This window comes from Nelumbo nucifera, chromosome 8 (genome assembly GCF_055504915.1).
Source record: "Nelumbo nucifera cultivar China Antique chromosome 8, China Antique-T2T, whole genome shotgun sequence".
Classification (NCBI taxonomy): Eukaryota; Viridiplantae; Streptophyta; class Magnoliopsida; order Proteales; family Nelumbonaceae; genus Nelumbo; species Nelumbo nucifera.
In genome coordinates, this window is record NC_142656.1 from 39,535,947 (window position 1) to 39,606,272 (window position 70,326).

The following is a 70,326-nucleotide window of genomic DNA, read 5'->3' on the forward strand; positions in this document are numbered from 1 at the left end:
GAGCATATTTTTAATGAATTCTGCCACATATGGCTTCTCTCAAAACAAAGAATTATTAGAGAGATTATATCTATACTACAAATGCCATTTCTGGAATTTTCTTTAAATGTTTTTTATCCCCATTGTCTAAACATACAATGGCCATAAAAATGGCATATATGTTCTTTACTCGTATTAGAAACTACCCACTTATAACTGTCAAAAAACTACCCACTTAACTATTCAGAAACTGTCCATGAATTATAAATAGTTTTATCTTAAAGATACCAAAGTTTAAAATACCGACACGTATTGGCCCGTATCGGACGATACGTATTGTTCCGAGCTCTCCGATACGCCCCTACAGTGGGTGTATCAGGGGTCTGACTGGTTTAGGGGGTGGAACTCTAAACCGGCCCTCCTAAACCAGTTTTGCAAAAAAAATGTAAAAAAAAAAAAAAAGGTATTGATTCGCCCTATATGCCCCTACCGGCGTATCAGGCATATAGAAAGAAAGGTACAGTACATGGGAAACTCCATGCGTTCTCGGAAACTATATGCCGATGCATTGCCAAATGGCCCACGCTGTTGAACGTGGTCGGCCAGAGGTTTTCGTCACAACAATTATAAAATCTGGTCAACAACAATTACAGGCATGTTTTCTTTTGTAAATTGCAAAAATACGAAAGTCAAATACAACATAGGTTCCTTCTCCCCAACTAAAAACAAACAAAAATTCCTTGAGAAAGCAGATTTCTGCATGAATTTAGATATCACGGAGGGGAACTGGTTTTTTGTAAAAGCTGGTCAACAACAATTATAAAAGCTGGGAAATATCACACATGTTACACATGCAATTAATCTTGGAGTTCAAGCAGAAATAACATTTTTACGCCCATTTACCTCCTACCATGATGATGATGATGATGACGTTCATGCCTGTCCTTCCTATATGATGATGAGAAAGAACCTGAGCTGTGTTGGCTCTCATAGGCCCAATTTTCGAAGCTGGAATAACTGTAATTCTGTGGCGACTGCCGTGCATTAGGAGAAGGGTAAGATACAGAACTATAGGGACTCTGACCAGGGGAACCATCATGGACCAAAGGGCTCCTCCTCCCCCTATCAGATAGAGGCCTACCAAGACTCGGACTCCTTGGTACTGGAATATTACTTCTTGGACTGTGAGATTCAGTTGTGTAAAGGGGATCGTAACCACTATACCTCCGTGTGTAACCAGACATGGATGGGCTGTCTGCAGGATCAGATCCAGGGGGGGCATCATCTCTGTAGTCCCTGGACCATCTTCGATCATGGTAGTACCCCTCATCGTTGACTTCTGAGGAGCGGTTTAACCTGTGATGGAGTCGGCTCCCAGATGAATCAAAACTAGTCTCCCGTGAAGACATCCAACGACTTTGATCGGCATCCTCAGGGATTGGTGCATTTATTCCTGGAAACTCTACCGTCATCTTTTTCCCAGGGATTGGTACATTCAGCTCCATGTTTTCTGTTTCAAGGATTTCTCCATCCTCTTGTTCTTTCTTGCTTTCCTCATCAGTGTATATTATAATCCCTGAAGGCATATCCTCCTCATCTGGATCTAAGAATGTAGAATAGCAATGATATAAAAGCATTACTAAATATTGTGTAAGTTTCTCAACACACTCCACCAAAAAATAAAAAATTCTCAAGGCAAAGGACAAACAAGCAAATTGTTAAGTAGTGAAATAATCTTAAGCTAAAAGCAACCATCTACGGTGAGAGAGCAGGGGATGAAGGTAGAGATGGAGATATGAACACATTAAAAAGGCAGCAGAAATTAGAAGATGAAGCCCACCATTTAAATGGAGGGGGAAAATTAAACTTAAATGAGGCAGAATATGAATTCCTTACATGTAGAACAAACTTCCTTGAAAGATTAAAAAAAAAATCGATGCATCAGTAGTCGTTGCAACAGAATATGTATTGAATATGTAACATTGGATTAACTTGTAAACTTGAAGTCAATTAGATCCAATTACCTAGATATCCTGGCGGGTATCCTATTTCACGCATTCTGTGTAGCCATGGAGGTGGGTCAAGCTCCTGTTTAACATATAAGAGCTCAAATTAATGTCTTCATGAACTTAAAAAGGAAAAGAGTAAAGTAGTCAAAAATTAAATTGATGAAATCATGAATTATTCACCGAAAAGCCTCATAATCTGTTTTGCTAGAGTTTACCTCTTCCCCCTTTTTAAATTTCATTACTTAGAAAAGAAAAAAAAAAACAAGCAGTACACTTGAGCATGCCTAATAATGTAAACATGAAACTCAAACCATGTTCCCTTGGAATGCAATCCAAGGGATAAAATAATAAGAACTGAATGACCTATTCCTTTGCCTTTTACTGGATAAAATAATTAAATAATAAAATACTTGAGGGTGCAATAATTAACCCAACTTTACATTCAACCACTAAGAAGCACGCAACCTTCTTAATTACTTAATCACTAAAAGACGTTTCAGAAGGGAAATTTGTGACTTTGAGCTGCCTAACGTCTTGAACTTGTTGGCTGTCTTGGAAAAGGTATTTCTTGATTCTTGAAAACAGGACAGTCAGGTTTGGTTGCCTAATCCTTGTATTTCTTTCTTTTGCCTCTTTCTTTAAGTTTTTACCTCTCCTTTCTCCCCCTGCTCAGTTTTCTCCTGACAAAAAGGCATGGATGCATTAGCACAATGGATGTTTTACACAGGAGCAGACCTTTTTGGTGTATTTTTCCTAATTGGTGTCTTCTTTGCATTACTTGTGATGAAACTGACTAGCACTTACTAATCTTGTTCATTTGTTGTTGGTATTTGGGAAAGGTTTCTTTCTTTGTTTTGGATGCAGATAGGTTCAACAGGCTAGTGTGATAGAACTATTCTCTCGTAGAACAACGAGACAGAAAGAGAAGGGGAAGAGAAATGTGGAGGTGTGAGAGCTGCCACAGCATGGACTGTACAGAAAAAAGAAAAGCAAGAATTTTCAAGGAACAAAAGAGAAAATGCAAGGTAGTTTCTGAATGTGTGAAAATTTGAAAAGTGTTTTGGAGCAAATCTTTGGGAACTTTCAAGGAGGTTCATTTGACAACATAGAATAAGACAATTTGGAGGTGGGAGAATCCAATGGAGGGATTTGTCAAGCTAAATTTTGATAGTGTTAGATAATGTATGCCCTCGGCTCCAACAGTTTGATGCACACTGACATTTATTAATGAATAAATTCAGTTCATTTATTATTTCATGTGCATTTTCGTATGTTTCTGTGAATACCCCTAAGCTGTACATTGTCTGTCTCAACTGCTTGGGTTGGACCTAAGGTACAAGGAGTGGGTTTTTAAGAAACACCAGAAAGAACCATTTCCAGTTTAAGCCTGGACCTTGGTGAATGGTAGATAAATCTGGAAAGTTGCATTTAATCTCCTAACTTAATAATGAGACTCTACTCAAGTGTCAGACTAGTTCGCTTTTGATATGCCAACTTGAGTGGTTCTTTTGGAGTAAAAAATCTGGGTATGTTGGAGCAGATTGGGAAGGTACTTGAGTGAGATCACCGTGATAGGACCAACCACTTTGTCAAACAAAGAGGATATCCCAGTTTACACTCTCTTTGGTGGAGCCTAAAAATGCCAGCAGTGGATTTCAAATGTTCTTGAAATCGATTTTTTAAAGACGTAATTATATTAATAAATAATTTATTTTGACAAAGGGTTGGAAAATGATTTTTATTCCAAGATACATTTTGAGCAAATTGTGGCACTGCACTTTGTAATAGGGTCGGTAATTTCTTGATGTTACTGGTTGAGAGATTGTTTGCAAGTACCTGATTAGGCTCAAAAGCCTAATGGACACTTAGTCCAAATTAATAGTTGGGCTCATAGGGTGTAAAGACTACTGGAACAGACCAACAGAAAGCAGTTAATCAGTTTTACAAGAGGAGGCCACATCAGCACAACTAATCGTCCACTTGCAACAGCTGTAACAGAAAGAAATCAAAGATTGTAAACAGTATAAGTAGTGAAGCACAAAGAGAAATAAGACAGGAATCCTTTCGGCATCTCTCTCTCTCTCTCTCCCTCCAACAGGAGGTTGGCTCCCTCGAAGAGCCCTGAGTTAGGCACGTTCCTAACAAGTTGGTATCAGAGCCAGCATGACCAACACAAGAAACACGTCAGTAGACACCTGAGTGGATCAGATGGAGGTAGAGATCCATCGAATGTCTTCAGATCTCAAAGAAATGAAGCTGCTCTCCTCAATCGGCTGGAGCAGGGGGCAATGAACAACGACAGAGGAAGCCAAGAAGAGCACAGCAATGAAAACAACCGCAGAACAGGGCCGGCGGCAACGAGAGCAGCCAAAATCGATTTCCCCATCTTCTCAGGCGGCAACCCAACTCCCTGGATTCTTAGATCCGAACGGTACTTCGATTACCATGAGACACCTGGGCAAGACAGGGTAGCTCTGGCTTTTGCGCATCTTAAAGGGGAAGCTATCCTCTGGTTGCAATGGTACCGATGGGGGCACCCTCGTCAAACTTGGGCAGACTTCACTGATGCCATGACTATCCGTTTTGGATCATCTGGGTTCAAAGATCATGATGAGAGTTTGGCAAAGCTACGGCAGGTGGGATCAATTAAAGATTACCATATGGAGTTCGAAAATCTTGCCGTGAGAGTCCAAGGGTGGACGGAGAAGGCGCTGGTGGGAAGCTTCGTCGGTGGCCTGAAAGAAGAACTGCGACTGGAAGTGAAGGCGATGCAGCCCACTTCGGTCATAAATGCAGCAGCACTAGCAAGATTGTATGAGGATAAGTTCGCTCGAGCAAGAAAGGTGCAACGGCCATGGGGTCCAGGAACCAGGACAACAGCACCAGACAAGGAGGAAGGAATATTGGGCTAGGCCCATTGGTTCCTTTCAAACGGCTGACCTGGGCAGAGATGCAAGTTACAACTGCGAAGAGAAATTCGGACCGAGCCATCGGTGCAAGAAACAACAAGCATTTCTCCTCCAAATAGATGTTGAAGAGGAAGCCGACCTCACTTAACAAAGCAAACATGCTAGGGTCCAAGGCCCATCAGTCTTGCAACATTAACAAAGCAAATAGGAGATCCGGATTAGCCCATATTCATGCACATGGACTCAAATTGGATCAGCCCATCTTTAGCTAACAGCAGCCCAAATGGGCCTAGAGACTTCCAAAACCGCCTACAACTCCTTCAGCAATATGGCAGCGTGTTCAAAGAACCCCAAGAACTTCCACCACGCCGGGAGCATGACCACTGCATCATCTTCATGCCGAGAGCTGCCCCAACCAATGTAAGACCTTACCAATACCCTTACTTTAAAAAATTTGAAATCGAGAAGCAAGTTCAAGATATGCTTAAGCAAGGGATAATACAGCCTAGTCACAACCCATTTTCTTCACCGGTATTATTAGTCAACAAAAAGGATGGGACGTGGCGATTTTGTATTGATTACAGAGCCCTTAACAATATCACCATTAAAGACTGATTTCCAATACTGGTCATTGACGAGCTGCTTGATGAACTCAGTCAAGCCACCATATTCTCAAAATTAGTTTTACAAGTTGGGTATCATCAAATAAGGGCACATAGGGAGGATGTTCACAAAACGGCTTTCAGAACGCATGATGGCCACTATGAGTTCCTGGTCATGCCATTTGGGTTGACCAATGCTCCAGCCACATTTCAAGCATTAATGAACGACATATTCCGGCCATATTTACGTAAGTTCATCCTTGTTTTCTTTGATGACATATTGGTCTATAGCCACAATTGGGAGGAACATCTGAATCAACTACAGGGCACCCTTGCAACACTTGAGGCCCACTAGTTATTCGCTAAAGAGTCCAAGTGCTCCTTTGGACAAAACCAAGTTCACTACTTGGGACATGTTGTAGAGAACGAAACTGTAGCGACCGACCCAGATAAAATCTCCAATATAATGGGCTGGCTACAACCCAAGAGTGTGAAAGAGTTGAGGGCCTTCTTGGGTCTGACTGGGTACTACCGCCGCTTCATCAAAAACTACGGCCTAATAGCTACCCCGTTGACCCAATTGCTGAAACAAGATGCTTTTCACTGGTCAACCCAGGCCCAACAAGCTTTTGAGCAGTTGAGACAGGCAATTGCAAGCCCTCCAACATTAGCATTGCCCGATTTCACAAAAGACTTCATCATTAAGTGTGATGCCTCCAGTCAAGGTGTTGGGGCTGTTCTCATGCAAGAGGGGCGACCACTAGCCTTTTTCAGCAAGGCCTTAACATCACAAAAGTGGGCCAAATCAGTTTATGAACGAGAATTAATAGCAGTGGTCTTAGCAATCCAACGTTGGCGATCCTACTTGCTCAGTAGACGGTTCATAATTCGGACAAACCATCAAAGTTTGAAGTTCTTATTGGATCAATCAGTCCTATCCCTGGAACAACAACGATGGATATCCAAGCTACTGGGGTACGACTACATAATTGAGTACAAAGCAGGGGCTGCTAACCAGGCGGCTGACGCCCTCTCACGGCACCCACAATCATTTCAGTTACTAGTATCTTTCCCAACTTCTCCACTCCTGGATCTACTTCGAAAAGAAGCCCTCCAACATTAGCATTGCCCGATTTCACAAAAGACTTCATCATTAAGTGTGATGCCTCCAGTCAAGGTGTTGGGGCTGTTCTCATGCAAGAGGGGCGACCACTAGCCTTTTTCAGCAAGGCCTTAACATCACAAAAGTGGGCCAAATCAGTTTATGAACGAGAATTAATAGCAGTGGTCTTAGCAATCCAACGTTGGCGATCCTACTTGCTCGGTAGACGGTTCATAATTCGGACAAACCATCAAAGTTTGAAGTTCTTATTGGATCAATCAGTCCTATCCCCGGAACAACAACGATGGATATCCAAGCTACTGGGGTACGACTACATAATTGAGTACAAAGCAGGGGCTGATAACCAGGCGGCTGACGCCCTCTCACGGCACCCACAATCATTTCAGTTACTAGTATCTTTCCCAACTTCTCCACTCCTGGATCTACTTCGAAAAGAAGCCCAATCCCATAGGGAGTTACGGCAGTTGAAGGCCCAAGTATTGGCAAATCCCTCACTGCACCCCGAGTACACCATTAAGAATGATCTACTCTTCTTCAAAGGACGCCTGGAAATTCTGGTAGATTCTGCTCACCTCAAGAAGCTCCTGGAATTATTCTGATACGTTGAGAAGGTCAGCAAGGACCCATGTCAAGAACCCACGATATCGAGATTACGTTGCATGACTTGCAGGACGTGTGGCATATGCATATTTGTTAGTTGTTGGTGCATAAGAAGAAGTCAAATAAGTGAGGAAATATCTCATAATAGTTGCGTTAGTTGTTGTTGAATAGGCTAGGAATGTTGCTGAAGTATAGGATAGGGAGTTGCTGAACTTAAGGAAGCACTAGACGTTGAGGCCTTGAGTTTAGGAAAAATTGTTGAATGGCTTTTGTATTTAAACCTGGGGTTGTACAGAACCAGGTATGAGTTGAAATCAAATAAAATTACAGGTTATTTTCTTGCCTTAAAAAAGAAGATCTATCAGCTTGGTATCAGAGCCAGGTTTACGATGGGAACCCATAAGGAGCGAATAGAGAGTCTGGAGTCAAGTGTTGGAAGTTTGCAGGAAAGTTTCACCCGTTTGGAGCTGGGATTTGGTGAGAAGCTGCAGCGACTAGAGGCTGCGATCAGCAATCTCACTGAAGCTGTCGTGATACAACCGGAACCCAAGTCCAACCAAGTTTCTGAGCGAAGTGGATATTCATCAAGTGATCGAGGTCGTGAGCACGTAGGAGGAGACCGGCCCATGTTTTCTTCAAAACTCGCAAGGCTGGAATTTCCCAAGTTTGTGAGAGAAGATCCCACTGAATGGCTCAATAAGGCGGAGCAATTTTTCAGGTTTCAAGGCACTACAGAACTACAGAAAGTGCCATTGGCCTCCTTCCATCTTGAAAAGGAAGCAGATCAATGGTGGCAGTGGTTGTATCGAGCTTACCAAGAGGAAGGAAAAGAAGTTACGTGGGACGTCTTTGTAGAGGAGTTGTGGTCGCGATTTGGACCAACAGATTGAGAAGATTTCGATGAATCTTTATCCAAGATTCGACAGACAGGTTCTTTGCGGGATTACCAACGAGAATTTGAAAGATTGGGAAACAGGGTTCGTGGTTGGACTCAAAAGGCACTTGTAGGTATGTTTATGGGCAGCCTCAAGATGGAAATTGCTGATGGGATTAGAATGTTTAAGCCAAAGACCCTTAAAGAAGCCATTAGCCTAGCCAGGATGAAGGATGATCAATTAAGCCGGCAAAAGAAGGTGACTAGGTTTCCTGCTGCCGCTGTGGTGAGTTCGACTTCTACCAACCCTAAGCCAGCCTCATCAATGAAGCGGATATCATGGGAAGAGATGCAAAGACGATGTGCACAAGGACTCTGCTTCAACTGTGATGAGAAATTCGTTCCTGGACACAAGTGTAATGGTCCACTGCTCGCACCATGAGAATTATGGCTAGAGTCGGATCCCACGAGCTAGTTGTGCTCATTGATAGTGGGTCGACACAATTTTATTAATGACAGAGTTGCGGAGCTATTGCAACTTCCAGCAATCCCAACCGAACCTTTTAATGTGAAGGTGGCCAATGGTGCACCCCTCAAATGTCAGGGGAGGTTCGAGAATGTTAGATTGTGGCTACAAGGTATCCCATTCACCTTAACTCTTTATTCCTTACCACTAATCGGATTGGATATGGTGCTAGGGGTCCATTGGCTCGAACAATTAGGCACAGTTATGTGTGACTGGAAAAGAATGACAATGGATTTCACGTGGGAAGGACGTCACCATCGCCTAGAAGGAATTGATCATAAGCCGATCCAACCTGCCGAACTCAGAACCATATCAAAAGAAGTGAAGCAAGGGAATTCTTTACTTGTTGTTTGTTTGCAGATGACTGCAGATGAGAGAATTCCTATAGAGATGCGACCACTATTGCAAGAATTTGAAGATTTGTGCCAGGAACCAAAGTAGCTACCTCCTTCACGAGAAATTGACCACCGAATCAACCTCAAGGGACCGAGCCGTTTAATGTACGGCCCAATCGGTATGCTCATTTTCAAAAGGCCGAGATAGAGAAACAAGTACAAGACATGCTCAACATGGGAATAATCAAGAATAGCACCAGCCCCTTTTCTTCGCCCGTCTTGTTGGTAAAGAAAAAAGATGGGACGTGGCGATTTTGCACAGATTACAGGGCCCTTAATGCCGTCACTATCAAGGACAGATTCCCAATCCCAACTGTGGAAGACATGCTAGACGAGCTATATGGAGCAACTTATTTTACTAAGCTTGATCTGGTATCCGGTTATCACCAGGTGCGAGTCCACCCTGCTAACACTCACAAGACGGCTTTCCGCACACACAATGGCCATTATGAATATTTGGTCATGCCCTTCGAACTATGTAATGCCCCCTCAACTTTTCAATCTCTTATGAATTCAATTTTTCGGCCATTCTTAAGAAAATTTGTGCTAGTTTTCTTTTATGACATTCTCATTTATAGTTCGGATTGGGTAACACATCTTGAGCATGTTCGAAAGGTTTTCGAAGTATTGAGACACCATCAATTCTTTACTAAACTTCGCAAGTGTGCCTTTGGATAACAGAAGATCAAATATTTGGGTCACATTGTCTCTGTACAAGGGGTGAAAGTGGACCCTGGAAAGGTGAGAGCTATGATTGAATGGCCTGAACCTACTACTGTGTCTGAATTGCATGGTTTCTTAGGCCTTACTGGTTACTACCGAAAGTTTGTGCAAAACTACAGAATTATAGCCCGGCCTCTCATTAATCTACTTAAGAAAGGCCAGTTCACATGGGGCAAGGAAGCCAAAGATGCATTTGAAGCTTTAAAACAAGCCATGTCGTCGACCCCAACCTTGGCCATGCCTAATTTCGATGAACCATTTGTCATAGAGACGGATGCGTCAGGGGAAGGCATTGGAGCAGTCCTAAGCCAACAAGGGAAGCCCATAGCCTATATGAGTCGAGCCTTAGGAGTTGCAAAGCAAGCTTGGTCCACTTACTCTAAGGAAATGCTAGCCATCGTACAAGCAATCAAAACATGGCAGCCATATCTTCTGGGACGCAAATTCTATATCCAAACAGACCAACGAAGCCTTAAGTATTTGATTGAGCAGCGCATCACCACGCCGGAAAAACAAAAATGGGTGTCCAAGTTGCTAGGATATGACTACGAGATCTCATACATGTCGGGGAAAGAAAATTCAGCCGCAGATGCTTTGTCAAGAAGGTTAGAGAGTCCTAGCTTACACACTTTATATACTTCTTATGCCTCTCTATGGGACGAGATTAAAAGAGAGACACAACAACACCCTTATATGGTGCAGATCAGCCGGCAAGCTACAAACAAACCTGGAGCTCCATACATGTGGCGCAACGAGCTGATTTGTTATAAGAACAGGGTAGTTATTCCATCGGACTCTCCAATCATACCAAAACTTCTCCATGAATTCCACGACACCCCCTATGGAGGTCACTCTGGAGTACTGCGAACGTACAAATGCTTGGCGCAGCAATTCTATTGGCCATCCATGCACCAATCGATTCAAAAGTATGTCACCGCTTGTGCAGTGTGCCAGAAAAATAAGTCGGAAACCCTCTCCCCAGCCAGACTCATGCAACCATTGCCCGTTCCTTGTCAAGTGTGGGACGACATAACCATGGACTTCGTGGAAGGGCTTCCACTTTCACAAGGGAAAAGCACAATCATGGTCGTTGTAGATCGCTTGAGTAAGTTTGCTCTTTCTTGCCTCTATCCCACCCATATACGACTAAAACGGTTGCTGACAGATTTATAGGAGTGGTTAAACTTCACGGGATGCCAAAATCTATTATCAGTGATAGAGATCCCATCTTTGTTAGCCATTTTTGGCATGAATTCTTCAAGTTGTCAGGGACCAAGCTACACATGAGTACGTCTTACCATCCCCAAACGGATGGACAATCCAAAGTGGTCAACCGATGTTTGGAGCAGTATTTGCATTGCTTTGTATCCCAGCAGCAGAAAAGATGGAGCACTTACCTGCCTTGGGCCGGATTCTGGTACAATACTACTTACCATAGCTCAATTGGAATGACTCCCTTCCAAGCACTCTATGGGAGGACTCCACCGGCAATTTTGTATTACTCAATTGGCACATCACCTGTTAATGAGGTAGACAAGGCTTTGGAGACAAGAGACAACATCCTCAAGCAACTAAAGTCTCACTTGCATGTTGCTGTTAATCGAATGAAGCAAATGGTGGATTCAAAGAGAAGGGAAGTCGATTATCAAGAGGGTGATTTGGTATTGCTTCAGCTTCAGCCATATCGTCAACACACTGCTTATAAAAGAGCCCATCAAAAGCTAGTCAGCAAGTATTTCGGGTCGTATCGAGTGGAAGAGAAGATTGGTAGAGTTGCATACAAGCTTAAGTTGTCGGAGGATGCTCGTATCCATCTTGTTTTCCACGTCTCAATGCTCAAGAAATATGTGGGAGATGACAACTCTGTTGGTTCTGAATTGCCACCAATGAATGATGATGGTGATGTGGTGGTACTTGAGGCTATCCTGGATACACGCTGGGTTCAAAAAGGGTCTGGCTTGGTAGAGGAAAGCTTGGTGCAATGGAATAATCTTTCAAGGGAAGATGCGACATGGGAAAATACTCAGCAGTTGAAGAACCAATTCATTAATCTAAACCTTGAGGACAAGGTTCCACTTCAAGGGGAGGGTAATGATACGTTGAGAAGGTCAGCAAGGACCCATGTCAAGAACCCACAATATCGAGATTACGTTGCATGACTTGCAGGACGTGTGGCATATGCATATTTGTTAGCTGTTGGTGCATAAGAAGTAGTCAAATAAGTGAGGAAATATCTCACAATAGTTGCGTTAGTTGCTGTTGAATAGGCTAGGAATGTTGCTAAAGTATAGGATAGGGAGATGCTAAACTTAAGGAAGCACTAGACGTTGAGGCCTTGAGTTTAGGAAAAATTGTTGAATGGCTTTTGTATTTAAACCTGGGGTTGTACAGAACCAGGTATGAGTTGAAATCAAAAAAAAATACAGGCTATTTTCTTGCCTTAAAAAGAAGATCTATCATATTCCATGCCTCACCCACAGGTGGCCACTCCGGCATCCTACGAACACAAAAACGCATTGCCACACAATTCCATTCGAAAGGCATGCGTACATCTATCCAGAACTTCATAGTCAGGGGTGCAGTATGCCAACAAAATAAGTCAGCCACTACAACACCAGCAGGCCTCTTGCAACCACTCCCAATACCAACCCAAGTCTGGGATGATATATCAATGGATTTCATCACAGGATTGCCTGTTTCTGCCGGCAAAACAGTTATCCTTGTGGTAGTGGATAGATTGACAAAATACAGTCATTTCCTACCTCTATCACACCCATTTACAGCAGTCACAATTGTTGAATTGTTCCTCCGGGAAATTGTGCGCCTACACGGGCTCCCCAGCTCAATTGTATCAGACAGGGACCCTATTTTTTTGAGTCGTTTCTGGGGTGAGCTTTTTCGCCTGCACGGGGTTAAACTCTCAGCTAGCTACCACCCCCAATCTGATGGATAGACAGAGGCGGTTAACAAGAGTCTCGAAACATATCTGAGATGCTTCGCGGAGGATCGACCAAGACAATGGGTGAAGTGGATCCACTGGGCTGAATGGTGGTACAACACCACTTTCCATAGCGCTGCTGGGATGACACCCTTCAGAGCTCTATATGGTTGGGACCCTCCCCCTCTACTTCCTTATGAAAAAGGGACCACCACAGTAGCAGCCTTAGAAGAACAGCTGATGCAACGAGATGAGGTGTTAAAGGAGCTGAGACATCATCTCCTATAGGCACAGCAATGGATGAAGCACACCTATGATAAACATCACAAGAATGTCCAATATGAAGTCGGTGATTGGGTGTTTATCAAATTACAACCTTTCAGACAGATTTCAGTTGCAAGCCAATAGTGGAACAAACTCAGCCCGCGCTATTTTGGACCATTTAATATCCTTGAGAAAATAGGGTCAGTGGCCTACAAGCTGGACCTTCCGGCAACATCAAAACTGCACCCTGTATTCCATATCTCCTTACTGAAGAAAGGGCCGAAGCCAGGAGTCATTACAAGTGCGACCCTTCCCACATTTTTAGATGAAGGACAAGTGCAGACTGAGCCAGCCCGCATCATTGATTTCAGATGGGTGCGCTGGGGTGGAAGAGTCATACCAGAAGCATTATTTGTTTGGTCTAAACTCCCAGAAGAGGATGCAACCTGGGAATCCAACTTAGATCTGCAATCAAACTTTCCCACATTAGACCTTGAGGGCAAGGTCGCTCTAAAGGAGGAGGGGATTGTAAAGACTACTGGAACAGACCAACAGAAAGTAGTTAATTAGTTTTACAAGAGGAGGCCACGTCAGCACAACTAATCGTCCACTTGCAACAGTTGTAACAGAAAGAAATCAAAGATTGTAAAAAGTATAAGTAGTGAAGCACAAAGAGAAGTAAGACAGGAAACTCTCTCTCTCTCTCTCTCTCTCTCCTTCCAACGAATTCAGGAGGTTGGCTCCCTCGAAGAGCCCTGAGTTAGGCAGGTTCCTAACATAGGGTGGCCGAGAACCAAATGTTGATGTGTGACATTAACCAAGCCAAATTCTAGGCCCAACACCACTTGGGCGTTGGACAATGTAAATTCAACCTAAAGGTAGGTTACACTTTTATTAGAGTGATTTTTTTAATTAGTTTGCATTGGGATTTTTGTGCGACCCAAACCATACAAAGATAGAGAGACTTCCAAATTTAAGAGGGTGAGAAATATGGGAAGTTGGAAATTTGCATGGAAAGGAGAATCTCTAATTTGACTAGGACTCTCATCTAGTTTGACTAGTCATAGCCAAATTGGAGAAGGTTTATATTCCTAGGTGAATTCAGTCATTTTTAACCTAAGGTCTCTTCCCAGAAAAACCCATAGCACCCAAAAGAAAGGGGAGGGCTGAAAACATGGAGAAAGAAGAGCAGAGACAGAAGAACAAGAAGAATGGACTCAACTGGTAAGTCATCTCTCTATCTTACAAAAGAAAAAAAAAAAGGTAAAAATCCATTCTATACAAGTGATAATTCCATTTTTTTTATTATTTCCAAATGAAAACTATTATCTCATCCATCCCAACTCTTTACCCCAACTCATGTAGCCTCATGCCTTCAAATATGACCTCTACAGTATCCACCCTCAAATTTTATAATGGACATCTTCTAAACACAATGAATTTCTTTGTGTACGCTTCACTGACCCATTATATAGTTAGGAAAAACAATGTAAATGACCAGACTGCTCTTACTTTCAAAATTTAGAGTATATGGACAAAACTTCCCTGCTAACTACTTAGTATATATTTCTCCACTTCTAACTAGTATAATGATCACGCTTGGAGATTTAGATGGAGAACTCCTTGAAGAATGTGTTGGTGCTTTTGAAAGAACTCCTAGTGTAAAGGGACTAAAATTGGTTTTAAAAAATTTTCTTTATGAGAAATTGCAAGAGAGAATCTCCCTACACTGGGGATGTTATATCTAGACTAAGAAGATTTCTTCAAGTGGAAGCCCCAATATCCTCAATCAATTTTGAGTAGGAAGCTTGGAAGAATACCTTTATGAAGCTCTACAAGTAAAGAAGTCTCCAAGTCGGTTGGGGACCTATCCTGACAAGGCTGACACTGTGGTGCCACCAAGTCGGTTGGGGTGGCCTGTCTCAGCTGCCAGGGTGAGACCCTAGGCACATACAGTGTAGGATTAATTGAATCTTTGAACTGGACCAGATTTCCAGTATTGTCCTCGACCTTGGAGATTGATGGGCAAAACTAGAAAGTTACACCCGACCCCTAGACTCGATTATGATACTGCACTAGGTGTCGGATTGGGCTATCTTTGATGTACCATTCATTGAGATCCTTAGCGGGGGTCAAAACCTGGGTATGTTGGGACAGTCAGAGAATTCATCTGAATGGGTGATCATGGTGACAGGATCAGCCCCTTTATCAGACAAAGGTAATGATTGGGGATGCACTCTCACTGATGGAAACCAAGACTGCCGGCAGCCGATTTCAACCGTTGAGATTTGTTTTGCAAAGTATATTTTATATGAAATATAAAAGTATATATATTATGGTTTCTAAAATGTTTGCAAGAAGGTTTTAATTCCCGGGATCCATATAAGTAGAGAGTGCAACACTGTTCCTTGCAGCCGAGGGAGAGGTCCTCTCTTGTCAGGCAGTGTATGATCATTATGGGCTGAGAGGTTAAGTATAAGACCATTGAGGATAATACCTGATGGGCTAATCTTGCATCTGCCCACAGTCCCTAGGTGTTACAAGATGGCTTGGCCCAGGGACCACTTAGGGTAAGTGTTGGGCCCATAGAGCCCATTTGATGGGTTTCAGGGGGTGCACTGTCCATAACAGTGTATTCGGCCAGCCCTTGTAACAAAGGCTGGGCCGAACCCATGTGGCTGATGTGTAGATCAATGCTTGGGTCCCACGCCATACAAGGAAGCCCAACTGGGCAGCAGTTAGGAAGGTTAAGTGAGCACATAAGCTTAATGGGCCTAAAGCCCATTTCGAACTGGGCTATTTTATTATTTAATAAAGGGGCAAATTCTGAGAAGGATTAGCAGATAGGATAGGGTCTTGAACCTATCCCACTCATAGAGTCTAGATCTGAATGTGATTCAGATCTAGAAACCTCCTAATGAGATTAGGATAAAGCTAATCTAATCTGCAGATAAGGGTTTATCCCTATCACCTAAAAGGGGTCTTATCCAAATATGATTTGGACAAGCAGCTCCTAATTGGATTAGGAGTTGATCTTTTAGGTTAACAAAAGAATGAGGGGGCGGCAGCCTTTAGGAGACACACAATCAGATTTTCTTCAGTGCTGAAATCACAAGAAGAGAGAATTTTGCACCCTGCGAATTCTTTCTTGCCGCCTCCCTGTTCTTGTCGCCCTATTTTGCCAGTTCGATCTCCACTAGTGGAAGAAGTCAAGATTTGATCTTGACATCAGTTCTTGGAGGAAGAATTGATAGGAAGTTGTGCTCACGTGCCATCTTGCTATTTCTTACGAAGGACAGAGTTCTTGGAGAAGAACATTGTTGATTCTGCTCCATCCTGCACTGCGCCATCTTCAGTGGGAGCAGATTTTGGATCCTTCCTTTGGCGTAAACACCTCCATTGGGAGATACTGTTTCTCCGTATCAGGTATAATCCTCTCCTACTCCTTTTGGTTCAGATCTGGTTCAGTTTATGGTTCAAGAATGATCCTTAAAAATATGATTTTCTAAATAAGGAATGCGATTCCCAGTTGAAGTGAGAAATTTTTGAAATTCGCCCCCTTATTCCGCAATCTTTGGGTGTCCATGGAATGGATCTCTCATCCCTTCAGTGGTATCAAAGCTTGGTTCCAAATGTTGAACCAGTTTGTTTCAGATCTGAACCTACGCAAATGGACAGAAGGCGTTCTACCCGATTTGCGCAGATATGGGTTTTGGGAAATTTGTTCCCAAAATTAATGGGCGAATAATCTGAAATTAATTTTATAAAAATCTGAGTATTATTTAGAACTGTTCTTTATGATTTTCTTGATTTACGGGCTGTTCATACAAGAGGAGATCGAATTCTTGGTTTGCGCAGGGAACCTGCAAGATTTGTAGTTTCTTGATTTATTCATTTCATTTGGTCTGTAAATAATTTTTTTTATTTTCTAGACTCAATGTATTAGGTATTCGATCTGATGTAATCATTAATAGAAATAGGATTTCTATTTATTTTATTTTGGATCGAAGATCGCGGCGCAGAAAAGAAGATTTCGCAGAGGAGATTTCGCAGATGGGAGAGCTACAATCTGCGATTTGCAGTTTATGAAACTGCAAACTGTGATCTAACCTCTGTTTTGCATGATGGATTGTGCGAACAGCCCTGATTGACTGATTCTTGTTTTTCTTTTATCAGTATTTAATTTCAGATTATTTTCTTGAATTAAAGATTTAATTAAAGATCAAACCCTAGACCCATTCGAACCAAGATTGGTTCAAACTGTTTGGACCGAATCTAGGGTTTAATCAAGGCTGAAAGTCAGCCCTAATTTTCCCACTAATGGGCTTGAGGATTGATGTTTAATTAAATGGTTAATTCGGCCCAACCTATAAAGGCCCAATTTTAAAAGGTTAAAACTGCTCAAAGCCCACTAAACATTTAAAGTTATATGGGCTGAACCATTCGGCCCATATACCTAGATAATATTAATGGTTAATATTATGGATTTAAAATGGGCTTCAAATGGGCCTTACAGATGATTAATTGATTGGATCAATTTATCCCTGCATGTGATGTATGGATGTGTGATGTGCTACGTACATGGGCCATAAGTGCTTGGCCCATGCTCAATCGACAGTGGCTCTTGCGCACAACATGGCTGAATGCACATCATTGCCATGGTGTCCCTTTTGGTCATTGGATGACCTCCCTCAGTGGTGGGCCCCACACCTCATCAAGAGGTTACGTGCGGAACCCTAGCCGATTAAGGCCCACCGATATCTGGCTTCATGAAAGTCAATGGGAGCCACTTTGGTTTGACCTAAAATAAGAACTAGGGCGTAATTAACTGTTCCCTCCAGCTAATATGAGTGCATATGATAGGAAGATTCATATGATGAACTCTCTAAAGGCCTTCCATCATTAGCATGAGGATGGGTCCTTCAGTAATGAGGAAACGCACCAGAAAATGGGCTATCCATTTGCTGTTGGACTTGTCTAAGTGTTTCATGAGATGATAGGGGCGTCATAGACCGATGTGGGAGGGGCTTCACCAGAAAATGGGAACTCTCTCACGGTACCTTGGCGTTCACGAATATGATGGGTAAGCACTCACTGGACAGAAAGGTTTACCTGAAAACGGCTCTGAACCTTGTCTGACAGAGGTCAAAGGGAAAACTCATATGATGAGTGGATATAATCCTTCACAGAAAGGTGGTGGGGTTATGCAGCTGAAACAGTTGGCTCCATGCACCCTATGTGATTTCCCACATTTCCAGAGACAACCCGTAGTCTCCGTCACTGAGAAAAGAGGGAAATCTCAGAGATGAATAAATGGAAATGGAACGTAGACTAAAATCCATATCTATGAAATGAACATGAATCAAATTAGGTTGTGGACTGATGTTTGCTCTTTTATCAGAAAATGGCAAACGGATCATTTGCAAAATTGCTTGATGACAACAAGTTGAAGGGCCCAAACTATGCCGACTGGTACAGGAACCTTATGTGGGTCTTAACCTCTGAAAAGTTGGATAAGGTAGCCAAGAATCCTGCCCCGGATCGTCCGGGAGATGAGGCTTCCGAAGCCCGGAGAAGAGAATACCAAGAACTAGCAAAGGACGTACTGGACAGTCTGAAGACAATGTACGAAGAGCAGAATCGTTCTACTTGGCAAAAGGTCTTGAAACAGTTCATGACCGCGCAAATGTCCAAGGGCCAACAGGTTCACGACCATTGTCTTCAGATGATGGGCTATATCAACGAACTGAAGGCTCTTGGATCCGGGCTGGATCTGGTAACACAGATCGATGCTATTCTCAACTCTCAGCCTCCATCTTTTAATCCATTCATCATGAACTACAACATGAACAAGCTGAACGTCAGCTTGCAGGAACTCGGCAATATGTTGCAGAGGGCCGAAGAATTGATTAAAAATGATGAGCCCATTGCCATGCTTGTTGAAACTGGCAAATCGGGCAAGAAAAGGAAGGCAAAGAGAAAGCCCCAGAAGAAGGCTGCCAAACCCAAGAAACAGAGGAAGGACAAGGCATCAGATGCCTGTCATTTTTGCAAGAAGACCGGCCACTGCAAAAGGAACTGTCCTGCCTACCTGGAATCCAAGAAAGGTAATTTCGAAACTTGTGTTATAGAAACCAATTTATTCGTAGCTTCTGCGTCCTGGTGTATTGATTCTGGGGCTTCAACTCATGCGTGTAACTCACTGCAGGGGTTCAAGGTAAGCAGAAGGCTGAGTGAAGGAGAAGTCACACTCTACTTGGGGACTAATGCAACTGTTGCAGCCGCGGCCATAGGAACCAGGGAGTTACTTTTTAGAGAATGAACTATTGTAATGAGAAATTGTCTTTATGTACAAAATTTAAGGAGAAATTTGATTTCTGTTTCAAAACTGTGTGCAGATGGTTATTCTGTCTTCTTTAGTAATACGATTACTATTAAAAGAAACAACAGATTCATCGCATACGGGGAACTGGAGAACGGTCTCTATGTTCTACATCCTTCTCTATAAACTAACATAACCGAAACTACGTCGGCTGAAATCCCCAAGAAAAGAGCCCGTGATACAGTTAATCCCACGTGTCTGTGGCATTACCGACTTGGCCACATCGGTGTTGATCGAATCACAAGGTTGGTAAAAGATAGTCATTTGGATTTTCTAACTGTAGAAGATCTTCCCACCTGTGAGCCTTGCCAATAAGGCAAGATGACGAAGCGGCCATTTAACGGTAAGCCTGAAAGATGTACAGGCACACTTGACCTAATACATACTGATGTATGTGGTCCCCTGAGTGTTAGGACACAGAATCAACACGTGTATTTCATCACCTTCACAGATGATTTTTCACGATATGGTTACGTGTACCTAATGAGACACAAGTCTGAATCCTTTGAAAAGTTCAAAGAATTTAGACAAAAGGTCGAGAAACAATTAGGGAGAGAAATTAAAGCCCTTCGATCAAATCGAGGTGGCGAATATCTCTCTGACGATTTCAGGGACTACTTAAAGGACAATGGAATAGTATCACAGTTGGCTCCTCCTGCTACACCACAACTTAACGGTGTTTCAGAGAGGAGGAATAGAACCTTATTGGATATGGTTCGGTCACTTCTCATACACTCAGAGTTACACACATCCTTTTGGGGTTACGCATTAGAGACTGCGATTTACGTATTGAATCGAGTTCCAACCAAATCGGTTCCCAGCACTCCATATGAACTTTGGACCGGAAAGAAACCAAGTGTCAGACACTTGAAGATTTGGGGTTGTCCAGCACACGTTAAAAGAACGAGTGCAGACAAGTTGGAATCCAAGACCAACCGTTGCCTATTTGTAGGCTACCCAAAAGGCTCTGTAGGTTATCTATTCTATGACCCAAGTGAGCAGAAAGTGTTCTGCAGTCGAAATGCGCAATTCTTGGAAACCGATTACATCCTGGACACCCATCGTCAGGAAATTGTTCTTGATGAGGAGAACTCAAGAGTAGTGGGAGATGTCCCACAAGTTCCAGGTAGTGACCAACCTAGAAGATCCACTCGGGTATCCAGGCCACCAGTCCGTTATGGTTAAGACCAGGATAGTTACCTGGTGGAAACCTTGACTAGTGAGGAGGATCCCGTGACTTACACGGAAACTATGTTGGACATAGATTCCCAGAAGTGGGTGGAGGCCATGAGGGCAGAGATGGACTCAATGGAGACCAATGGAGTCTGGACTCTAGTAGATCCGCCCTCCGGGGTAAAAGCAATCGGTTGCAAATGGATTTACAAGAGGAAGAAGGGCCCCGATGGTAGGGTTGAGACCTTAAAAGCTCGTCTGGTGGCGAAAGGGTACACTCAGAAAGAGGGCACCGATTATGAGGAAACCTTTTCGCCTGTGGCCATGCTTAAATTCATTAGGATCCTGCTAGTTGTAGCAGCATACCATGATTATGAGATTTGGCAGATGGATGTCAAAACAGCATTCCTGAATGGAGATCTTACTGAAGATATCTATATGCAGCAGCCGCAAGGCTTCATTGCTGCAGGTCAGGAAAACATGGTATGTAAACTTAACAGATCCATTTATGGACTTAAGCAAGCTTCTAGAAGTTGGAACATCCGTTTTGACTCTGCTGTCAAATCGTTTGACTTCGAGCAGAATCCAGATGAACCCTGTGTCTACAAGAAGTACAGTGGAGATAAGGTTACCTTCTTGGTTCTGTATGTAGATGACATTCTACTCATTGGGAATGATGTAGGAATGTTAACTATAGTGAAAGTATGGCTATCACAGCAATTCTCAATGAAAGATCATGGAGAAGCCTCCTATATACTGGGTCTTCGACTCTATAGAGATAGATCGAAGCGGATAATAGGATTATCCCAATCTGCTTACATTGACAAAATAGTCAAGAGATATAGCATGGAAAACTCCAAGAAAGGAAATGTTCCTTTTAGGAACGGAGTCACTCTCTCCAAGAAGATGTCTCCCAAGACTTCTGAGGAGATTGATGGCATGAAAGACGTTCCCTATGCCTCTGCCGTAGGGAGCATCATGTATGTCATGTTGTGCACTCGTCCTGACATAGCTCAGGCAGTGAGTGTAGTAAGCAGATTTCAGGCCAACCCAGGGCAGGAGCATTGGACTGCTATCAAAAACATACTTAAGTACCTTTAGAGGACAAAAGAGTTTTGTCTAGTATTCGACGGTAGCTCACTACAGATCCAGGGGTTTACAGATGCCGATTTCCAGTCGGACCCAGATGATAGAAAGTCTACATCTGGATATGTTTTCATGATAGGATCGTGTGTTGTTTGCTGGAAAAGCAGCAAACAGGGGTCCATTGCAGACTCCACGACCGAGGCCGAGTACATTGCCGCAAGTGAGGCTGCCAAGAAATTTGTTCACGAGTTGGGAGTAGTTCTGTCCAGCACATCACCCTTCCCATTGTTGTGTGACAACAATGAAGCCATTGCTCAGGCTAAGGAGCCACGAGCCCACTCGAAGTCGAAGCACATCGAGAGGAAGTACTACGTACTGCGGGAGATTGTTGGTAGAGGGGACGTCCTGATTCAGAAGGTAGCGTCAGCGGAAAATGTAGCAGACCCATTGACGAAGCCACTATCACAGAAAGTGTTGGAGAAACACGTGGAAAGCATGGGACGCCGGCTAGTACCTGATTGAACCTAAGTGAAAGTGGGAGCTGTTAGACAGTTTTGTATGCCCTTAGATTCAATCAGAATGATGTACTTTATGAGTTTATTGTAAATGAATAAAAGTGCATATTTGATTCATGTTCCCTTGGTATGTTTCTGTGTAATACCCTTAAACTGGACACTTAATGAGACTCGTGTTAGTTTAGAATGTTCACAGCCAGTGGGTCGGTCTGGGGAGACCTATCCTGACAAGGCTGACACTGTGGTGCCACCAAGTCGGTTGGGGAGGCCTGTCTCAGCTGCCAGGGTGAGACCCTAGGCACATACAGTGTAGGATTAATTGAATCTTTGAACTGGACCAGATTTCCAGTATTGTCCTCGACCTTGGAGATTGATGGGCAAAACTGGAAAGTTACACCCGACCCCTAGACTCGATTATGATACTGCACTAGGTGTCGGATTGGGCTGTCTTTGATGTACCATTCATTGAGATCCTTAGCGGGGGTCAAAACCTGGGTATGTTGGGACAGTCAGAGAATTCATCTGAGTGGGTGATCATGGTGACAGGATCAGCCCCTTTATCAGACAAAGGTAATGATTGGGGATGCACTCTCACTGATGGAAACCAAGACTGCCGGCAGCCGATTTCAACCGTTGAGATTTGTTTTGCAAAGTATATTTTATATGAAATATAAAAGTATATATATATTATGGTTTCTAAAATGTTTGCAAGAAGGTTTTAATTCCCGGGATCCATATAAGTAGAGAGTGCAACACTGTTCCTTGCAGCCGAGGGAGAGGTCCTCTCTTGTCGGGCAGTGTATGATCATTATGGGCTGAGAGGTTAAGTGTAAGACCATTGAGGATAATACCTGATGGGCTAATCTTGCATCTTCCCACAGTCCCTGGGTGTTACAAGGTGGCTTGGCCCAGGGACCACTTAGGGTAAGTGTTGGGCCCATAGAGCCCATTTGATGGGTTTCAGGGGGTGCACTGTCCATAACAGTGTATTCGGCTAGCCCTTGTAACAATGGCTGGGCCGAACCCATGTGGCTGATGTGTAGATCAATGCTTGGGTCCCACGCCATACAAGGAAGCCCAACTGGGCAGCAGTTAGGAAGGTTAAGTGAGCACATAAGCTTAATGGGCCTAAAGCCCATTTCGAACTGGGCTATTTTATTATTTAATAAAGGGGCGAATTCTGAGATGGATTAGCAGATAGGATAGGGTCTTGACCCTATGCACTCATAGAGTCCAGATCTGAATGTGATTCAGATCTAGAAACCTCCTAATGAGATTAGGATAAAGCTAATCTAATCCTTCCTTGAGCGTGAACACCTCCATCTGCTTCTGAGAGGACCACTCATAGAGTCCAGATCTGAATGTGATTCAGATCTAGAAACCTCCTAATGAGATTAGGATAAAGCTAATCTAATCCTTCCTTGGGCTTGAACACCTCCATCTGCTTCTGAGAGGAGTCTAATAAAAGCATCGGCGACTAAAGTAAAAAGGAATGGTGACGTAGGATCACCTTGTCTCAGACCCCTACTGGTTGGGAAAAAATCATTAATTACCCCATTGACTAGGATGGAATAATGGCAATTGGACAAACTACCATTTATCCACCAAGTCATAGGCTTTTTCAATATCAAGTTTGCAAACAAAACCTTGACACCCTGACCTCCTCATCTCCTCCACACATTCATTTGCTATTAGAATCTGATATACAATTTGTCTCCCCTGAACAAAAGCTCCTTGCGCTTGGTTGATAAGACAAGGAAGCACCTTTTTTATCCTCAAAGATAAGACCTTAGCCACAATCTTGTAAAACTACTCACCAAACTAATAGGTCTAAAATCCTTTGGATGCTTGGCCTCTTTCTTCTTGGGAATTAAAGCTAAAAAAGTAGCATTAATTCCACAACTCATCACTGCGTTATCCTCAAATTCCTTAAAGACCTCGATTAAATCTTCTTTGACTACGTCCCAACGGTCTTAGAAAAAAGCCATTGTAAACCCATCTGGCCCTGGTGCTTTTGACCTTTCCATTGAAAAAACGGATTTTCTGATTTCTTCCTACTCAAAATTCCTTTCCAGCCAGCTTCTACTCTCTTCTGGAAGCCTCTGCCAAGTAACGCCTTCCAACTCCACACAAGGTCTTCGAGGTCTCCTCAAAATGGGTTTGAAGTGCTCAACAAAATAGTTGGCTATCCTCTCTTGGGTATCAGAGACTACTCCATCCACTTCCAGTTTGGACACTAGGTTTTTCCTTCTCCTTCCTTTGGCTAGGTTATGAAAGAATTTAGTGTTCCCATCTCCTTTAACCCATTTACATCTAGACTTCTGCCTCCAAGAAATTTCTTCTCTCAAAACAACTTCATCTAACTCTCTTTTTAGTTCCCATCTCCGATCTCTCTCCTGAGGGCTTATGCTTCTTTGAGATTCCTTCACATCCAATTCCTCTATTTGGGTCAACAGAGAGGATTTCCTTTCTTCTATTCTCCCAAAATGCTCCTTATTCCACTCCTTCACATGTGCTCGCAATCTTTTAAGTTTTTTATGGAATCTTACCCCTTTCCACTTCACCCCCCTTAGGTCTTCTCTCCACCATTCCTCAACCTTCTTCACGAAGTCCGGGTGAGTCAGCCACATGTTCTCAAACCTAAAAGGTTGGGGTCCTTGCCCAAAGGGTTCCTGTCCTAAGCCAATGGGGCAATGGTCAGAAGTGACTGTCGGTAAAGCCCTAGTTATCAAGTCTGCCCACTTATTTTCCCAGCTTTCAATGAAGAGGATTCTATCTAATCTGGAGCAGGTTAGAGTCTCCTGAAAGTTGGGCTTTTAATTCACAGTTATTAATAAAATCATTGAATCTCCGCATGCTGGTTGTGATGACTTGTTGGGGATTATTTGATTCATTCATAAATCGGATTACATTGAAGTCTCCCTCCAAGCACCACGGACCAACCCGAAGCCCTTGTATCCCATAAAGTTCTTCCCAAAAATCATTCCTCTCTCTGTAATTGCTTGGTCCATACACATTAGTTAGTGCCCAAGTAAATCCATCCTCTACCATCCTGAATTTTAACGACACTGAAAATTTTCCTACTAGCTACTCCACAGCATCCTCTCTCCAAAAAGTAACAATTCCCCCTGAGGCCCCCCAAGTGCTGACACCTAGTTCATTCCTCTAGATTTCCAAATACTTCTTGCCCAACTTCTATCAATATCGGCTAGTTTAGTCTCCTATAGCATCACTATATCCGGCCTTTCCCTTCTCAGGAGGTCCTTAATTAGCCTTCTTTTCCTAGCACTCCCCAACCCCCTTACATTCCAAATGATGATTTTCATGGATATAAAAGATTTGGCATCCCCTCTTGAGGTCAAGCCCCTACTTGGAGGCTTTCCTTCTCTCCCCTCTTCCGCTAAACTCCAAATTTTCTTCTATATCTAATATCAACCTTTCCACCTCTGATCTTTTCTTCTTCCTTCGGTTGTTAATTGTTCCAGCTCTACTTAATGCTGCTTTTGTTTTATTTTGCCTTTCCGGAAGTCCTTGGCTTTCCTCCACAAATTCCTTTGTTTGCCTATACTCCTCAAGGAGGGCACAAATCTGTCCCCAAATCCTCTCTAGTTCCTCCTCCTCTTGCTTCTTTCCCATAACTGATTCATCCCCAAATTTTTTGCTACTTTGAGCCCCTGTTTTTACTGAACCTTCTTGAACCCAAACCTGCCCTATCTCTTCCTCCTTTCTCTTATACTCCTCCGAAAACCTACAGATCTGATCCCAGATCTTCTCTAACTCCTCTTCCTGTAATTTCCTTCCCCTTTCCACTTCTTCTCGTTCTTGACCCTCCTTATCCCCAATTAAATATTTTCCATCCATGGCTGCTGAATCAAGTTGAGCTACAAAAGTACCTGTTCCAGGCAGAAAACCCATATCAGTACCAAAAAACCAATTGACAATATTACCTGACAAGTTGTGGGAAGAGGCCAATGGATCTCGAGAAGCAAAACAAAGGGGCAAGGTCGCGTCTATTCCTTCCAAAAGAGGTGATTGTGGGTCCCCGTTATGTTCAACCAATATTGTTTTAGTCCTTGCATTAGAATCTGCCTTTAGATGTTGTCCCCAAATTGATACCTCTGTGTAAGGTGACTGAGGTATGTCCTGTTCCTCTAGTCTTCTATCAATGCCTTGCTGCTCTAGCGAACTGGGAGCAAAATTAGGAGTCGGTAACATTTGCCTCTCCTCTATAAAAGCTACGGGAGACCCCACTTCCTTAGGTAAGGGGGAGGGTTGAGTGAACTTTTCTTGAACTGAATCTTTTCAAATCGAATCTTCGTTTTCCAAAAACAGCAGCTCAGTATGTAGGCTCTCATTGTCGCTGAGAGGTTTGGCTTTCTTCAATTCTACACTTCCAATACTTGAAGAGCCTTCAGACTCTGAATCTGAGCTGCTTCCTTCCTCCGTCTCACAGTCCTCAAAAGCATCCATGGTATTCTGGTTTCCTGTCGCCAGAATGATGGAGAACCCTGTCTCCACTATCGTCGAATGAGGCTTCTTGAACCTCGGATTGTGCCGTTCCGAAGAGATGCCCTTTTTCTTCAAGCTTGGGACCCATGCCCAATTCATGTTTGCCGCACCATTGCAGCGAACCCTACTTCCTGCAAGCGCTGGTTGCGAATGGCTCGAGGGAGACGATGATAGACCAAATTTTCGGTCCATCATCTCCCCAACTCCTTTGGTCACATGCCCACTTAAAAGGGCGCGTGACTTTTTAAGTTCTGGGTCCACCCGATTTACAGTAACCGGCCCATTCTCTTTATTAGACCCACTAGATCTTGATGGGCCTAGGCCCAACCCGTCCCCTTGCTAGCTTCTTTGGTCACGTGCCCACTTAAAAGGGCGCGTGGCTTTTTAAATTCTGGGTCCACCCGATTTAAGTTAACCAGCCCATTTACTTCACCAGACCCATTATATCTTGATGGGCCTGAGCCCAACCCCTCTATCCCCATGCCAGTCACGTGTTTACTTAAGAAAACATATGACTGGCCTTGGTTCATTGAACCAGACTGAACCGGCTCACAGGACTGGCTCGAGGCTCGAGCCCTGAAACCTTGCCAACCCTTGTTCAATTTGTTTTGAAATTTGAACTGGAGCAAGCCTGTCTCCAATTAATTCCCTTGTCACCGACTGAACATAGGACCTGCCATCCCTCAGCCCACCCTGCCATGCAGACTTTCCCCAAGTGTTTAAATCATCCTCTTTTTTCTTGGGGACCTCAGTTGTCTTAGTTTCTCTTGTAGAGACTACTTTGCCTTGCAAACCATGCAACCAAGCCTGTTCTGCCCCTTCATCTTCCTCCCTTCTACCCTCCTTCCATAGCTGGGCTTCAATGGAGGTAGTAAGCCAAACAGGGTAAACTAAACCATCTGAAACAACCTCTATCTTCCTTGGAATGTCACTGGGTTTAACACCACTTAACAACACTACTATTGAATGGAGATCACAACCAAACACACCATCTAATCTTGCATCACAGACTACAGCTATGGACTGTAACACTTCCTCCTTCCAGAGGTTGAAAAGTAACTCAAGCAATCTAACTGTTACATTGTCCTCAATCAATAAACTTTTGGTATTGGAAAGAGGACACCATTTCGAGACTGTGGCAGCACCAGCCTCTGAGTGAATAACTAGAGCTGAAATCTCTACTTCATCTTCACCCATATCTAACAAGGCTTTACAAGAGGCATAAGGAGTTATCACCATCGGTTTTTGCAGGTTTAACTCTGAGTATCGCCTGTGCAATACCTCCCCAATCCTTTGGTGGACTTGAAGTTTCCACCACGAATTTATTCCCCCAGTTCTTCTCTTCTACTAATGCTACAAGTTTGCAGCTTCTTTTTCCTTTTTCTGCAATCAACCAGTTTCTGTCACTGGAATCTTCCTCTCTCTTTTGCATACCCCTTTTCTTTTCCTTTGCTACATCCTCTACTTGTTTTGTTTCAGCTGCTAAATGAAGTCACTGAGTACTTGTGCCACAGCCTTCCAGCCATTACCCCTTCTACTTTCTGGGAAACAGACCACCTGCTTCTTTCTTCCCCCAAAGAATTCCTGCCGAGTTATGTAACAACCTTTTGCCTTCTTTTTGCATTCCAACTCATACCTCTTCCTTCCATCAAGGTTGAACTTCGTAAAGTTCATTTGTTTACCTTTATAACTTGCTTCTGAAATAAACTTCTGCATCCATTCTATTACTTCAAGACCTTCCAGCAATATTGTAGCTCTCTTTGCCTCCCTAATCTTCAAGCTCTGCTGGCCTCTAATCCTTATCTCTTCAAGAATGAAAACTTTTGCTTCAATCTTTATCTCTTTCCTCCATTTTGCAGCTTCTAAAAACCTGTTCTCCATCTGAAACCTCTAGCTTTCTTCATCCTTCCTTCTTCATTAAAGCTTTTGTTTCCTACATTGTTTTAAGGAATCAAATTGAGTCTACATTGTGAGTCCTGTGAGTCTTCAAAGCATTGTAGAAACTCTTATCCTCCAAGTTATAAAAGATTTGTGTTTCCATTTAACATTGTTCACACTAATGTGTAGGGGCCTTACCATTTACCTTGCATGGGAAGCTACAAATATTTTACTATGTTTATTGATGATTTTTCCCACTATACCTAGCTTTAGCTTATGTGTTCTCGTGCTGCAGTACCCAAACTTGTTCAACAGTTTCATGAATTTGTGTTTTACCTAATTTGACACCCGAATCAAAATATTCCAATCTAACAATGCTAAGGAATATTTTAAGAAGGATGTCTCCTAGAGGGAGAAGCAGACTATGGTTGCTCAATCTTTAGTTGAGGCAAAGAATAGGGCTATGGCCCATGGGGTTTAAGAGTTGTAATGGCTTAGATCTCTCCTAGAAGAGATGGGTATTGCTTATGATAAGCCACTAAGGTTGTATTGTGACAATCAAGCTGCCATTAACAATGCTCATAACCTAGTTCAGAATGGCAGAACTAAGCACATTGAGGTAGACAAACACTTCATACGAAAGAGAGTGGCCTTAAGGGGAAGTGTCTCTTCCTTTCATTTCTTCAAAGGGACAATTAATAGATATCTTGACCAAGGGAGTTCCTGAGGCGAAGCTCCAACACTATGTAAGCAAGCTAGGCATGATTGACATCTATGCTCATCTTGAGAGGGAGTGTAGAGAGATTGAGCTGAATGAGCCTAAGTTTCATTTATTAATTCAACAGCTTTATTTCAGTTGTAGTGGGCCTTCTTTATGGGCCTCCCTTTTTCTTCCACTTTATTTCTCTTTCTCCTGAACATCTTCTTCCTCTATTTTTTCTTCTCTAAAATCAGGCTTATTGCTGGATTGTATTTCTTCTATATTCATAGAATTTCTTATACTTCTGTTTTATTGAATACAAATGCTTTAGCTTTCAAAAAGATTACATAAAATTTTAAAATATGATGTGGGGTTCTTACTTTCCCATAAGAAAATTAAAATGGTACACTTGCCAAGGATCAAGCCAGTTCTGACTTGAAGAGCCACCATTCTCAGTCATCAAAACATATATAAGGGCCCATTGGATTTACATTTTTAGGCATGATTCATCCAAATATATACTAAAGCCAATAATGACGTCCCAACCTAGACCATTAGCACCTCACTACCACCCAGGCAACTATTGTGTTACAAATTATGAGGCACACAGATTGTTTGTGCATGTGTACTGAAGATGTAAGAGAGTAAAGAATGAGAAGTTTTTTGTCTAACTAAATTATCTTACCCCAAGACCCAATTCTTTTCTTGTTTCAGGACCAAGAGCACCTGGCTTTATACCGTCATACTTTCCACCAGGAGAATCCTGATAGTACCGAGTTGCATTACGAGGACCAGCTGTTTGGTTCCGTTTGGAGTTGTGCTGTTTCCGAGCATTTTCAACAGCGGCATTATCACGGGGCTTTGGGCAGTCCTTCAAAGAATGGCTGTAGGAACCACAATTGAAGCAACGAGAGCCCTCTAATATCTCCAGCTCCCTAAAACGTAGATAGATAATATAAGCAGACAAGGCATCAACTGAAATTAGTGGTAATTCAGCAATAAAAATTTGATAAAGTGGTGAAAACAATACATGCACAACTCAAACATAGAACTGCAATGAAGATGATAATTGAATAGATATAAAATCTATTCAGGCAAGAAAGGGAAACACGGGTAAAAAAGGTACAGGACCACAACTAACATACAGGACATAGAAGGGTAAATTGGCAATGGGGAAAGGTTTTCCTCGATGGGCCATCCATATTCCTTTAACTAGACTACATGCCCCCCCCCTTTCTGACCTATGTACAATTGTACATGGATGACATTGCAAAACCTGCCTATCCATCAAATAACCACCTATGCACTAGCCATATCTTCACTTTCTCATCAATGTCAGTTTTATACTCCACCTTGTTATAACTCTTCCAATATTAAGGTCCAACCTCAAAATTTCATTCTTTTCTGTTAACGAAAGTTCAGAACACATTAATCGTTCCAACCATATCCACATGTGCTGAAGCTTGCTACATGTGGATATGGTGACATGAAGAACACATTAATCGTTCCAAGTCACCACGAAAGCCACTAAATATAGGATTCCTAGGTTATATAGATCCTTTAGCTATCTGTTGAAATTAACCATTTACAGTAACTCTAAGACAATATCAGATATCTAAAAACAATGTCATGGCAGCATTAATAGGAATTTAATCAGACTTGTGATCTCATAAGTCATTAATAAGCATATTCATCTCACTGTAAAATGTCTTTCTATGCTTGCCAATAATCTAAATAAGGTCAGATGTCTATCAGATTTGATTTCTGATGTAGCATTTGTTGTACTGGATTTGACCTGGAAATGAAGAAGCACTAGATCATGGTATATAGGTACAGATTCTCTATCTTTTAGATCGATGCCATCTCTTAAATGCAAAGCCTAGCAACTTAGTAAGCACCATAATGTGTCTTTTCCACCGCATGTCACTAGTAGCATGTCTTGTCTCTTTTAGCTTATTCATTTTTTATGTTTGAAGCACATATCCAATTGTATCTTATTTGGGTTTTAGATAATTTGTTACATTTGCTTAAGGTTATTTCAGAACAACTTGGTTATACATAAAGGACAAGTTTGATTGTTTACAACCTTTAAATCTTCTTTGATAAATTAAGACTCAAGTTGGATCTAACATATGTGAATTTCAATCTGATAATGATAAAGAATATTTGTATTCATTATTCCCCTGCATTTTTTTATGAGCAAGGTGTATATGTCCACACATATCAGCAAAATGGTAATGTCTAAGTGTAAAAGCCACCATCTCTTATAATCATGGTTCGGAAATTTCGATATCAATGGAGAAATGAATAAATTTTGGGGATATTTTGCTAATTCACTAAGATATTTAGAAAGTCTTAAAACCCAAGGAAATTTTCTAAAAACACTGATTTCGTTAATAAACCTTATAGGAAACACTAGAAGAAGTATATTTGCACATTTAAGGCTAAAAAAAACAATAACAAGCAACTATATGAAAACAATAGATAAGATCAAGAGACTTTTTTTTGTAATTGAAAAATGATTTCATTAGCAAAGTATAGAAACTGATACAAGCATCCCAGAGAGAGGTGTAAGGTGAAACCTCACCCATAAAGGCTTAAACGTGATTATAACATCAACGACTGAGTGAAAAATAGAAATAAAACAAGATTACAATGCATCCCAGTAGAGATGTTCCTTGTTTACCCCTAGTTTTGCAAGATAATCAGCCATTCCATTTGTCTATCTGCCCACCCAATGTAAATTAATAGTCATGTCCCTTGTTTTTTTTTTTTTTTTTAATCGGTAATAGTCATATCCCTTGTTAACCAATTAACTTTCTTTAAGAGATCCCTGTAGCACCAAATGACCGAATCCAAAGCTATCAACCACCCCACAACCACCTTGGAGTCTCCTTCAATTTGTAACCTCTCCACATTGAGATGATTTGCAATCGGAATCCCTTGTATAGAAGCTAGTAGTTCAGCCCTATTAGAATCTTCTATTCCTAGGGCTGTAATCGGATTGGATTCAGCAAAATCCAACTCCGATCCAATTATGAAAAGCTTGCATCTGAATCTGATCGGATTTGAAGACCTCGGACTCAAATTCAAATCTCAACGGACTCAGATTGGATTCGGGTTTAATCCACTCCGCTTTAATTTTCTTAAAATACAAAAAAAATTAAAAAGTTAATTACTTTTCAACTTTTATATATAATAAATTAATGTAAATATACATATTGAATTTATTATAAATTTATTAAAAAGTTAAATATACATAAAAACATCATCCGAATCCGAGATAATCGGATCAAGCCTCGGATTTTCAGGTATTGACAGGCCGACATATTCCCACTGAGCCAGAGAATAAGGCAGCAAGGCTACAATATTGCTGTCCTTGTCTCTCAAAACTCTTATACCAAACAGGCCTAGGTTACCCTGACTACCATCGAAATTCAGCTTGTCAAAACCTTCAAGGGGAGGAGCCTAAGAAACAGTAGCCCTTCAATACAAGAGGAGTTATATGCCACAGTTGACCAACTCCTCCAAAGAGCATCAAAAGAAAAAGTGGAATAAGTAGTGTTTTCAACCAGTGTATGCCCTTGTTATAATACAATCCTTGACTTCTGAAAAGCTCCTTTCATTTTCTTGAAAAATTCCGCCATTCCTTTCTTCCCAAATTGTCCAAAGAGAGACAGCTCTAATACATTTCCACATAATTCTCCCTCTTTTTGTGGGTCAAACAAAGACAAAGCAAACAGCTATAGCAAACAAACAACTGGTAGAGTCCACCCGCACCCAAACAAGGAAAAAATCCAATTCCTAATAGCTATAGAAAAAAGGCGGGATATTGGTAAATGGTAATAGTGCTCACCATTAGATTTGCAAATAATACACCAGTTTGGGGATAAGCACAAGAAAGGCCTTTCCTTCTGCAAACTGTCCAAAGTATTAATTTTCCCATGAAACAATTCCCAACAAAAAACAGTAATTTTAGGGGGAACAGGCCTAGTCCAAACTTCCTTAACAGGGAAAGCCCAAGGAACTTAAAGAAGGAAGCAAGCTACAGGAAAGGATGAAACCAAAATCCCAATTTGGAGTCAAAGGACAGTAGTGGAGAGAAAATTAGAAACAAGCTACAGGAAAGGATGAAAGTGTTGTACGCTACCTTGGTAGAAAGGATAGTTGGAGGAGAGATGGAGGTCAAGAAGATTGAAGTCTGGGCAGGTGTAGAATGGGGAAAAGAGTATTATGGGAGTGAGAAAGCTGAACAGGGAGTTGTTACTCTTTATGTTTTTTGATGAGTCAAATGTGTTTAGTAAGACTCGAATCCATGACCTCTTATTTCTATATTTAATTATTACCCTTTATGTTTCGTAGCAGGCAAGCAGCAAAGTGGGTATTGGAGTATGAGAGCACAAGGAAGAAAAGCTTGAACCTACGACTTGACTGGTGGTTCCTAGAGACAGGCAATGTGTCTAGAGATAGGAGATGGGCAGTTTGGATTGGGGTCGTCAGAAATACTGTTGCATGTGTGGAGTATATTAACTTTTGAAGGGATGGGAAATAGGTAAGGTATATTTTCGAAATACGACGACAAAAGCCAATGTTGGGAGAAGCTAAACATGGCAAGGATATCAATCGAGGTAGCGGATACCTCTGTTATCCCTCATAGTATATGAGTCTAACGTTCGCAGGAGAAAGATATCTGTTATAATTGATAGTAGAAGGGGAGGATTAGATTTTTTGGGGAAAGGGAGGAAATGATGAAAAAATAGAAGGTAGAAGAGGGAAGGGAAGAAGGGAGATGGGGTGGGTTCAGGAACAAAGACCTCAGGCAACAAAAGGAGGAGGCATGAGAGGAGAGGGAGTCGAAGAGGCAGTCTAAGGGAGAAGAGGAAGAAGAAAAGAATGAGGTAGTGATGGAGGACTCAAATGTTGGTTATGTGGCCAACTCGAATCTAGGTGGAACTGTGGAAGGGCGGATGTGGTCCATCTGGAGGAGTATAAGGAGACAGGTGGTGGTCAGTCGAGAGAAACTAGTGGTGGGGTTCACCGTTTGAAAAATCTCAATCAGGACTTTAAGAAGCCCAACCGGCACAAATAGATGAGATAACGAGATGTATATTTGGAAAACTTGTCCTGGGTTTGAATCTAAGGAGTAGAAAAAAAAGGCAAAAAGAAAGTTTTGGCTTTGGATAGTTCGTCAGACAAATGGGTGTGGTTGGTGACAAGATATGAAGCAGGGAAGAAGATTATCACGACAGAAGATGACGAAGATTGGCAAGGTAAGAATCATAGTTGTCAAGGTGACACCTAGGCGACTAAGCAGTTTTCAAACTTCGCCTCACCCAAACGCCATGCAAAGTTTGTACAAGGCGCACGCCTAGGCGGCTAGGTAGGCGCTTAACTCCAAGGCGCAAGCCTAGACTAGATGCAAGACACATTAATACATCCCTTAATACATTGATCCTTTAATATTTTTATATTGTTTTTTACTTTTCTTTTGCTGCAAATAGTTTTTATTGGTTAGTTTTTGTTATTACAATAGAACCTATCACACATTATCACTCTTTTTATAAGAAGAAGAGTGTTGTCTTTTTAGGGTTTTATTTTCATGGCAGAACTGAATAGAAGAGGGAGAGTTGCCAGGTCAGGTACGTTTCACACACAGTTCAACTCCAACTGTTGCTGAAATGCTGGTTCTTCCTGTTTTTTTTGTCTTTTCCATACGTTTGTTGCATATGTTTTTTTAATCTAACAGGGGCTCCATCCCCTTCATTTCTTCTTCATTTTCCTGCAAACTTTTCACCCTTTCACCTGCACTTTTGTCCTCCTCGATGGTAATCTGGAACAGGGGTTCTGCCCCCTTTTCTTCTTCACTTCTCTGAATTTCTTCATCACTTCTTCCTCTTCACTGGTGATCTGAAACAGGGGCTCTGCCCCCTTCTTTTCATTTTCTTCTTTTATTTAGTGTTTCCCTAGTTTTTCTTGGTCTAAAACAGCAGTGGAGCCCCTTGTTCTTTTTCTTTTTCTGGTCTAAAACAGGGCTCTGCCTCCCAGTTTTCTCCTCAAGTTCTTTTTCTTTTCTTGGTCAAACACGGGCTATGCCCTCTTCAGTTCTTCCTTTAAGTCCAAATTTCTATTTCTAATATTCTGTGTTGCATGCTTTAAGCACAACTACAAGAATCATAAGTAGAAAATTTAGTTTAGAGGTTTGTAGGTTAATGTATCAAACCAAATAACTAGCTCATTTAGGGTAGAAACACATAGGATTACTTTTTCTGATTTCAGCGCCTAGGCACCCAAGTGCCCCTTGGTCGCCTAGCCTCGCCTTGGCACCTTGAAAACTATGGTAAGAAGAAGAATGATTATACAATTGACTAGTAAACGAGAGGTCTATGACCTCAACCAAGGGTTGGATGGCTCTGCTTCAAGTCAACGCACTTCTCCAGCAGCAGCACAGAGCCAGGAGCCTAACGATGTAAGTGGAGGTGGAAGGCAGAGGAATACAATGGTCGAAGATAGGAAGTGAACACTAACAAGTTGGAATACAATAATCCATAGAAAGGTGAATTTTGGGCCCCTGTTGTGGAGAGGTTTGAGAAAAGACATGCCAACTGGAAGAAGAATTATTTCTCTCTCGGAGGGAGGATCACTTTGATAAGGTCTACTCTTGCCAACCTTCCTGTTTATTTCCTATCAGTTTTTAAGATTCCGGCTAAGGTGGCTAGTAGGCTGGAAAAACTAATGAGAGACTTTCTTTGGGAGTCGGGAGCGGAGAAGAAGGATCATAGGGTTAGATGGGATGTGGTATGTGGATGTAAGAAGGATGGGGGTTTGGGTTTTGGGAATATAAGGGTTAGGAACTTAGCACTATTGGGGAAATGGCTGTGGAGATTCTCATTGGCGAAAGAAAGACTGTGGGTTAAGATAGTGGGAAGTATACATGGGCTGGCAGACAATGGATGGGACTTTGGAATCTTAGCAAGGACTACAAGAGCTTCTCCTTGGAAAGCTATTCAAGACATCTTGCCCTTGTTCTATCCATGGGTCAGGTATGACTTACACACAGGTAATCTCATTAAATTCCGGGAACATGTGCGGGTTGGGAACTCCTATTTAAAAGATCAATTTCCAGGCCTCTTTGCTATTTCCACCCTTAAAAATGAACAAATTTCCTCCTTTCTTGTTCCTTATAATTCACCTTCTAGGTTCGGTTGGAAGCAGTGGGTTAAGATAGTGGGAAGCAGTGTAGTGTCATCTTCAATGGAGGGAGGATTTTGTACTCTCTTTGGGCGTGAACACGTACGTTGGGAGGAGCATTCTTGTGTGGATTCCGTATCAGGTATATCACTCCTCTAACTTGGTTTCAGATTTGGTCCGGTTTGGTTACAAGAACGAACCTTAAAAGTGCAGTTTTCTAAATTGGGAATAGGATTCTCAGATGGGAGTAAAGAAATTTTTGAAATTTTTCCCAACCTTCATGCAGGGTTCAGCCATCCATATGTTGGATCTCCGATCCCTTCAATGGTATCAGTGCCAGGTTCAAGTCTTGAACCAAATTACAACAGATCTAAATCTGCGCAAATGGGCAGAAGGCGTTCTACCCGATTTGCGTTGTTAACGCTTTTTCTGGGAATTGGTTCCCAAATTATGGGCAGATGATCTGGAAAATAAATCTTTATTATTCTTTGAAATTTATAGAATTGTTCTATGAATTTTTCTTGAATTTTTGGGCTGCACATGTGATGGAAGATCGAATCTTTATGGTGCCAAGAATGGCACACCTTGTGATTTTTCTTCTATTCAATTCTGATCTGTAAATAATTTTTTTTATTTTTAGACAAATTGTATAGGAATTCGATGTGATGTAATAATAGAAAAAATAGGTTTTTCTAGTTTTTTTCCATTTGGAGATTGCTGGAACGCGCAATAGAGGAGAAGAAATTTTCGCAGAAACAAGTTCTGCAATCTGTGATTTTGCAAATATTGATTCAGCAATCTGCGATTAACTGTTCTTTGCAAGTTTGCAGGATATCCAAGAAAATCACAGTGCAGCCCTCTGATTTTAGTTTCTTGAGAATTTGATTATCTTGAATTAATTTATTTTTCAATCATTATTCTTGAATTAAATCTTAAACTGGACACCAAAACTTGGGCCGATTTACACTAGATTTGGTCCAAACTCTATGGACTGAATTGTTGGTTCGATGGGGTTGGTTTTTCTAACCCTAATTCGATTCAGGCCAAAGAGATGATGGCCCACTTCATGTTTTAATTCGGCCCACCTCTGTAAAACCTAAATTTAATATGATAAAACTGAATCAGCCCTAATTTAGCTACATGGGCCAAACTTCCTTTTGCAGTACAGCCTATGTATCTAGATAATGTTATATGATAATATTGTAGGATTTGTTGGGATGATACTGATTTAATCAAATTAATTAAGGATTTTACAGATATTTTAATTGATTGGATCAATTTATTTCATGCATGTGATGTATGAATGTGTGATGTGCTACGTACATGGACCATAAGTACTTGGCCCATGATTATTTCGATAGCGGCTCTTTCGCACCCCATAGCTGAATGCACATCATTTCCATGATGTCCATAAGATCATTGGATGATCTCCCTGTTTGGTGGGCCCCACATCAGATTCCTCCCCAAGAGGAATCGTAAAAAGCCTAGCTATTTAGGGCCCATTTAAATCTGGCTTTTGAGAGAGTCAGTGGGAGCCACTTTGGATCGACCTAAATAAAAACTAGGGCGTAATATTTTGTTCTCTCCACTGAAATATGAGTGCATGTGATAGGGAGATGTTAGGCAGTGTATGCCCTTAGCTCCAATCAGCATGATGTACACTATGACATTTATTGTAAGTAAATAAAGTTCATTTGATTCAGGTTATTATGGTGTGTTTCTGTGTAACACCCTTAAACTGGACACATATGAAACTCGTGTTAGTTTAGAACCTTCACAGCCGTAGGATAGATCTGAGGTGATTTATCCTGCCAAGGCTGACACTGATGTACCACCAAGTTGGTTGGGGTGGCTTGTTTTAGTTGCCAGGGTGAGACCTAAGGTACATGCAGTGTGAGTTTTCTTGAAACCCTGAACCGGACCAAAATTCCAGTATTGCCCTAGACCTTGGAGATAGATGGGCAAAACTAAAATGTTACACCTGACCCTAGACTCGATTATGATACTGCACTAGGTATCGGATTGGGCTGTTTTTGATATGCCAATCAGTGAAATCCTTAGAGGGGGTCAAAACCTGGGTATGTTGAGACAGTCCAATAATTCATCTGAGTGGGTGATCACACACACTGAGGGAGGACACTCTAAATTGCTTTCCAAGGAGATGCCAACGTAGCTTGACGTGATACACTCGCATCCCATCCATTTTCCTGTCTTCCATGTATACTAGCTATCATTCAATGCCACAATCTCTCCCTTTCTCTAGGCCACCTCCACAACCACTTTCCTAAGAGAGCTTTATTCTTTAGAGCTAACCTTCCTAATCCCAGTCCACCCTCCTCTTTACTCCTACAAACTATTTCCCAATTGATTATGTGTGTTAGTGAAGGGGTATTTCGGTCTTTGTACCTGTTGAGAGTGTTGATGTGTACTATTATGTTAGTTCGAGTGCCTCTTACTTAAATAAGGGCACTTATGTCTTTTCCAATTACATTAATAATATAATAACAGGTCTGGCCGAAACTAGGGTTGACCTTTTCCTATTTTCGAACCAGACCTTTTCTCTTCTCCTTCCTCTTTCTTCCTTCTTCTTTCCTCTCTTTCTTCTTGCTGTTTACTTTACTTTTCAGCTAACAAACAAAACAGACTTCTAAGGCAGGCTGAACTTTAACATGGTATCAGAGCAACATTAAACAAATCAGACCTGCTAGAATTCTGTTTTCTGCGCATTCGAACTAGGGTTTCTCTTAGATTTCTCAGTCGTTGGTTGGAGACTAGGAAAAGGGCTGAAAAGGAGTGATCGCCCTCTTCCCTTGGAGGTTTCTATGCCTCCGGTGGTGTCGTTGGTGATTGGTTGTTGTGGTTTCTAAGCCCTCCCCTAATTAATGTAGGGCTGGTGCGTGTGGTGCAGTGGTGTTTCATTCCTTCGTGTGGTTGGCCTTCAGGCGATGAGGTAAGGAGTTTTTCTATGCATATTTTCTGTTATGGAACACATGAGAGGTGTGGTACAGATCGTATGATGGGTTTCAGATTGCAGTATGCTAGAGTTTATGCTAGGGTTTATGCTGGTTTGTGTGTGATTCAAAGGGAAGTAGTGTTTACTTAATGGTAAAACTTCCAGTAGCTGTAGAGTAGGGTTTGTGGTGTTACAAGTACGGATTTCAGCCTTTGTTATTGCTGAAATCAGTGTGCAGATTTCGGTGAAGTGTCTGTGTGTAGTGTGCAATGTGTAGTGCTCAGGATTCAGTGATAAGGGAATTCGGCAATGGCAGATAACAGTGATAGTAAACCTAGTGTGATGATATCTACTGACTACCTGAATGTCCAAATGACCTCCATTAAACTGAATGGAGAGAATTATGTCCCTTGGGCCAAGTCTGTAGAGGTTTTTCTAAAGGCGAAGAAGAAGGTAAAGCACATAAGAGAGGAGAAACCCCCCACTAGTTCTCAGGAGTATGAAGACTGGGAACAAGAAGATGCACAGATCATCACATGGTTGTGGAACAATATGGAACCCAGAATCAGTGTGAATTTCATGTTTCTTGACACAGCCAAAGAGGTGCGGGATCATGCTAAGAAATTGTATTCTGGTCAGGATAATACAACTAGGGTATATCAACTGTATCAGGAATACTTCAGTCTGCAATAGGGAAATCAGAGCCTTGAGGAGTACTATGCCAGTATGAGAAATATTTGTAATGAGCTAAATGTCTATCACCCTCTCACTTCTGATGTCAAGGTTCAACAGCAACAGAGAGAGCAGCATGATGTGACTCGATTTCTGGTGGGGCTGAAGTCTGAGTATGAACCAATACGAGCCCAGATACTAGGAGGATCTGCCCTTCCATCTTTAGAAGAGGTGTTTGCTCGTCTTCGGAGGACTTCCATTGGATCTATGGAAAACTCTAACATCTCAGATAAATCAGCATTTGCAGTGTCGAGAGGACAAAGTGGCAGAAGTGGGGCTTGAGGAGCCCAGCCTGGCCGTGGTGGCAGTAGTGGTCCAGTGTATGACCGGAGTGGTAGTGGTGGATCTACACATATCCGTGGTGGTGGTCGTACTAGAGGCAGAGATTCAGGGGGAGCTCGTGGTAGAGGACGTGGCTCGGGCCCACAGAGGTGTACTCATTGTGGTTTGGATGGACATACTATTAACTACTGCTATGACTTACATGGTCCACCCTCGACGTGGGCCAACCATGCCATGACTAGTGACACCAGTTCCAACTTTAGACAGGAGAACCGGTCAGCTGACCAGATGCCTTCTACCTCTCCAGATGGTCCAGGCAAGGAGATGGTGAGTGTTCCTCATGATGAGTATGAAAGGTTTGTTCAATCCACGTCGCAGCAGAACACAGCTACCTTTGCACACTCAAGTATGGCTTGTTTGGCATCCACACCCAACCCCTGGATTATTGACTCTGGAGCCTCCGATCACATGACGGGAACTCCAGGTGTGTTTTCATCTCTCACTCATTGCTCAACATCACAATCTGTTACCCTTGCTAATGGCTCCACATCATCTATTCGTGGTGTTGGTAATGTTGACCTAGACCCTGTGTCCCTATCCTCTGTTTTATGTGTACCTAAGCTTCTATTTAATCTTATGTCTGTTAGTAAGCTTACCAAGTCCCTTAATTGCTCCGTTACATTTTACCCCTCTATGTGTGTCTTTCAGGATCTCAAGACGGGGATGAAGATTGGTGGAGGGCATGAAGCCAGTGGACTGTATTATCTTGATGGTAGTGGAAGAACGTCAATGGCCCTTCAGTCATCTATTTCTCCTCTCCAGTGGCATTGTAGATTTGGTCATCCTTCGCTGAAAGTGCTGAAGTCCTTGGTCCCTTCATTGAGTCAACTTTCTGTTCTAGATTGTGAGTTGTGTCAATTTGGAAAACACCATCGTGTTCCCTTTAATTCTAGGGTTGATAACCGTGTGTCGAGTCCTTTTTCTTTAATTCATTTAGATGTTTGGGGTCCTTATAAAGTGATGTCATATAATGGACACAGATATTTTGTTATTTTTGTTGATGACTTTTCAAGAATGGCGTGGCTCTATTTAATGAAAGAAATAAGTGAATTATTTGCCATCTTCCAGAAATTTTATGCTGAGACCCGCAATCAATTTGGTGTTCACATTAAAATTTTCCGTTCTGATAATGGCTGTGAATACTTGTCTTCATCTTTTCAAGAATACTTGGACCAGCATGGCATTATACACCAAACTTCATGTACCTACACCCCACAACAAAATGGGGTTGCTGAGAGAAAGAACCGACATCTTGTAGAAACGGCACGCTCACTCATGCACCACATGAATGTTCCCAAACCCTTTTGGAGTGATGCAATGCTCACCTCTTGTTTCTTAATTAATCGGATGCCCACGTCTATTCTTGATGGTCGTTCTCCTTTTAGTGTCTTGTTCCCCAACATGTCTCCGTTTCCGCTTCCTCCTCCGGTATTTGGGTGTGTCTGCTTCGTCCATAATCTGGGTCCCGGGACTGACAAGTTAGATGCACGATCCCTTAAGTGTATCTTCCTTGGCTATTCCCGGACTCAGAAAGGGTACAAGTGTTACCATCCCAGTTCTCGTCATTCTTTGGTATGTGTTGATGTTACTTTCTTCGAGTCTACTCCGTTCTTCGTGGGGTCCGGTGATGCTGCTTCCTCCACATCACCTCCTCCTCTTCCCCTTCTTGTGGCTGATCCTCCTCCTCTGGTTCCAGTCGTGCCTACGTCCTTGCCTCCGGTGCCACCGTCCGTTGACCGTCCACCTATCCGTCACGTGTATACACATCGCCCACGTGTACCGGCTGCGCCTCCTTCGGCTTCATCACCGTCAACAGATCCGGCTCCAGATCTGACACCAGCCTCCGACTTTGATCTTCCTATTTCCTTACGGAAAGGTAAACGCACCTGCACCCTTCACCCTATTTCCAATTTTGTTTCCCTTACTCACCTCTCCACCTCCCATCGCCAGTTCATCTCCTTGTTATCCTCAGTGGTTGTTCCTAAGGATGTCCAAGAAGCCCTTACCTCTCCAGAGTGGTGTCGTGCTATGGAAGAAGAGCTCTCTGCCCTCCATCATAATCACACTTGGGACCTCACCACTCTTCCTCCTAGGAAGCAGGTTGTCGGTTGTAAGTGGGTGTATACCGTTAAGTACTTGCCAGATGGTCGTGTTGAGCACCTAAAGGCGCGGCTGGTTGCAAAAAGGTACTCCCAAACCTATGGGAGTACCTTGCAGCTATGTATGATTGGCCTCTACATCAACTAGATATCAAAAATGCTTTTTTGCATGGTGATTTGCTCGAGGAGGTCTACATGGAGCAACCACCAGGGTTTGCTGCTCAGGGGGAGGATGGTAAGGTAATGCAGACTTAAGAAGGCTATATATGGACTTAAACAGTCCCCTAGAGCATGGTTTGGTAGGTTCAATGAGGTGGTCAAGAAGTTTGGTATGAAAAAGTGCCAAGTTGATCACTTTGTCTTCAGTCATGACTCTCCGGCAGGCAAAATACTACTGGTGGTGTATGTAGATGATATCGTTGTGACTGGGAATGATAAAATGGGCATTGACAGATTGAAGACATTCCTACAGGAACACTTTCAGACAAAGGACCTTGGCAAATTGAAATGCTTTTTGGGCATAGAGGTAGCAAGATCTAAGCATGGCATTAATTTGTGTCAGAGGAAATATGTGCTAGATTTACTGGAAGAAACATGTTTGTTGGGTACTAAACCAGCTGAGACACCTATGGAAACAAATACGAGGTTGAGCAGTGATATAGGTGAAGTATTTGAAGACCCTGGCAGATACCGACGTCTTGTAGGCAAACTAAACTACCTAACCATTACTCGGCCAGATATTTCATTTGCAGTTAGTGTGGTGAGTCAGTTCATGCAGAAACCTTTGGTCCCACATTGGAATGCAGTGCTAAGGATTGTGAGGTACTTGAAAGGAGCTCCTGGTCGTGGTTTGCTGTACAAAAGTGGCGGAAAACTGGAAGTAGAAGGATACACCGATGCTGATTGGGCAGGTTCTATGTCTGATAGCAGTCTACCACAGGCTATTGCACCTTCCTGGGGGGTAACTTGGTAACGTGGAAAGGTAAGAAGCAAACAGTTGTGGCAAGAAGCAGTGCAGAAACAGAATATAGGGCCATGGCACATACTGCTTGTGAATTAGTGTGGCTAAGGAACCTTCTACAGGAGATAGGATATGACATCAGTACTCCAATGAAGCTCTATTGTGACAATCAGGCAGTGGTTCATATCTCTTCCAATCCGGTGTTTCATGAAAGAACCAAGCACATCGAAGTTGACTGTCATTTTGTGAGAGAGAAGGTGCTGAATGGAGTGATAGAGACTGCATATGTTATACGGGAAATCAATGGGCAGACTTGTTTACAAAAGGTTTGAGTCAGGGGAGAGTGGACTACATATGTAACAAGCTGGGATTATATGATATATACTCACCAGCTTGAGGGGGAGTGTTAGTGAAGGGGTATTTCGGTCTTTGTACCTGTTGAGAGTGCTCATGTGTATTATTATGTTAGTTCGAGTGCCTCTTACTTAAATAAGGGCACTTGTGTCTTTTCCAATTACATTAATAATATAATAACAGGTCTGGCCAAAACTAGGGTTGACTTTTTCCTATTTTCGAACCAGACCTTTTCTCTTCTCCTTCCTCTTTCTTCCTTCTTTCCTCACTTTCTTCTTGCTGTTTACTTTACTTTTCAGCTAACAAACAAAACAGACTTCTAGGGCAGGCCGAACTTTAACAATGTGATCTTTCTTTTCCTCCCTAGGCTCCCATAGAAAAGATCTCATTATCCTCTCCAACTTCATAGCTTCCCTATTAGGAATCCTAAAGATAGAGAGAAAATAGACTAGTAGGTTTGCAAGGGTAGCTCTCAATACAGTCACTATACCCCCTATGGAGATGTAGTTTTTTTTCCAAGAAGCTAATCTTTTCTCGAACTTTTCCAGAATTGGGGTCCAAAATCTACTCTCCTTTGGGTTAGCCCCTAGAGGGAGACCTAGATACTACAAGGGCCAAGAAGAAATGGGACAACCTAAACAATCTGCCACAGACTGAAGAGTCCTCTCATTCAAATTAACCCCTACCACACAACTCTTATCTAGGTTTATCTTCAAATTGGAGACATTCTCAAAAGTGTTGTAACAATGTTTTGAGATTCCTCACTTCCCGCCTGTCACCCCCTTCACAAAATATTATGATATCATCGGCAAACTGTAGGTGGGTTACCCGGACATTGTTCCTTCCAATCCTCCAACCTCTAACTTCCTCTTCCCTATCTGCCTTAGAGATTAATCCACTGAAGACATCTGCAACTAGGGTGAAAAGAAAGGGGGAAAGATGGTCATCTTGTCTAAGGCCTCTACAAGCTGGGAAAAAATCTTTCACCACCCCATTAACCAAGACGGAGTAATGGCAGGAGCTAATACAGCCCTTCACCCAATTGCACCATCTAGCTCCAAACCCACAACACCCTAGGACCTCAAGCAAAAAACTCCAATCCACAAGATCATAAGCCTTCTCCAAATCTAACTTACATACAAAACCTTGAGTTCTTAACTTTCTCATGTCCTCCACGCACTCATTTGCTATTAGGATCTGATCCGTTATTTGCCTTCCCTGCACGAAAACACCTTGTTCTTGACTGATGATGGAGAGTAGTACTACTCGAATTCTCAATGACAACACTTTAGCCAGGATTTTATAGATGCTTGTCATTAGACTAATTGGCCTATAGTCCTTAGGGTTCTTTGCATCTGTCTTCTTTGGGATTAGGGCTAAGAAAGTAGCATTGACTCCAGAGCTCACCGTGTTTTTATCTGCAAATTCCTAAAACACCCCAACAAGGTCTTCTTTGACCACATCCCAACAGTCCTGATAAAAATCCATTGAAATGCAATATGTTTTACATCACATTAACTACTTGAAGCGGTGCAAGTAAGGAAAAAGAGAGATTTGGGGTTTTTCATGCTTGAAAATGCTTTATATGTTTGCTTTTAATTTTAAATTTTCATTTTGAATACACTTTACATGTTATGTTTATGTATTTTAATTTTAGATAATAGGTTTTTTAAATCATTTATTTTAAAATTTAAGTTTATATTTTATTAACATTATGTTTAATATTTTTTGAATTTTTTGCATTTTTTTTATTTTTGGCATTTTTTGAATTTTCTGACTTTTTTTATTTTTTAACTTTTTTTGTAATTTGGTGTCTTTCTTAAAAAGGCGTGTGCCTCACCTTGCGCCTCGGGCACAAATTGGCCCTTGCGCTTTTAAAACACTATGTAGTGGACAGACGAGTGTAGGTCTGATTTGTGTTGCTCAAATAGGTGGGTTACATGTGTTACAGTGTGAAATGAGTGTTGATTGGTTGCAGACCTATCACTATGTGTGTGGGGTATATTCAGGTGGTTTTGTGATGTTGAAAGTGAAGAATAGCAATGACTATTAGGAAACTATGACAGTAGATGTTTTCAGCAATAACAAGTCATAAATGCTCAGTGTCGTGATAGTAAGTGAGGTGGTGTGACATACAAGTGAGTGAAGAAAAAAAACGGAAAAAAAATCATGGCAGCTATGGGACACAGCAGTGAACACAAATCTAGTGTTACAATTCCCCTCCCCACCCCCCAGATCACCTAAATGTGCAAATGCATCTATTAAACTGAATGGTGAGAATTATTTCCACCCATTTTCCCTTTCTCATCCCATTCCATCCCATCTGTTCCCATCTCACCAAAATCTTCCCTGAAACCAAACACAGCCTAAGTGTAGAATAGAAAGAACCAAAAATTTATACTGTGAAGCAGAAAATTTACCTTTCTGAATGAGCTGAACCATCTGCAGAAGTCAAAACTGATGCATATCCACGATCATATAGAGGTACAGAATCACCATCCAATGGGATAAACTCCTTACTTTGCTGTTTATTTGTTTGGTTGTCCATCCAGAAAGACTACATGCAAAAGAGGGTAGAAGAACAGTTGAAGGTAAGGTCGATCAAACAGAAAATTGCAAGACAACTTTCACCAATTCTAATGATAAACCACAGTCTTAAAGCAAAACTTCTATTTGGATATTCAATAAAATTCAACACCAGGCGAGAGAGAGAATTCTAAATAGCGATTCTTAAATAAAAAATTGTCAAATTGAACAATAGATAACCAACAAATTGAGAAGCAATACACATCCTAGATGTGGATGTTGAGATAGAAGTTTGGAAATCAAGAAACATATTATACAGGAGCACATGGGTAGCACCTAAATAGGTGATAAAATGGAATTGTGAATGCAAAAATGCACAGGTAAAAGGAGCGACTCATTGTGCAACTTGAAGGTTCCAAAGGGATGATAGGGAAACCAAAAACAATACAGGTTAAAGAAAAAAGAAAATAAAAACAGAATTGTTATTTCATTAACATATGTGAATAGTAGAAGACCAGGATTAATCTAGCAATCAAATAGATCATACAGGGCTTAGTTGAATTAAGGTAAATGGAGTAAACAATAGAAAAAAACCACATCTCCAGACACTTTGAGGTCCATTACAATATTTAAACAAAAGCTATTTTAGCATTTGAAGCTAATTTCATTGTATTCAGTTGATATGAAGAATTTAATAAATGAATAAATAAATAAAGTGACTTGTCACAATTGCAATTCTAAAAAGGTGTTTGCACAGAAGCACAGAAGATTATGAACAGCACAAGCTATGAGTAAAAAGATGCATTCCCAAATTTATCCACAAACTTGAGGTGTGCTATCAAATATTTTTATGTTTTTATTTTTTATTTGTAACAAATTGAATTGTTTCACTGGAAGAACAGTAAAACAGGTGAAGAAGATGAGGTGATTAGGCTGGGAAGGAAACAGGAGAAGAAGATGAACTTCGTTCAGGTGAACAGATGGTGAAGAGAACTAGGGATAAAGAAGAAGATGATTCTACTCGAGGAGTCTAAAGGTAGAGGAAAAACAAGACTCAAAATCAGAGAAGACCGGACAGCAATGGTTTTACTGGACATGGAGGAGTTAAGCTGGCTTAAAGGCTTTGTGGATGGATAAACCTATGCAGTGAAGACATCAGGACGGAGGAATGAGCCGGTTAGAGGTGGAAAGAGATTATTGGTAGAAAACAGAAGAAATAGGAATGGTTGGTTCATCACAGTAACAGAGTTCTTTGGCAAAGGCACAAGGAAGATGATTTGACCCACCAGCTCCACCCACTTTGCCAGCTCCATTGTGTCCTTCCTCTCAGTTTTTTACATGATATGATGATAGCACCTACAACAGCACAGGGAGATTGATTCCATAGCAAAGGAACCCACGCCACTCCCTATTATCGGAGATTCCAAGTTCAATTGACACAGACCCAGGTATGCCTCTTGCTCCCTCTGATGGTTTAGTTCCTTTTGATACTATCACCCTTGTTCCTACCACCATTACAAATGACCTAGACCTTCCTATTGCACTCCAGAAGGGGAAGAGAAAATGTACAGCTCATTGCATATCACATCACCTTTCCTACAATGGGTTATCTCCCTCCTATCAGGCCTTCATTTCCACCCTTGACTCTGTGTCTATACCCAAGAGTGCTAGTGAGGCTCTCTCCAAACCTGAGTGGAAGACAGTTATGCAAGAGGAATTGAAAGCATTGATTAAAAATCAGAATGTGAGGTTGTGGATTAACCTGATGGCAATGAGATAGTTGGATGTAGATGGATTTATACAGTGAAATACATGGTTGATGGAAGCATAGAAAGGTACAAGGCGAGGCTGGTTGCAAAAGGGTACACTCAGACTTATGGGATAAACTACTTGGAGACCTTTGCACCGGTGACCAAGATGAATTCAGTTCAGATCCTCTTATCTCTGGCAGTTACCTACTCTTAATGGAGACTTGTATGAGGTGTACATGCACCTTCCAACTAGTTTTTACAATGATGTGGCCAAAGGAAAGGTATGTAGGTTAAAGAAGTATTTATATGGTTTAAAGCAATCACCTAGAGCTTGGTTTGACAGGTTTAGGAGTGCATTGACTATATTTGGCTATACTCAAACTCAACCTGATCATACTCCGTTTGTGAAGAGAAGGGGATCACTAGTGTCAGTGTTGATAGTGTATGTTGATGATATTGAGCCATAGGAAATGATCTAAGTGAGATTGATATCTTGAAGATGAACCTACACTAGGAATTTGAGATTAAGAACCTTGGGGAGCTGAACTATTTTCTGGGCATTGAGGTGGCAAAGTCGAAACATGGGATCTTCATTTCACAGAAAAAGTATGTTTTGGACCTACTATAGGAGACGAGAAAACTTGGGGCAAGGCCAGCTGATACACCTATTGATCAGAACCACAAGATGAATGCTTCAGATGGTGAGCTAGTGAAAGATGTTGGGAGGTATTGATTGGTGGGCCAGTTGCTATACTTATACATGACACGACTAGATATCTCTTATGTAGTTAGTATGGTAAGTCAATACATGCATGCCCCACGAGTTCAGCACTGGAAGACTATTCACAAGATACTTGTCGATTTGAAGGGATACCCAAGTAAAGGCATACTATTTGTTGACCATGGACATTTGAAGTTAGAAACTTACACAGATGCTGATTGGGCAGGGTGCCTAGATGACAAGAAACCCACATCAGGAGTTTGCACCCTTGTTGGAAGTAATATGGTTTCATGGAAACAATGTTTTAAAAGCGCAAGGCGCAAAAAAAGTGCAAGGGCCAATTTGCGCCTCAGGCGCAAGGCGCTAGGCGAGGCGCACGCCTTTTTAAGAAAGGTGCAAAATTACAAAAAGAAAAGCTAAAAAATAAGAAAAAGGTCAGAAAATTCCAAAAAATTAAAAAAAAAATGCAAAAAATAAAAAATATTAAGCATAATGTTAATAAAAAATATAAACTTAAATTTTAAAATAAACGTTTTAAAAACCTATTATCTAAAATTAAAATACATAAACATAACATGTAAAGCGTATTCAAATGAAAATTTAAAAATAAAAGCAAACATATAAAGCATTTTGAAGCATGTAAAACCCACAATCGCTTTTTGTCCTTAATTGCATTGCTTCAAGTAGCTAATGTGATGTAAAGCATATTGCATTCTTGATTCTATGAGTCGCCTTTATACCACGCCCCTCGAGGCAGGCCCGAACAAGTCTATGTTAGGGTTTGAAATTCTTATTTCTCACATAGAAAATAATGATTTTACAACTTCCATTGCCTTTTAAGAAGATAATTTATTGCAATGAATGAATGAACAACATAAGCAAATAGGGGGTTCTCGAAACTTCAGTGAGCGAGCAAAGCGAGAGAACCGGAGCAGAGAGAGTCCCCTATTTGCTTATGTTGTTCATTCATTCATTGCAATAAAACATCTTCTTAAAATGCAATGGAAGTTGTAAAATCATTATTTTCTATGTGAGAAAAAAGAATTTCAAACCCTAACATAGACTTGTTCGGGCTTGCCTCGAGGGGTGTGGTCGGGGGTCCGGGGGCGAAACCCCCGGCCCATCCGTTAGACTCAAAAAAAAAGCAAAAAGCGCAAAATTTTAAAAAGGCGCACTCCTAGGCTGAGGCGCAAGGCGCATCAGGCGCACGCCTTTTGAAAGAGGTGCACCTAGGACCTAGGCGAGGCGCATACCCCAAAATGCACCTCGCCTATGCGGTTCAGAATACTTTAATCACAACTTACAAAACTTTCAACCGCAATCTAACAGTATTCCCTTTACAGACTCATATGATCTTCAAGTCAATCATGAAATAAGGGCAGTTATAGATAATTCTGGGCATTAAGGTACTTGAGCATATACTGATGATTCTGGCTTCACAAAGTTTATTGAATAATATTTTTATCTATAACAAATATTTAATTAATAAAAGTGTCATATTTTAAGATAAATGCAATAACCTGGGGGGTTAAAGATCATAATTGGAGCAGCCTTGCGCAATTAACTATATAAAAGCACATCCCCTTTATATCAGACACTTGAATAAATCAAATTACGTAGGAAATATAACTCATAATATAGAATAGAAGCTTCACGCATATAACTAGGACTTTGGGTTTTCTGAAGTAGCTATTTCTGAAACATTATTACTCTTGCAACATAAGTCCAAAATTGAATCAACAAAACATCTGATAAATTCATCTAGCACAATCAACAAAAAGAAAAATACCATAGTGGAAGACTTCTCCAAGCCAACATGTATCGCAGGGAAGTAAGTACCTTCGCCTGATTCCAATGCTTCTTTTGAATCCTGACATTATTAAAGTACATAATTAATTTTTGTTTCATTGACGAACTACAGAAAAATCGGTAATTGTCTAAAATAAATAGAGATGCTTTGCTTTATCAGTGCACCCAACCATACACATGAAAAGAGCCAGTAATCTGAAACAATATACAACTTACCCTCGTCAAGACATTTATGATACAGAAATGAATGCCAGAGAGACCATTGCTGAAATAGTAGTCAAAGTAAGAGGAAAAGTAGAGAGTTTTATTATTTATAGTGAAATGTGACAAAGGTAATAGTGACTCAGATACCCTATCATGGTTCAAAGTATCAATACACCTCTGTGCATTGGCAGAGGTGTATTGGCACTTTGAACCACATGCCTTCAATATTTAATAACAAAGGGTTCCCGAAAACACCTGTAAACAGGTGTATCAGGCACCTAAAGATATGATATATCAATACTTTGAACCTTGTACCCTATTTTTTCTTAAACCACCAGGCACATCTCTAGATAAATGATTTAAGATACCCACCCCTCCTGAGAAAAGGAGAGAACGGTATATACAATTCCTCAACAGTAGGAAGACAAACAAAAGAATGTATTCTGATGCCCAAAATATGGACAAGCATCTCCCCCTACTACTAAAGATTTCTCTTTATGTAATGATAACAATTAATGCATAAAAGATGCCAATTAACAAAAAGTCTACTCCATGGTTTAAAATGTCCATAAATTCCCTAATATTTTGACAACATATTTTCCATTCCATGGGTACCAACATGAAGTTTTACTAGAATCAGCATATTATCTCTAGTACTACACTACCAACACTAATGTGGAGTACTAGAGATAGTATTATAACACAAGTTGGTGACAATATTGTGGATATGTAGAGAAAAAATGTTATTACCTGCCTAATGGACATGAGTACCAATTAATACATAAAAGATGCCAATTAACACAAAGTCTACTCCATGGTTTAAAATGTCCATAAATTCCCTAATATTTTGACAACATATTTTCCATTCCATGGGTATCAACATGAAGTTTTACTAGAATCAGCATACTATATCTAGTACTCCACTACCAACACTAATGTGGAGTACTAGAGATAGTATTATAACACAAGTTGGTGACAATATTGTAGATATGTGGAGAAAAAATGTTATTGCCTGCCTAATGGACATGAGTACCACTTTGACCCAGCTCAATAGTATTTACAAACATTAAATTTTTTTTGATAAATTTTTCAAAACATTAAGTTAAAAAATTAGTTTTCCTTTATGTAATAGATTATTTGGTTGATCTAGTAGAATCATTTGCATTTTCTATGAGTTTAAATATTGCTTGAACTCAAGGTTTACAAGACAACTTCAGAACGTATTAATTTCTTTATAACCTTAGTTTCTTAGTTTTGTTTAATGATTTGGAACAAAATAACAATTTAAAAGGTGTGCTTACACTTCTTTTATCATTTCATAAAATATCATTCTATATTTTTGCATATTTCACAATGTTTTCACCACTGTAGATCTGAAATTTCTCTAATCTCATGTCAAGATATTTCAGCCATAAAGCGCCTTCCTTTTCAAACTGCCATTTAACCCATTCCATATCTAGAATAATTCTCTTCCTTATTTTCAGATCTAACCCACAGTCCCCACTGTTACCAATCACTGGTGAAATTATGGGACACTTTCTTTCCTACATCACTTACATCAGATGAAGACACATTCTGAGCATGCCATTGTGACCATTGTTGTAAAAGTTCCTCAAGCTTTCTTTTGCTAGCCCTGAGAAGAGAAGGAATCATGTTGAGCATAAATATCAATTTGCAAAGACCATTACATCTTAAGTAGGTAAGAAAATATAAAAATTAACTATACTTCCTTACCTATTCATCAAAAAAATTATAAAAATTAACTATTTTACTGAGATACAGCAAGGATATGATTGGGTACAATATCAAATATGAAATTTACACTAGAACCTGAAGCATCTAACACAATATGGTACCCTTGTAAAGGTATCTGGGTAACATAGCAAATTAATTGTTTGTTCAAGAGAGACTATACATGCCCAAACCTTGTTAATGAATTATATTTGGCATGCACTGAAGGATTCCCGTAACTGTAAGTCACTCGAGCTCTTTTAACACCTGTTACAGCTGGTTGGCAGTAATTATGGAAAAACAAGGGATAAGACATCTGATAAAATGCTAGAGACAGCTACTATTATTAGGTCACAGACTAACTTCCATGAACATGCTATAAAGCATTTTATGGAGTAAGCAAAATATGGTTCATTCTTACGTTGTTATAATAGACTTAAATTGCCAAATTATACCAAATTCAAAAGTAGTGCTCCAAATTGATTAGTCCTTCCAATTAGTACAACAATGTAAAATACAGAGCATAAAAGTTAACCAAGTTACAGAAGGATATAGCCCCCATCTATCATATGGTTGCTGATGGCACTTCCATTTTGGGCTGCTGGACTTCCCATTTCACCATTGGTTGCTGAATTGACTTTAATCATCTTCTCTTCCATCGCAATGGTTTCAGTCAATTTAACATTCACTTCCAAAATAGATCGTTTTTGAACCAAATCCTCATCAAGATCCATATCCTGAACATGTTGGAAATCTACATTTACACTGTTAATAATGCCTTCCTCAACCTTCTCAATTATGGTGTCTTCTTTATCCTGGGAACAACTAGGTTGACAATCAACTTCACTTGGCTCAGAGAAAGAATTATGCAATTCATTAGCCTCATTGCCAGTGTCAGTACTGTTATATGCATGGAGGTCAATAAAATCCTCAGTTCCCATGTTTAAACAAACAAGCAAGTCTTATTGCAGAAATCCAACCATCAAGTGAAAATCTGTAAGACATGGACCTTTGTTAGCAGACAACACAAGAAAGTAGAGTGTCATTACCATAACATTATAAAAAATAAATAAGTGGGCATTTACAATCCAGAGAATGAAATGTTTAGTTTTTCATCATGATTCCATACATATGATTACATCTAAAATTGATTCGTTATCAAAGTTCTGATAAATTTAGAAATGACTTTTTTCCTGAAAACCTATAAAGGCTAGAACTATTACATTCAAATTCATAAAGGCATTCTTCTATTGAATATTTTAGAAAACGAGTTTCCAATCCTTAAAGCAAATATGAATGAAGTTCCATTCTACAAAGTTTCCACATGCTTCATAAAAAAACAAATTATCAGCATCTTGGTCATCACCAATTTAATTAACTTGTTGAAAAAAGCAACCAGGCTTTTTGATTGAATTTATCTTCAATAACTTCTGTCTAGGAGATTACATGAAATTCAAAAACATGTATAGGAAGTACATCCACTCCATGATATTCAATGACAACTAAAAGAAGATTTCATTTGGATAACCGTCACTTATCCAAAGGAGTGACTACCCATACTACTGTCACACCTCTAGGATAAAGGAGTGGTTTGGCAGCTGAGAAATGAGTTCAGGCAATTTAAATGGCTTGGCAGACAGCCTTTGTAAGCAAGGGGTTCAAAAACAACAGATGTTTTGGGCACATTTGTACTCAGTGAGGGGTTAATTATGTAATGGGTTTGTTTTTTCACAACTTCTTGTTGTATTCTATTGTTTTCACTATTAATAAAATTTATTTCTGTCTTGCTGATCAAAAAAAAAAGGTGACAGTTAAAAATAATTTATTAATGTTTTTGAGTTGATATCAAAAAAATATCCACATCCTTTCAATTTAGCTATCACGTGGTCTACAGTACTCCAGGCCTGGCCGCCTGGGAGCACTTCTCCAAACTGAAATCCAAGAGTCCATGGTCCTTCTCCAGCTGATGCCATCCAGTCCAACACTACCTGGCAGTCACCCTCAATCACTAACTTGCTCTATCTTGATGCATAGGCAAGTTTCAAATCCTCTACGACTGCAATAATTCCGCTCTTTCCTTCTCCAGCAAACCCAATGATGCAGGAGATGAAAAGTCAAAATTGGAATATTGTGAAATTTTATGCATTTCTGTATTTTTGGACAGTAGGAGTGTTTTTTGTTATTTTACAAGTTTTCTGGGGGATCCAATGATAGGATTTGATTTCTGTGTTTATAGATTGTTTATGTAAAAGTTTCAGTCATTGAATAAGTAGGATAAGAGTTATCGTGTCTTCTTTGAATTGAAATAGGATAATGGCAATTCAGTTTGAGTCCTACCAGGATTGTTATGAACCAAACAGTTTGAGTCCTAGGATTATTATGAGTCTAGAGTCTATAAATATGTATGGACGTTCTACAAAAAGATCAATAAAGTTTAATGAGTTTTCTTGAGCTTATGATAATTATGGTGAGTGATTTACATACCCTAGAGTGATTCTAGACACCCCATGAATGATACTAGGTATTCTCTCCTTTCTTTCTCTCTTTATTTTCTTTCTTATACCTTCAAGAAGCCATTACAACCACCAACAGCCATAAGTTTTTTATCAAGAAGGCCATTCTACATTCTCCAAGGACTGGGACTGGGTTGGTTCTACATCAGTTTGGTATCAGAGCTAATGGTTATTCACTATCTTCTACAAAGTGACTGATTCTATAGGTCTAGGATATCTTCTAAACAATCTTACAGGTCTAGAATCAATGATGATTGGGTTTTTGAACCATATGAAGAGTCTCTGGTTGACTTACTTGAGAAAATGGATGAAGAAAGCAGATCCAAAAATGTTGACTACGAAAGTAAGGTTTTCAAACATATTAGAAGAAAAAAGGAAATACCAGATTTCAAAGGAAATGGGCCTGCAAGTATTCTTTGATTGGATTGCTGAACTAGAAGAATATTTTGACTGAAATGATATATCTGACAAACAAAGGATTAGATTTGAATGCATTAAGCTCACAAGTCATGCTAAAGTATGCTGGTGAACTCTTGAGCAACTAGAAAACAGAGGTGATGATCCTATTGCTACATGGGTAGAGATGAAGAGGTGTTTGTAAGAAAAGAACATCCCACTAGACTTTTATGATGATCTATATATAGAGTTGACTAACCTCATGCAAGAGAAGAAGCAGCTGGTTACAACAAAGAATTTGAAGTCAATGGGAAAGAAGGTACAAAGCTGAAAATAAAGTAGATGATTCTTTGCATGTTGATACCTTGATACCTATCCTAGAGCTAAATTTGAGGATGAAACTAAAGAACCAGAATTTCAAGCCATAGAAGTTGTAAATATTGAAAATCAAGCGGGTGCAGGCCACGAAAAAATAAAAATTGTTGAAGGAGTTCCTAACGCCCATGATCAGCTGGAGGTTAATGATCAAGAAGAGATAGAGGGGAAGTTAAAGAAATTCAGGTGCAAGATACAAATGTGTTGATTATAGCAGATCCTAGTAAGGAAGTAAAAGACTTTACCTTACAGGTTCAACTAGAACCAATTCAAGAATTACAATTTACAACCTGACTTGGCACAAGTTCCGCCAACATCAACAATGGAAGAAGTCCTACAGTTTGCTGAAGAACCAAAGGTAGCTGAACACTTTTTTTTTTTTGATAAATAACAACAATTCCATTAAAATAATGAATAGATACAAGAAGATCCCCTTAGAGGCGCGAGGAGCAGCCTCTCCAAACAGCAAAGACACAAACTACAACAGAGAAAACATGAATGTTGAAATTTAAAAAATAGTTACAATTGTGCCCAAAACAATGTTTCCCTATTTATCCCTTGTTTTGCCAAGACATCAGCAAAAGCATTAGCTGATCTCCCAACCCATTGTACTGTTAGACATATTTCTTGTCAGCCATTTGAATTTCTTTAACTCATTTTTGTAGCCCCAAGTGACATCCTCCGGATTATTTAACCAGTCCACCACTGTCTTAGAGTCTCCTTCAATCAGAAGCTGCTCCACGCCCACTTCTTTTGCAAGAAGTATTTCTTGTATTGCAGGTAGCTGAACACATTGAGATGGTGATTCCTAAGCTAGAGATTGAAGGAAAAGTTCCAAATGTTGCAACTGAGATTTTGAATATGAAAGCTCATGGTGATAAGCAAGGGGAAGATTCACCACAATGGCAGATTGATAATTTAAGTGTTCAAGGGGCTAATGTTACTTATGGTTTAACAAAAATGGTTATGGAAGGCAATGTTTCAGATATGCATTTCCTTCAAGATCCTTTTCTAATTATCCGAGTGGCATCTACAGTCCAAGTATATAGAAATAGCAATGGAGTGGAACCAGAAGAGGCTCCTAGAAAGGTAGAGCTTTTTTTCTGATGGAAGATGGTTTTCAGTGTAGCCTGCAATGTTCTCAACCTGCCGTTGACCTTGACAGTTAACCCTTCAAACCGTCATCCGGTAACATTTTTTGTTCTGGTTTCACCAAAACCCATCTTTTAATGAAAAACCATTGACCCAGACAGCTCAGTTAACAGGCAACGATTCACAATTCAAATTTATTTTTAATTTACAACTTTTAAGTTTAAAAATTTTTTAAGTGCCAATCGTGTCCCAGCCCTTTGCCCGATGTTTTCGTTTTTCCTTTTTTTTATGGGAAACGGTAACTTTCATTAATTCTTTAAAAAACTTAGTACAAACTGTCACCTTCAAAAACAAGGCGACCCCTCATCGATATTACAAACAGGCCCAAAAAAGGTTCTGCCTACTAACTCCTTGCTTTGCTACAGTATCGGCCATTGCATTGGCTGATCTCCTAGTCCATTTAAACCAGACTTCAAGCTCTCTTGTTAGTTGCATAATTTCCCTTAAGGGTGCTCATGGTTCGGTTAACCAAATCGTGGGGCTCATTTTGTAACCAAACCAGTAGCAACGGTTTTTGGAAAACCGGTAACCAAAACCTATCAATTAACCGGTTGACCGGTTCGATTCATTGGTTTTTCGGTTTTCTTGTAATATGTCTTGGGCTCAAGAAGGCCTAGTTGGCCCGAGTCTTGTTGTATTTGGCTTTCTTATAGAATAAAATTACTTTACCTTTTTCCAAAAATTATAAATTATAAATATATATATAATATTATATTTTAAATAATAAATAATATATCATGTATTATAAATATATATGCATATTTATTAATTTAAAATATATAAAAAATATATATAATATACATAAATATATATGATATATAGAAATATATGTATACCGGTCGGTTCAGTTAACCGTTGGTTTTCTGTATTGGTTAACCGATCGGTTCCTTCGGTTTTTTGAAAATACCGAACCGATCGGTTTGGTTAACCAATTTTTCAGTTCGGTTTCGATCGGTTCGGTTTTTCGTTTTTTTTTTCTTTTTTTTTTTTGCTCACCATTAGTCTCCCTTATAGGTTGTCTAAGGGACCAAGCACCCATGTTGTTTGTTTGCATCCAATCTATTACCAGTTTTGAATCTCCCTCCACTTCCAACTACTAAAAACCCAGTTGATTAGCCAATTTGAGCCCTTGTAGGAGTGCCAGAACTTCTGCTCTAAGAAAGTCTCCCAAGCCTATCGGGCCAGAATAAAGGGTTAGGACTTTTGCTCCCCAATCTCTAAAGACACCCCCAATTCCAGAGGGGCCTGGATTACCTACAGAAGTGCCATCAAAGTTTAGCTTAACAGCCACAAATAAAGGGGGCGACCAGTCCTCTTGAATAGCTAAAGAGGGGTAGGAAGAAGCTGCCACTGTTCTCCAGCGATTTCAGCCAATGTATAACCTTGATAATGATCCCTTCTATGACTTCATGTGCTGATTTTTCCTTCCCTTGAAAGCTTTTGTTATTTCTCTCTTCCCACACTGCCCGAACAACTACTGCCCTCATTGTTCTCCACACTATCCTTTCTCTTTTCTTTAGCTGATGGAAAAAGCTAGATTCAAAAAAATCCACCACGCTTGTAGGAGGAACCCACCTGTACCCAAAGAGAGAGGAGAACCTATCCCAAATAAGAGTAACAAAAGGACAAGAGATTAGTAGATGATTTGTTGCCTCACAACTCTTAGAAAGGCTACGAGCATGAGGGAATAAGAACCAATTCGGTCTTTTTTCTTAAGCAAGTCCAAAGTGTTGATTTTTTGGAGAACCACTTCCCAACAAAAAGCCCTCACCTTTGAAGGTACAGGAGCACTCCACACTTCTTTTACAGGAAAAGAGTAAACTAAATTGGTATAGTGCACTAAGGCATTAAAGAAAGAAGAACAAGAAAAACAACCAGAGGACTGTTCAAATCAAATTCTATTATCAGCACAAGATTGGTCCAAAAACACCGAGTTTAGAAGAGAGAAAATATCATCTGCCAACCCTATTTCTAACTCCCTCAACCCTCCCTTGAACCCTAGATCCCACGATTCTCCAGAAACATGAAAGGTAGAGATGACTTTAAATTTGTTCAAGAACAAGGAGTAGAGGGCCAGGAACCTATCCTTAAGAGGCTGGTCCCCAATCCAAACATCCTCCCAAAAAAGGGCCTTATTACCTAAACAAGTGTCATACCAGATGAAAGGAGAAAAGGTGAGCATGATACCAGCATCTCATCCATTAGCTGCCAATCCATGTATGCTTTCTATCACTTTATGCCACAAACTTTCTTTCTCCTTGGGAAACCTCCACAATCACTTTCCTTGTTCATGTTAGGGTTTTGTTGAGAAGAAACAAAAGAGGAGCTTTTGTGTTTAAGAGAATTGAGATCGCACCATCGCTGAATGAGGGATTTAGTGTCGACAACTCTAGTGGTTATCTTGAAGACCTGCAATCAGATTTGGATGATTCACATTCAACGTTTTCACCCTTTGGTTGGGTAAGTATTAATTTCTTCATTTTTTTTTCTAATATTCAAACATTTGCAATTTAAGATCTAAATCTAATCTAGTGTGATTACATTCAAACAACGACCTTCTAATCAAGATTCCTCAGTGGCTGAGAGTTATTGAAGGTCGTTGTTTCATTGTAATCAAACTAGATTAGATTTAGATCTTAAATTGCAAATGTTTGAATATTAGAAAAAAAATGAAGAAATTAATACTTACCCAACCAAAGGGTGAAAACGTTGAATGTGAATCATCCAAATCTGATTGCAGGTCTTCAAGATAACCACTAGAGTTGTCGACACTAAATCCCTCATTCAGCGATGGTGGATGGGATCATCAATATCGTCGGCATGGTCGCCGATGGGATCACCAATTCGTATGAGATTTTGGTCACTGGAACCCCTGAACCTGATTCAAACGAGAGCATTACCAAAGTCTATGATTCTGGAACATAGCGATGGGAACACCATTGTCGGTCCCAACTGGAATTCTTGCAGTTTTGGTATGAAGTTCATGCGATTTGGCACGACGGTTTCTTCTATTGCCTCGCGACTCCGCTCAATACTTCGCAAGGTTACCACCTGATAACTTATGATATGGGGAAGAGGGAGTGGACTTATTTGAATGTGAAAATGCCAGCGGGTGATCTCCGGTGCCCGTTCTCCCTGGTCTCTCTCTCTGGTTCTGTGTTCATAGTAATGAACCCGCTGGAGAACGGGCATCGGACTGCTTCTGTGTTCATAGTAATGAACCCTTTTGAACACAGAAGCAACAATTGCTTTACCATTCTTGGAATAACATATTATTCACAAAAACACAGAGCACTTATTAGTCAAAGAAGGAATCACGCATTCACGCAAAGCCCACTAACCTGTTCGGTTTCTCGTCGGACAGAGCGATTAGCACCGTCAGTCTCGTCACTGCCACCGGGCTTTTCTCTGTAACAGAGATGGAACAAATATCAGGATTGATGCTTACTGTAAGAAGGGTTGCTTGGGTGATGGTTTAAGGCTTCTCGAAGAGATGGAACAATTATCAGGGATTGGTTCGAATAAATGGAGGAGGATGAGGTATAACACTTGTGGGGGTACTTTAGGCATTATAAAAAAATATAAAAAATTATTAGGGGAATCCGTCCTATTTTTTTGAAGAATTACTTCTTAAAAAAAAATCAAAGTTACTTTGTCAAAGAAGTACTTCTTTTCCATTTTTTTACCCAGTACTCATAAATAATTAAAAACCACTTGGTCTCATGTCTTAAAAGAAATACTTGTTAAAAAAAGTACTTTTATTTGTAAGAAATTAGTTGAAGAAGTGCTTATTTTAGGCCAGGACCATACCAATAAGCACTTATGTGCATTTATAAAATAAGCCCAAATAAGTGTTTTTTCAATAAATAAGCCCACTTTGCGTAAATTCAAAATTATTGTATTTCTGGCCTGTTTTTGCCTGCCATGTAATTTTCAAAATACCTGTACTACCTCCCTTTGAAAGAACTGTTTTTCACCAAACATTTATAAGCACCTTTTAATAAAAACTTATTTATCCAGTAAGTACTTTCAAACGGGGTCTAAGACCAGTTCTATTACTTCACAAATCTAGCTAAACCATGTTACAGTGAAGTGAACACTTACCGTTTGTTTTGGAGCTGTTTGACATAAACATTTGCCGTTGAAACCAACAGTGAAACGGTTGGCCTTGTAACTGCTTGACATAATTGGGATTTAGGAAATCCATACTGTTTTGGCTGGTGAAGATATGACTAGTATAGGTTCATTTTGACCCGATTTCACGAGTCCATTATATGATAATTGATATATGATCTGTTGACCACAACACACTCTTAGCCATGGTATCATTCAGTTGCATGTTGAGAATACTGGTGATATAAACTACAACTGATGTTGTAGAGATGTGGGTGGATGAACTGGCCAGCAATGTGTTGTGGTTAGCAAATTAGATCTCTTGATACTTTATGCGGGTACCCATTTAATATATGGGTATTATATTATATATAATATTATTGGGAACCCGTGCAGTGCACGAGATTTATCAAAGGAAAAATAAATAATTAAAACTTATAACTAAGGAAGGAATGCGATGTTGTTTAAAGTAATTAAATCTTTATTTTAATAATTGTTACAAAAATTATTTAGTAATTTGGATTAATTATATTAATGTTTTCTAACAAAAATAACAAATTATTGCTAATTACTTAATAAAGTAATTATTATTTCATACTATCTATTTTGTTCTTATTTTATTTATTTTACTTTATTAATGATTAAATGTTAGAATTTTCGTAAATATCACTTAAATATTTAAAATACTTAAATATTAATAAATATATAAAATTAGGTTATATTCATAATTGAATTAATCTAAGCCAAACCCAGTGTTCAAGACTTTGGAATAGGATTGGATTGATCCTCATCATAACCCAACCCACCCAAGTTGCACACTCTATGACATTCATAATTGGACTGAACCAAACTAAGTGCAACACATGCATGTATTGTTTTTGGGTTTTTTTAACTTTTTTTAGATAACATCGAAGCCGAAGGAACTACGCGGGATGGGCTACCCTCATTGTGTAGTCCAATGAACAAAAAAAAAAAAGAGTGAAAGATCTTGGGCCGAATTTTGATAGTGTATTAACAATCAATTTTTAAGGTTGCATGGCTTAACCTGACCCACACCTAAATTGTAATAATATTTGTCTAGGCCTAGGGCATGGACATGTTTGATTGTGTTAATTATAAAACTATGATTTTTTTTACAAATTATATTTTTTATTTAAGTTCCATCTATTTAAAAAATATATAACATATATATTAATATTAATTTTTTTATCCAAATATTATATAATAATATTTATCATATATGTATATTGTTAGACAGTGTATGCCCTTAGCTTCAATCTATTTAATGTACATTATGACATTTATTGTAAATGAATAAAGTACATATTTGATTCATGTTATATTGGTGTGTTTCTGTGTAATACCCTTAAACTGAACACTTATGAGACGCGTGTTATTTTAGAATCTTCATAGTCGTTGGATAGATCTGGGGATATTTATCCTGCCAAGATTGACACTGATGTGCCACCAAGTTGGTTGGGGTGGCTTGTCTCAGCTGCTAGGGTGAGACTTGAGGTACATGAAGTGTGGGTTTTCTTGAAACCTTGAACCAGACCAAATTTCAATATTGCCTTGGACCTTGGAGACAAATGGGCAAAACTAGAATGTCACACCTGACCCTATACTCGATTATGGTACTGCACTAGGTGTCGGATTGGATTGTCTTTGATATGCCAATCAGTGAGATCCTTAGAGGGGGTCAAAACTTGGGTATGTTGGGGTAGTCCGAGAATTCACCTAAGTGGGTGATCATATTGACGTGATCAGCCCCTTTATCGGACAAAGTGAATGATCGGGGAATGCACTCTCTCTGATGGAAACCTAAATTGTCGGCAATTGATTTCAAACTTTTTGAAATTTGTTTTGCAAAATATATTTATAAAGAGATATACATATTATATATATATTATATATATTATGGTTTCAAAATGTTTGCAAATGGCTTTAATTCTCGGGATCCATGTGAGTAGAAAGTGCAACACTGTTCCTTGTAGCCGAGGGAGAGGTCCTCTCTTGTCGGAATGTGTTTGATCATTATGGGCTGAAAGGTTAAGTGTAAGACCATTGAAGGTAATACCTGATGGGCTAATCTTGCATCTGCCCATAGTCCTTGGGTTTTTATAAGGTGGTTTGACCCAAGGACCATTTAGTGTAAATGTTGGGCCCATTAAGAGCCCATGGTAATGGACTCAAGGGTTCACTGTCTCCTACAATGAATTCGGCCAGGCCTTGTAACAGAGGCTGGGTTAAAACCATGTGCCTGATGTATAGATCAATGTTTGGGTCCCACGCCATACAAGGATATCCAACTGGGCAACAGTTTGGAGGATAAGTGAGCACTTGGACTAAATGGGCCTAAAGCCCAATTCGAATTGGCTTAATTAGATTAATTAAAGAGGGGTGGTTCTGGGATTTAGATCAGCAGATAGGATAAAGGATTGTCCCTATCCACTCAGAGAGTCCAAATCCAAATAAAGATTTGGATAAGGAAACTCCTAATTGGATTAGGAGGGCTGATCTTTATCTGTAGATAAAATATGGAATTATCCTTATCTCTTAAAGAGAGTCCAGATTCAAATACAAGATTTGGATTAGGAAACTCCTAATGGGATTAGGAGAACCCCTCTTTAAGGTTGTAAATAGAGGAGGAGGGCGAACCCCAATTTATCAATCAGATTACTGATACAAGAGAGAAGACAACTGTAGTTGGACTGATGCCATCTTCTGCTCTTGCCTTCTCCATTTTGCTGTCGCCATTACCAGTTCGATCTCCACCTATAGGAGCGATCAAGAAGGGTTCTTGATACCACCTTTTGATAGAAAAGGTGATCTGAAGTCGTGCTCACTTGCCCTCCATCAGATTCTTGGTGAAGAATCAAGTTCTTGCTGAAGAGCCATCCTACTAATTCTGCTCCACCCTACGTTGTGTCATATTCAGTGGGAGCAGTCTTTGGTAATTTCCTTGGGCGTGAACACCTTTGTTGGGAGTTACTGTTACTCCGTATCAGGTATATCCCTCTCCTACCTTTTGGTTTCAGATCTGGTTCGGTTTAGGTTCAAGATTGATCCTTGAAAAGGCAGTTTTCTAAAATAAGGAATGTGATTCCCACATGGGAGAGAGAAATTTTTGAAATTTCGCCCAACCTACCTGCAGGGTTCGGCCATCCATATGATGGATCTCTCATACCTTTAAAAGCAAGTTAACAACTACTTACCTTTCCAAAAGTTGGATTATTGTCTAATGATTTATTTTCCCAAACATTGAGCTATGGTTTCTATGCTTGATTTAATTAAGTAGTCGAATAGGACTACAATCAGCCCTAGGTTTAATGTGCAATAAACAAAGAAAGATTAAGAAGAAAAGAGTAGAAGAAGAACTCGAAGAAGAGAATTCAAAAAAGAGAGAGACTCGGTCAATTGCCGCCCCACTGTTACAATTTATATTAATACTCGAGTAAAAGTGAAAGGGTTGAATTACCCTTACTGCTTTACATGGAAAAATAATAAAAAGAAACTAATAACTATAAACTGAAATAAACTACCAACGAACAACCTAAATAACTAACTGCTAACTACAATCATACGAGCACAGCAGGGACCACGTCAGTGTTTTCTACACTCCCCCTTAAGTTGGGAATAGATTTTCATTCCCAACTTGCATAGATCTGCTTCTAACTTCTTTGAATTAGCCCTGGTGAGAAGATCTGCAAGCTGCATGTTGAAGGTGATATATGGAAGACACACTTCTTGAGATGCAACCCTTTCTCTAATAAAATGTCGGTCCACTTCAATATGCTTAGTTCTGTCATGTTGTACCGGATTATGGGCTATATTAACAGCAACCTGATTATCATAGTACAACATTAAGGGTTTTTCATAAGCAATACCCAACTCCTCAAATAGTGATTTCAACCATAGTATTTCAGCTACACCATTTGCCATGGACCTATATTTAGCTTCAACATTAGAACGAGAAACAACGTTTTGTTTTTTACTCTTCCAAGAGACATGATTACCTCCTACAAAGGCACAATATCTAGAGGTAGACCTACTATCATTAACACACCCAACCTAATCAGCACCTTGTAAACTTATATCTTCATGTGATCATTATCTTTGAATAGTACACCTCTGCCTAGACACCTCTTCAAATATGTCAATATCCTCTCAACTGCAAGTAAGTGAGTAGTTATAGCCTGACATGAACTATGGCCTGGCACGACATAGGCTTGGTCTATGGGCTGTGCTGGGTCGACCCCCCAACTTATCCCAAGGGAGGGAGGCACTATCCGCTCTTTGTATGGGCAACAAGCGGGCTGTATTGTGTCGTCCCAGCGCAACACGATTTACACCTCTAGTTATATGTTAGGGTTTGGTTCCAAATTCTTGGAACCGACCCCCACCCAAGGTAGTTCCTGGGTCTGGGGGTTTACCCTACCAGAACTTACTCGATGAACAAGCCTTGGTTGGCCTTGGTGGAACTTGCCTTGGAACTGAACTTGCATTGAAATAAACCCAAAGATACTTTTGGGAATGTGAAGATTTGAATAGAAGCACTTATGGTTACATAGGCCATGGTCTCACTTGACCATTGAGTAACTTAAGTGGTTTGATCATTTGTTTTCATTTTAATATTTGAATGTGTACAATAAGTAATGTAAAAGGTAATATTTACAAAATTTAAATTTAAACTATAAGTTTTGAACCCTATAGCGATAATCTACATATTAAATTACTCAATTTAATGAATAAAGATAATATAAGTTTTAAACTATATATTATATTTATCAAAAATCAAATTTTTAAATACCATGCTTCTTTTTTTTTAAGGGGGGTAGTAAAGAAAGAATAGGTTCCGTGGGTAAACCCTAGAACCAACCCTAAAATTGCTAAGGTTAAAATCGACCATGGAATCGACCTTCACAAGGTAGGTTCCGGTTCCAAAAACTTGGAACCGACCCCTATTGGGTAGGTTCCAAGTTCCGTCATAAAACCAAACTGAACCAACCCATGCTCAGCCCTAGTCATTGGACTTTGAAAGTTTGACACCCGATTAGACTTTGAATCTGATTATCCTATTTGGGTGTTAGAACTTCATTTGATTAATAATTCGATTGGATGTGGATTTAACCCCATCCAATTGGATTAAAATCCATGTCTAATAAAAATTATTATGTATATAGTATAATTATGTATACATATAGATATTATGTGTAATTATATAAAGTTTATAATTAATAAATTTAATATTTTATATTAAGCATTTACTATATGTATGTACTTTAAAATTCAAAACCCAATATAATAATAATAATCAGATGTGAATGCATGCCTAGAAATTTCATAATCGGAGGTTGATGTAGATATAGCTAGATGTGGTTTGAGTTTGATTTGTTTAGAGCCCTACTACCCACATTATGTATGGTTTTGGCATAAATCTAAGATAGCCCTAGCTTAAAAGAAAATAGTTGCTTGAACCTGAAAATATATAGGTTTGTTGGGTTGGGCTAAGTTATAAAAGATTTGTTAGTTTTTATCATTAATTTTAATTAGGGAAAATTATAGTCAGAGCTGATTGTATATTTAAAACTAGGCTATAGGTTGGTCTAGAAACCAACAAAACTCTAACAACCAGTTCTACATTTTAAATTATAAAAACCCCTACCATATCATCGAAGGCTTATGTGGCTATTGCCAACATAGGACTCGTAATCCATATTGGACACAACAAAAAGCTTATATTGAAATTGCCCTTTAATGTTGGGTGATTTGAAAAAAAAAGGGTTTTCAATTTCTTTCTCGCTCCCTTTGTCTCTCGATCTCCCTACCACTCTCACAGTCATTTTTCTCAACTCGATGACTATGTGATTTGAAAATAAATAAAAATGGTTTTTGGTTTCCGTATTTATGTTCTCTATCTCTCTCTCTCTCTCTCTCTCTCTATATATATATATATGTATATGTATGTTTCTACCTATCGTTCTCCCTCATTTTCTTCCTCGGTTGATCTCTCCTTCTCCCTCATTCTCTTCTCAGTTGATTTCTCCTTTTCCTTCAATCTCTATCATTCTTTCTTGGTCTCTCTCTTTCTCCCTCTCGTTCTTTTTTTATTTTCTTACTCACTTATATAGTATTAATTATACCATATAAAAGAACATGAAACCAACTTGGTATGGTTCTAAAATTATTACACCAATTTGATAAAAATTCACAAGAAACTATTGGCTATGAAATTTACACAAACTTAATAGAAATTTATAACTTGATTGTACAAGTGGCTGATCCCTTGATTAACTTAATAATTTATACGGTATTAATCAGACTGTATAAACAAAAGACTAACTTGATAAAATTCACAAATCATTTTACAAATTTGACAAAACTTTACAAGAAATTCTTGTTAGATAGTGTATACCCTTAGCTCCAATCAGATTGATGTACATATACATTTATTGTAAATGAATAAAAGTACATAATTGTTTCATATTATCATTGGTATGTTTTTATATAATTGCCCCTTAAATTGGACACTTATGAGACTCGTGTTAGTTTAAAATGTTCTCAGTCATTGGATAGACTTGGGGAGTTTATCCTGCCAAGGCTGACACTTATGTGCTGCCAAATAAGTTGGAGCATCTTGTCTTAGCTGCTAGTTAAACCTGAAGCACATGTAGTGTGTGTTTGTTTGAAGCATTGAACCTTGACCATTTTCCAGTTATGCCCTAGACCTTAAAGACTAATGGCACAACTGGAAATTTACACATAACCCCTAGGCTTGATTATGGTACTGCATTGGGTTGTTTTTGATATGTCAATCAATAAGATCCTTTGGGAGTCAAAACGTAGGTATGTTGGGGCAGTCTGAGAATTCACTTTAGTGGATGATCATAGCGATAGGGTCAGCCCCTTTGTCGGACAAAGTGAACGATCGAGACTACACTCTCTCTAATGGAAAACAAAACTGCTAGTAGTCGATTTCAACCGTGTTTGAGATTTGTTTCGTAATATATATATATATATATATATATATATATATATATATATATATATATATATATATATATATTATGTTTCAAGAAAAATGTTTGCAAAAGGATTTATTTCCCTGGACCCATCCGAGCAAAGAGTGCAACACTACACACCTTGTAGTCAGGGGAGAGGTCCTTCCTTGTCGGATGGGTAGTGTTTGATCATTGTGGGCTGAGAGGTTAAGTGCAAGAGACTATTGAGGGCTGTTTACCTGATGGGCTATATCTTACTTAAGTCCATTATCCTTGGGCCTTCATAGGATGGCTGGACTCAGTGATCATTTAACTGTAAATGTTGGGCCCATTTTGAACTCATAGTGATGGACTCAGAGGTTCACTGCATTTGGTAGTGAATTCGGCCAAGCCTTTTCATAGAGGATGGGTCGAACCCATGTGGGCTTATGTGAGATCATTGTTGGAGTCTCACGCTATACAAATTGAACCTAAATGGGCCAACAACTATCTTGGGACGTGATCCATTTGCTTAATGGGCCTAAAGCCCATGGTTAATATGATTAGTCAAGATGTCACATGACAGCTTAAGCAATCATGTGACATGGGGTGAATATGGGTTTGGAGCATCCATTCTCATAAGGGGATAAGACCTATCCACTGATAGTGTCCAGATCTAAATAAAGATTTGGATTACAAACCTCATAATTTGATTAGGAGTGGTGCTCCTTAAGGCTTATAAAAAGAGAGGAGGCGAACTACTTCAGATTACTCTGCTTTCTGCTCTTTCTCTGCTCTTGTCGCCCCTGAAACCCTAGTTTGGTCTCCCCCTTTTTGAGACTGATCTTGATCATTTAAATCTTTGAATTTTGCAAGAAAATATCAGAGAAATGTTAGACAGTCTTTGTATGCCCTTAGCTCCAATCAGAATGTTGTACTTTTAACATTTATTGTAAATGAATAAAGTGCATATTTGATTCATGTTCTTGTGGTTTGTTTCTGTGTTGTACCCTTAAACTGGACACTTAATGAGACTCGTGTTAGTTTAGAATGTTCACAGCCAGTGGGTCGGTCTGGGGAGACCTATCCTGACAAGGCTGACACTAATGTGCCACCAAGTCGGTTGGGGTGGCCTGTCTTAGCCGCCAGGGTGAGACCCAAGGCACATGCAATGTATGATTAATTGAATCTTTGAACCGAACCAGATTTTCAGTATTGCCCTGGACCTTGGAGATTAATGGGCAAAACTGGAAAGTTACACCTGACCCCTTGACTCGATTATGATAATGCACTAGGTGTCGGATTGGGCTGTCTTTGATGTACCAATCAGTGAGATCCTTAGCGGGGGTCAAAACTTGGGTATGTTGGGACAGTTTGAGAATTCATCTGAGTGGGTGATCATAGTGACAGGATCAACCCTTTTGTCGGACAAAGGTAACGATCGGGGATGCACTCTCTCTGATGGAAACCAAGACTACCGGCAGCCCACAATCCCTAGGTTTTTATAAGGTGGCTTGGCCCAGGGACCACTTAATGTAAGTGTTGGGCCCAATAGAGGCCCATGTGATGGGTTTCAGGGGGTGCACTGCCCATAACAGTGTATTTGGCCAGGCCTTGTAACAAAGGTTGGGCCGAACCCATGTGGCTGATGTGTAGATCAATGCTTGAGTCTCACGCCATACAAAGAAGCCCAACTGGGCAACAGTTCGGAAGCAGTTTGAGCACATAGACTTATTGGGCTTAAAACCCACTTCGAACTGGCCTGTTTTAATTAGTTAAATAGAGGGGGGGATCTGGGATTAAATCAGCTGATAGGATAGAGTCCCACTCTATCCACTCAGAGAGACCAGATATGAATTCAGATTTGGAAACCTTTTGATAAGATCAGGAGAAGGCTGATCTAATCTATAGATAAGATAAGGGTTTTATCCTTATCACTTAAAGAGAGTCCAAATTCAGATAATGATTTGAATTAGGAAACTCCTGATAGGATTAGGAGCTGATCTCTTTAAGCTTGTAAAGACTGGAGGGGGTGAACCATACAGATCATCCAAGCATCTAGAGATCAAATCTCAAACAACCAAGAGAGAAGAAATCTGTGCCATCTCCTGCTCTTGTGTTCTCCTCTAGTTGCTGCCTCACTGCTAGTTCGATCTCCTTGGTAGGGGAAGATCAAGAAGTGTTCTTGATATCATTTTTTGGAGAAAGGCTGATTGGAAGTTGTGCTCACTGCCTCCATTG

General features: G+C 40.2%; 1 protein-coding gene across 1 annotated transcript; it reads right to left on the reverse strand.

The window, feature by feature from the left end:
- Positions 1 to 626: 626 nt before the first annotated feature.
- Positions 627 to 60,506, reverse strand: LOC104590246 (uncharacterized). The gene is made up of 9 exons (XM_010248823.3): positions 60,334 to 60,506; positions 53,110 to 53,550; positions 52,751 to 52,835; positions 52,383 to 52,458; positions 50,602 to 50,682; positions 46,235 to 46,371; positions 29,871 to 30,120; positions 2,004 to 2,067; positions 627 to 1,582 (listed from the first exon to the last, which is right to left on the reverse strand). The coding sequence occupies exons 2-9, from the start codon at positions 53,495 to 53,497 to the stop codon at positions 879 to 881; spliced, it is 1,785 nt and encodes a 594-aa protein (XP_010247125.1). The 5' UTR covers positions 53,498 to 53,550; positions 60,334 to 60,506; the 3' UTR covers positions 627 to 878.
- Positions 60,507 to 70,326: the final 9,820 nt, after the last annotated feature.

What these genes read in the sequence shown, in the direction of transcription:
- LOC104590246 (XM_010248823.3), bottom strand. Translation starts at nt 53,497, where the DNA reads ATGGGAACTGAGGATTTTATTGACCTCCATGCATATAACAGTACTGAC. An exon ending in AAATATAATTCATTAACAAG is followed by an intron (nt 52,459 to 52,750) that starts GTTTGGGCATGT and finishes TTCTCTTCTCAG; the next exon opens with GGCTAGCAAAAGAAAGCTTG. An exon ending in GGTTCAGCTCATTCAGAAAG is followed by an intron (nt 30,121 to 46,234) that starts GTAAATTTTCTG and finishes TCTACGTTTTAG; the next exon opens with GGAGCTGGAGATATTAGAGG.